The 70,749-nt window shown below is 43.5% G+C and overlaps 1 protein-coding gene across 2 annotated transcripts; it reads left to right on the top strand.

Moving 5' to 3' along the window:
* The first annotated feature begins 11,265 nt into the window (after positions 1–11,265).
* Positions 11,266–67,301, top strand: PID1 (phosphotyrosine interaction domain containing 1). 2 transcript variants are annotated; one of them, XM_009286693.2, is made up of 2 exons: positions 11,266–11,406; positions 65,321–67,301. In XM_009286693.2, the coding sequence occupies exons 1-2, from the start codon at positions 11,272–11,274 to the stop codon at positions 65,795–65,797; spliced, it is 612 nt and encodes a 203-aa protein (XP_009284968.1). In that variant the 5' UTR covers positions 11,266–11,271; the 3' UTR covers positions 65,798–67,301. The 2 variants fall into 2 exon arrangements, with proteins under 2 accessions (XP_009284968.1, XP_009284969.1); XM_009286694.1 differs by lacking the exon at positions 11,266–11,406 and adding an exon at positions 33,564–33,784.
* The last annotated feature ends 3,448 nt before the right edge of the window (positions 67,302–70,749 follow it).

Here is a 70,749-nt window from a genome sequence, read left to right as displayed (position 1 = left end):
CCCCCCCCCCCCCCAACTAACCTCTCATTTATATTGTGCTTCTTCTGCAACTTCATTTCTAGAAGTTGAGCCAAAACTTGCAGATTCAAAATTGATTGGCTTTTTTTCAACGCAAAATTATTCAAGTGGCTGAGGATGGATGGTGTTTAAGGTGGTCAGCAATCAATGGAGGGGGGGGAGAAAGGTGAGGCTGTGCTGAGAATAAGGATGTTCCTCTTTGTCGCTCTGCGGGATTGCTTATGCTGCAGCTGTTTTCTGTGTGGAAAACTTGCAAGTCATTGCTGTGTCGAACAAAGTTTGGAGCAGATTGGACAAAAGCGAGAGAGTAATTACTGGGAAAAGAGAAAGTAGCCTTCACAACGTAAAGAGGTTGAATGATGGTCCTTGTACAGGCCTGAAGTCTTCCAGTTCTGCTGGTCTTGCTGGAAGGGAACGTTGGACAGTTTTGAGCTCTTCTGTTTTCTTTAGTTAAACAATTCAATATTTCCATCATTCAATGATCTTCATTTCATTGGCGGTGTTGAATTATAAGGCTGAAATAGCAATTTAATTACTACTCAAAAAAGTAGTGATAATTCTTCATGTAGGTGCACATAGTAGCACACGTAAAGCAGCAGTAAAGATGGGGACTAGTTCTGTTCCTGTTGAACTTCAGATTTGTTTTGCCACAGATTTCTGTGGAAGCAGGGATGTTTTTTTCATTGCATGTGGGATTCCTAAAGACTGGGATTTGGTTATGAATGAGCACGTGTTTCTAGAATGGAATTACTTGAGTTTGTTTAATCAATTGTGGATTCCTCCAGAGTGACGCTGCAGCGCCTGTGTAAGGAGTTAGCTCTTTTTAATTAGTCCCATATGTACTGGCAGATAGTATATTAACCATGCCTTGGGGGGATAAGGGCGTCTGGTTGAATCTCATAGTGTATATTTTATTTCTTTTCTGGAGGGAATTTATTTTTTTTTTTTTCTTCCTAGGAACCATAGCTATGTATATATGGGTATAATCACTAGCATTTTGAAACTTAATGCTCAGCTGAGGGATTAGTTAGGCTTCTGCAAAATTATCTGAACTTTACTGACAAGTAAAGAAGAAGAAACTGAGGTTTTACAGAGAAGCTGGAGTTTCTGAGTATCTCTGGGTTTGGGTGCTTAAATTGTGAGAACTTGGAAGCTTAATCTCCCTTCTCGTCAAGCGCTGAGGACTTGCCCTTTGAAAATCAGAAGAATGGAAACATCAGAAAAGATTAATTAGTTTGGAAAAACCTTGAAAACACCATGCAGGTTCAACCTTTATATCTGGAGGACATGGATGAGAGAGGGCTGTCCTGTCTGTGGGTGCTGTAGGTTAGCCCCAGCAAAGGGGAGCGCCGTCCTCAGCCGCTTTACTGGACTCATCCTGTACTGGAAAAAGCAGAGTAATTCTGCATCTGGCTGTTTTAGCTCAGCTTAATCAGTCAGGTAGTTGCAGGAGAAACAGGAATGTAAATGAGTTGGTTTGATTTTCTTTTGTAAAGGTTTCTTGGTGCAAATCCTGTCAATTACCCAATTCTAAAGCTTTGCTGAATTAATGAGACTCTTTGTAGAAGGGTATTTTTGATCACTTTCTGTAGACTCCCTTATTCGTGATGTAGGCTCTCTGGTGTGCTGCTCTTATTCATGGCTTTAAGAAGTGGGAAGACCTACTGTGTGAAGTCCCCCTGGGGACAGGGGTTTTTGCATTTGCACTGCAGTGGGAGCCAAATTTTGTCTATATTCTGCATCGTCTGCTTAAAGGTTTGTATAGCCGTAAGTCCTGGCAGAGTTTCCCCCGTGGGGGCGGGGGGGGGGTGGGGAGTGTGCTGGTGGAGGCACGAAAGGAGTAATATTGCAGGAGATGAAATGCCGCGTGTAGCTGGGGGGGTTGTGGAGTGTGCTGGTGGAGGCACGAAAGGAGTAATATTGCAGGAGATGAAATGCCTGTGCGTGTAGCTGGGGCCGGGGAGGTCTCCTTGGGAAGGTGCGTGTGATGGGACAGCAGTGCTGGCCGGACATGGTTCCCTTGGGGATGCTCTGGAGCATGTACTGATGGTGCTCGTGGGGATGTGTGGAGAGAGGGAAGGCTAAAGCCACCAGGCTTCTTTCTTTGCCCTCTGCAAGGCTTGGGCGGATGCATCCTGACAGAGGCTTCCCAAAAAGGCTGACTTGCTGAAGGAGCAGGTCTGTTCACTTGGAGATGGCTTGTGTCCATGGGAAGAGGACCCCCCTCTCAGAGACCCTCAAGAATGCCAGACTTAAATCCTGGGGGTGTTTCAGGGCTGGAAAAGGCAGTGCTGTAAATTAGCATCAAAGGAGTCAGTGATAAAACGGGCAACTTTAGAGAAAGGAATGGGTTCTCATTATCTTGTAGCTGTAAATACAATAATTCATTAGACTTATCCCAAAAGTTCATTTGGTTTATATTTAAGCAATACATAAGCATTTTTGGCAAGAATTTGTACCCTTTGTTTCTGCATAGTATTAGGCACAATGTTGCCTCTCGCAAATAATCGGGGCAAATTCCCTGTTTGTAGCAGGCATCTATGTCATCCAGTCCGTATCCCTGTCTCGGCGAACAAGCCTTAGAAAGGCAAGAGAGAGGTCACTGAACTACTTAACTGCTTGACAAGTTATTGATTTATTGCAAAAAAGAAAAATGAAGGAGAAGAGCGAGAGAGTGCAATGTTGGTTTTGAAAGGGCTGTGTTGGGGAATGCAGTGGCTGTCTGGCAGGTATTGTACGAGATGGTCTTGCTCTGCGAGGCACAGAGCGAGGAGAAAGAACTTTTTAAAGCATCCTCTGACACAGAAATTATTGGAAAGCCTTCAAGAGCAAATTGAAAAAGCAACAGCCGCCTTCATGCTGCAGGATTCCATCGTTTTACTATTGGGCCAACTATCCCAAATAATACATCTACTAGAAACTCATGTTAGGGGAGAAATATGTTAGAAAGCAGCTAAGAGGTCAGCCCAAAATCAAAGTGAATGAACTTGACATATCTATGCTGCTGCGTGTCCTATTTTGTTCTTTCTCTTCTTGTCAGCTCTTATTTACTCACTTATTTCTACTCTTCTTTCCCCTCTTTTTTTTTTTTTTTTTTATAAACCATTTGTCTTGTCTTGGGTTTGTTGTTCTGGCTGCCATTTGTCCTGGAAAATGCTGGGGCTGATAAATACCTGTGCTTGCACAGAGAAATTCTGGCATGCTGATACTTTTGAAAATTGTAATCTAGTTTAAAATTCCAGGCTTGCACACAGACACGGTGCTCTTGGGGAGGTACTGCCGCTCTGGTGACGAGAAGATGAACAGCAGGTAACGGGGGTGACTTTCTTTTCCTTCGGTGCCGTGCAATGGAGCTGTGCTTCGCAGGCTGGTTTTGTTTGCTGGAGTTCTGGACGTAGTCTGAAGACCGACATCCGCAGGGATGGGATGGAAGAAAAAGGCAGAGTTGTTACTGCAAGTGTAAATGTTATTTACGATGATTATATTTAATAAAATAGATTATTAACACAGCTGTCTGTTAATTGGGTTTGGGTGGCATGAGAGCTAGTTCAGTCGTGACAAAGTTTTTTAAAATTTGAGTTGACAGTGATTTCTGGGGCCAAAAGTTTGGAAAGCAGTTATTTATGAGAGCAGCTCGGTTGATACATTGGTGAATGTCATTATGCTTTATTTCTATTGATGCTAAAAAAAAATGTTGTTCTGGTATAAAATATGTATTTCCACCAGGCACTGGAAACTACAAAAATTTCAAAATATGTTTAACAGTCATCAGTAAATAATAAACTGTAAAAGCCCAAATCCAAACACACGTTTTAGATGTTCACCTTCCATCCACATGCCTAATTTCTACTGAAATAATGGACTGGGAATTTAGTCACTGTAAGGTAGAGACTGATCAAAGAACTTTTTATTACGTAGTACTGTGACTTCTTTTACCTCCTCCACTGACGTTTTAGGGAGGTCTTGTTTTATTTTCATGATTATGAGTGTCCTGATATGTTGACTCCTTCCTACTCTGATGTGGATCTCTATAATGGGAGTTCAGGTTTTGAGCAATTACGGCTAAACTGGGAACTTAGTCTCTGAATATCCTGTATATTCAGATTTGCTTAGGTCGGGGGGTTTAGTTTGGCCGAGTGTAGTGAGATGTTAGAGGATCAGTCATGAAATTCTCATCTGGCTCTGAAGTTCCCTGCAGTTTGGAGGGTGTTTGTATCTGGGATTGTGTTTTGTTTGGGCAGCGATCCTGCTGATTGGAATTGCATAAGCTTGGCAACAGAACGGAGGCATCCAGCCAGAGCAAACTCAAAGTACACAGGGTCTGAGAACAAAACGTTTCACATGAATTAAATTGTGAGGAAACAGAAATTCTTTAAACTTGTAAGAAAACAAGGCAATGTGAGCATCGTCACACGGGCAGCTATGTGATCAGGGCTATCGATAGGGAGTGCAAGGTTTATTTATGAAATCTTGATAGTTGTGTGTTTTTAAGAGATATGTCTTATCACTGCAGGAAGAAGAATATTCCCCAAGAAACTGGTATTAGAGTGAGATGGAATAACTCTCAGTGCTTGCATGCAAAGATCCAGTAGCATCTTTGCTGAAAGGCTTTTTGACACTCGACTGATTTCGGCTTCTTCTCTACCGTACACTGCAGCTGGGCTTGCCATCCTGAAAAGGTTCCCTGTGTCCTCGTCCTGCTTTTCTGTCTGCAGTCCTGTGTCCCTCTTCCCTTCATCTGTCCATTTTTTCTGTACATTGTAGCTTCTTCCGTCAGAGCTTTATCCTTGACTCCCTTGTTAGGTTCAGTAATGGCAGGAGAAGTCCAGGAGGGTCTCTGTGCCTGGCAGCAGGGAGCATCGCGTGCAGCACGCCGGGTGCTGTCTCTCCTGGTGCTTTCCTTTCCCCAGTCTCACGCCTTGCTTGCCTTGACGCCGTCTTCTGCTCGGTGTCCGGTCATACGGATTTGAGCTTATCCTGGTAAACGCAGATTATTCTTTTCTGTGCCAAAACGCTCCCCGCCGCCCCCATCCCTCCTCTACGCAATCTGGCAGGGGGGTGGTAGGAGCAGGGGGACGTGAGGAGGGGAAATGGTGGCAGGCACTGATTCAGTTTCTAATGCGCAGCCATGCAGGGTGGCATTGGGCACGTGGAGGGGTGGTGAAGGTCTGTGGGGGGGGTTTTCTTTCTTTTTTTTTTTTCTTTTTCTTTTGTGGCAGATTTTTGTTTCCCAGATGCTTTGCCCCAGGATCCTTGGGAGTGCCATGCCCTCGGTGTGGGCATGCTGAGTCGCGCCGTGGGCCTGCCCGAGCTCCTCTACTTCCAAAACGTGTCACAGGGCGCCCACGGGCAAGTCCATCGTCCCCTCGTGCCCGTTGCCGTTTCTTTGCAATTGAGAGACGTACATTCAGACAGTTATCTGCTTTTTCACCTAAGCAGCATCTGTTACCTGAAAGAGATTGAATGGATTTAGTTTGATAGGCTGGCAAAATATAACTCTCGACATACTGGATGAGATAGGCTTTTAATAACCAGATTTCTGGCGTTGGATCTGTTTCAAGAAGATTACTCGGGCCGGATCTGCTTGAGTATAAAGAATTGTGACATGATCTTGGATTTGTGCGTGCCAGTCAGTTTTGTGTTACAGAGCAGGCTGCTGATGGGATGATTTCTGACTTCAATAAGTGCTTCCATCCCTTCTGTAGAGGGTTTTATTGTGGTGTTCGGTACAATGTTTATATGAACTGCTAGTAAAGGATAAATAAATACAGCACAGTAAAGTTTAATATGGGGGAGGGGAAAGTACTTAAACTGTATTAGCAATATTTGTTCAACGAGAAATGGATCAGATGTGACATTTATCTGAACTGGATAGCATTTGCTTTAAACAAAACAAAGCCTTGAAATGGATTGGTTTTCCTATGAACAGTATCAGGATTCTTTTCTTGCCGAAAAGCGAGAGGCTTGGGGTGGGGTGGTCCTCAGGTCACAGCTGTGCTCAGGTCACCGATGGTGTAACCGTATTGCTAAAGGACTACTGTGTTGTCATCTCCTCTGACCACGAGTGAGAGGGTGGAGTCTTGTTTCTACAGACTGGATATGTTGGTAGTCAAATTCCACTGGGAATAGGCGAAAAGGGACATTTGGACTTCTAGAAAGTCCAAGTTCTCTTGCAGTTCATTGCACTTGGTTGTGTCTTTCCCCTCCTGGGCTGCAGTGTCTTGCTGTGGGATGCTGTTGAAAAGTTTTGGTTTCATTCCAGAACTAAATGGATTTCAAAGGTAGAGGAAGTACTTGCACTGAAGTAGTAAATGATAGAGGTTATTTTTGAATTTCCCAGGGATTGATCTTTTGCTGATGCTCTAACGTGGATTTCATCTGGGAATTCCTTAGTAGGTGCTGTAGAAGGGTGAGTTGCCCAGAGGATTGCTTCTCATTCTGGCAAACCCCTCTTTCAGAGGCTCTGAACTTTTAGAATAACTCTTTTTCACAAGTTAACATCCTATCACTTTGGGGTTTGCACTCAATGCATGTCTCTGGCAAAATTTGGCCAAATACAGGTCATCTGGAAATGTGATGCCAGTTTATGCAGTCGTGTGTTGGTTGTAATGCTGACGTTACGAGATAATGGGGGCTGAGGGCTGAAGTGCTGAAGACTTTCCTACTTACGTTCACCATGTCGCAATCCGATTAGCCTGTAAACTGTGTTCGTTTTGCTTATCCCCTGTTGCTGGATTACAGTTTACAATGAGTTACAGTCCCCTCTTTCTTGACATTTATTTTTATATTGACGTCCAATATATAACCCTCTCTTAGATTTATTGAATTTGAGTCTTTGTTTTATTTCCATCATGAAAATGAAAAGATCCGCTAGCCCAGGCTTGGCTGCTGAGTACTCAATATCGTGAACAGCAGTGACTGTTTAGTTAAGACCTGAAGATGAAGAGCTGTGCAGAAGTGTTAAGCATTATTATTACAAATTGTCAGTGCATGCTTTTCTCCTCCAAGGCACGTTTAATTGTATAGAGTCACAGTTGTTTTCTCCAAGACACTTGGCCTGAGTTGTGGAAGCGACTGTATTTTTGCTGACAAACTAAACCAAAACCCAAATGCTGTTAATTTTTAGTTTTAACAGCAACAGAAATTGTGCTTGGACTAAATACATAGCACCTAAAATTTGCAAATTGAATGTTGTGAAATAGTTTATCTAGAGCTAATGTGCGACTGTTGAGCTGATAACAAAATATATGTTGAAAACAATTTAGAAGTTCTTGATTCTTATGTTCAATTAACCTGTAGCTAAGAGGGTTAGTGATGACAGGGTTTTCATTGAAATAGGGAGCACTTTGAAGGTCACTGAGGAGGCAGGTATATATTGTACCTCTGTAGTGACAGTCTTGGTCTGCTACAGGTTTGGCCTACCAGTTATACACCCTTCAGTTTTCTTCCATAGGGGAAAAGGATGCCATTAAGAGTGGTAAACTAAGCGAAAGAAAATGATGGAACTTGAATCCTTGAGTAAGAAAAACTATGGCTTTCTATTAAGGTAATTTTCCAATGTTATTACGGGCTTTACTTAAGTTTTACTCTGAATGATTTCATGTTCAGCAAATAGGAAAATGCAATGCTAATTACAGCTCTGATCCTTTCTTTGGCAATGAAGGTATTTTGTTTGCTCAAGGAATTTTAAAACTTGCTGCCAATTTCTTACTGTTACTTTGCTCCTTGCATTTCTTTCAAACGCAAAGTCTGTATCAGTAGCACCACCTAAATGGATAAAGGATGAATGATGTGCAGTTTTGAGCTGTTGTTATTGTCGTGCCGGTTAAGAATATCTGCTTTTGATGATTTTCAGTATAAGAGTTACCAAATGAACCTAGTGTTTCTGGCACACGAAATGTGAATGGTATAATGTTCCCTGAACCTTTATTCACTGAATTGCCAAAGTCACGCTTTTCAAGAACTTTGTGAACTTAAAGCACTTTAAAGAAATATTCTGAGTTCACAGCAGTGGAGGGCTAATGCCTCTTCTCAAAAAATACGTTGGCTACTGTTATAGATCAGCATTTGCCAACAGTTTCCACAGGAGATGCCAGTTTGGAGTGGAAACTAAGAAATGGGTTCAGCAAAGCACTTTATCCTGTTCTTGGCTTAAAGCACATGAATAATCCCATTGACTACCCACGTGTGCTTTACTGGGACTGCTCACATAGTGAAAGTTAGGCATGTGTTTAAATAACTTGCTTATTTGGGGGCTCACTGCATGATGTCTCCTGGCAGAGACTTCATTTTCTTATGGCAGCCATCATATGACCTGTCTGCAGGGAGCGCAGCGTTGTCTGCGCTAGCCATGCTGTCCAAAGAAAAAAGGCTATTTCTGTGTCCACCCCCAATCCGTCCTGCACTTCTCTGGCAACTAATTATCTGTTTGCTGCCAATTGTGCTCTAGTGTTTTTGGCACCCAACCACTCCAACTTGCTGCTCATACAAGTATTGAATTGCCTTTGTAAGGCAGAGAGTAGTCTCTTCCTTGTTTAAGACTGTATATGTGGTTGTTAAAACACGAAAAAAAAAGTAGATCGTTGTCATGGCTTTCCTCATTTTGGTCAAATTGTGCTCTGTCAGTAGTCCCACTGAGGTTGATAGAGATGCTAGCAGAGGAGAACCACCATTTTGGAGGTCCAAGCTCAGTACTCAGAGGGGCTAAATGGAGTTTTTTCATCTATTGAGTATCTAATGGAAGCACCGTTCTTTATTTGAGAACCTCTGTAAACAGATCATCTATGGAAACGGAGCTCTTTCAGCACACAGGGAGGGACAAATTAAATGCTAGGATAGGATCTTCTTCAACCTGATATTTTGCAACCATTATCTCTGGTTTGATCCAAAACTGGCCCACCAGCAACATAGTACAACTTCAGGTTAAAAATCCATTTAGGTGAGTCTTCCGCCTCTGTCTTCCTCTCCCATCCCCTGCACGCACAAGGTGGCAGATGACCTTGGAGACAGCATTTCCCCGTGCTTGAAAAGGGGCCGGTCACAGGCGGGGAATCGCCACAACCTGTGCACAGCAGGTCTCCAGCACCCTCTCCCTTCTGCATATTTTCTCCTCCAGAAATACAATCTCTGCAGTAAGTCAGCAGACCTAGAGCCTGTATATAAAAGCAAGTCAAGCTAATAGAGAGAACTGCAGTTGTAGTAGAGAGCAACTAGTTAATGGGACCAGCAAGCCCAGCACTGCGGTTGGTAATCAGCGGTGCTCCTTCAAACTCAGGATCTGAAACTTTGAGCTTGCTTTACACTTGTCATGGCTGGCTATCTGTTGTTTAGCCTTTGCTAACGACTTCACCAGAGAAGCCTAGGAAACTCGAAACAAAAGGCTGTTAATCGTAACTGAAAGGTAAAATGAAATAGGCTTTTTCAGCGAGTTTAGTAGTCCTGGCTGGCAAAGAGCTCTGTTACCTTCAGAAATGCGTGTCAAAGAATATTCTTTAATGTATAGTCATCTTAAATGGAGTACTCTCTTGCTGGAGCTGTGTTGGGGAGAGTGAATGGGATAACGTGTAGTATGAGCCAAACGAAAGATAATATGAGTAGATTTCTTCACTGGGATGGAAACTTGAATGCTTGCACAAACAGCGCGGAGGCCCTAAAGTATTGCTGTAACAGGCTGTAATTTCATGTGTGAGGTAGTAAAACAAGTACTATTTTCACAGACTGTTAGTGTTTATGCCTTGAATATGCTTATGAGGGCGTTTAAGGTGCTCTAGATTCAGTATCATAGCAATTGTTAGACCTAAACACTGATGAGCTAAGGATTAAACTGCGAAGTGTATTAACAGGCTTTCAGTTAGCTAATGATAAAGTATTTATGAATTAAAAAGGAAGTTTTTTTCCAAGAAATTCTCATGCATTTTCAGTGGAATACTCGAATCCACAAAAATCCATATGAAAACAGCATAGTGTCTAAATAGTTGATTCATCCTCTGTGTATAAATAAAATGTTTAATAGGCACTCTCCTCACCTAAAGCACAGGACTGAAAAGCAAGGACCTGAGCTGATTTTCTAGCTCTGATAGAGACTTCTTGTACGGTTCTGGGAAATCACTTAGCATCTCTCTTTCTGCAAGCCAGACCCCGTAATGTTTGTCTGCCTTGCAGAGGAGAAGGGGAGGCTGAGGAAAGGGGTGGCTGCAAAACAAGTTGAGAATCTCCCATCAAAAGTCAGAACAAATGGTTTGGTTTTGATAAAAGTAATCTGGAGTCATTGCACATGCGTCTAATAACTGCTGATTTATAAGAGTCAAGTTATGAAGCTTTAATAAATGCATATTTCTTTAGACAGTGCTGTAGTATGTTATTAGCTGGGAATACTAGATTGATTTGCTTCATTTCTGTATATTTTCCCCCTTAGATACATAGTAGCAAGTGAAAATGTTCAGTTTCTCAAGTGAAAATCAGTTCAAAGAAACATCTAAATGTTGAAAAATTTCTCTGACTCCTCTGATTCCACAAAATTGTTTTGGAAATCTTTCAAGGATTGGCTTTCTTCACTCTAAGCAATCGCTGAGAAACTTTTCGTTCAACGACAATACTGTCCACTTGGATAGTTCTTCACCCGAGCCTGGGGAGTTATTTCTTGTCTGTTACAGCAAGTGACAAGTTTTGAATGACATCTATTGGTTAGTACCAGAAGTGGCATTTACATTGGAGACTAGAGGAACTATTGCTTATAAAGGAAGAGAATTGAAAATTGGCATGCTAAAGGCAAACCGATGAGGCAATTCAGCTCAGTGGGAACGGTGACATCTACAAAGGTCAATGGGGTGAGATGTAAGGACAGAGGAGAGAAGACAAGAATGGATGAATGCATAGTTCTTTGAATGGTCTTTGATCCTGTTTTCCCTCCGTATGGTCGTCAGTAGAGGAGCTGGGTCTATGAACAGTTTTATAACATGCCTGGGAGTGATCAGAGATTGAATTTAGGCCCTTTTTGGGACATACATGGACTTTAATGAATCCTCTCATTTTGTGTGCGTATATCTTTTTTAATTAAAAACAGTCTCCACATTGCTAATAGTAATAATGGATGTTCACTGTCTTTAGTTATAAAACTTGTTAACTGTCCCCATGGAAACTTCCAAGGCACTGAACAGCAAGTGAAACATGGAGACACGTCCAACTATTAACTCATTTTTCTGCACTAGAACTGGAGATAATTGCCTTTCTTTCTCTGTTTAGCACTTTCAGACCATGTTAAAGACTAAGTTGAATGTCCTAACTCTTCGGAAAGAGCCACTCCCGACAGTGATCTTCCATGAACCAGAAGCCATTGAGCTGTGCACCACAACCCCCCTCATGAAGACCCGGACTCACACTGGATGCAAGGTACTCGGGAGTATAAACTTAAGGAATGAGACCGCTGTGGAGGTGTCCCATGTCTGTGTGAGGACTCTAAAGAGCCCAAAGTAACCAACATGCTCGTCGTTGTTCTGGAAACCCCATTAACTGCTACTATTGCTATAAAGTTTGTAAATCAAAAAAGTCATTGGGCATTTCTGACCAGAAATCTTGGGTTTCAGGAAAAAACGGTTTGGGTTGTGTGGCACAATGCAAATTGTGGAGGATTTCTAACGGCCTGCAATGAACATCTCTCGTTTTAAACCCTGCCATTGTTTCTGTAAGTGCCGGTGCTGAGATGGGAGATGAAGGGCCAAATGCTGTGTATTTGCATTTAGCAATCTGCACTAACAGAGGTATATACCTACTGAAATAGGGTTGCAGCTTAAAACTTGAAGTTAGTTGGATTTTTTTTCTGGTTTTTTTTTTTTGAGAGAAAAAAAAAAATCAGAAAATGGGGTGGGGAGGAGACAGATCTTGATTGGGTTAAGCAAGAAGATGAATTTGCCCAGTTACATCAAAGCACAGCTTCTGAAAAAGCTCTTTTATGTTTAATGGTTTAAGAGCTTCGAGTGTGTTCGTCTGTGGTAAGAAACCATATAAAAATAGCAAACAAATCTGCTCTGTTTGCATCTTCTGTTGGAGCCATTTTCCTTGGTTGCAGAGCTCGCCTAGCCTTGCAGAGCCGTGCGCAGCCTTGCAGACTGAGCTGGGTACCAGTTTGGCCTGTGCTGCCAGTCGGGACTCGGCAGCCAAGTCCCCTTCACCCAGCCCGGCTGTCAGTTGTAGGCAGTATCCCCCTGCCCTCGAGGGTCTTGGTGAAAATGGAGAGAACTGGGCTTCAGCCTCCACTGCTCTGTAAAGTGTCAGCTCTAAAAGAGCCATTGCCTGTTGCTACATGTACTGGATAAGGTCCAAAGTGCAATTAAATGTCCTAACCCCCTCCTCTGCCAGTGTGTATACACACACGTGTGCGCACACACTCTTCCTTGTTGGAGGATCTGATGTGAGTGAGATGGGCTTGGAAGAAATTGCTTCCTGGTGTGTTCCCCTGCTTCTCTTGGCATACCGTGCGGATGGCACGGGCTCTGGGCGTGCTGTGAAGGGCTTTGCTTGGGCACCTCCGGGTCTGGTACTTCCTTAGCAAAGTTTCTTCTTGGGAAGTGTATTTTTGTTTCTTCCTTGTTGGAGGATCTGATGTGAGTGAGATGGGCTTGGAAGAAATTGCTTCCTGGTGTGTTCCCCTGCTTCTCTTGGCATACCGTGCGGATGGCACGGGCTCTGGGCGTGCTGTGAAGGGCTTTGCTTGGGCACCTCCGGGTCTGGTACTTCCTTAGCAAAGTTTCTTCTTGGGAAGTGTCATTTTTGTTTGATTTTTTTTTTTTTGCCTCTCACAATAGCCAAGAAACAAGACCGCTGCTGGGTGTTGAAGCAGTGCTGCGCTGCGCTGACATAGGGTCACTTGCCCTGCATTCCTCTAACATGCTTTGTACGGTAGCTCGTAGCATCTGCTCTTCCACGGTGATGTCTTTTTGTCCTCTATGTTGACATCTAATGAATTTGTAGAGAATATTAGCTATCATAAAAATGGTTCACAAAGTATCTGGCTTTCACCCCTAGTGAGAGAGAGTTCAGACATAATAATGCTTTCTGAAATCAGTTTATCTCTGTGAACGTGTGTAGAATTTAAATGAACCTTTTTACTTAACTTACAGTCCTTCAACTGGAAAAAATGGATTGCAGAGAGATGTTGAACCTCTCAGTGAAGAGAATCTCATCCTATATTTAGAGATCTCTTTTATTTATTCATTTATTTTTCCTGCAATATAGCATAGTGGTGACTAGGGAACATCTGCTGCAACAACACCCCCCTTTTCCTGCTTGCACTGTTTCTCCTTCTCCCCTTGCCCCTGTAGCTAGTTCACCTCCTGCCAGTGCTGGAGTCTTATGGTGGTGTTTTTGGGGTGGTGGCCAGCCCCTCTTCAGATGATTCAGCAGTTGTGTTTTCCAGCAGCCCCCTTGGGCAGATGATTCCACATATATGTTGTTCCTATGGCTAAGAAATCCTCTCCAGTCATTAATTGACAGGCTCTGATTTTACCCAGTCTCTCTAGTGACAATCTCTTTCTTTTTTCCCTCTCTTTTTTCCTGACTACATGTATTCTTCTCTTACGGGGCTTGTATCCTCCAGCTGTTTATAGCTAATTAGCCTTCCTCTCCTCTTTCCCCTCTAATTATTAGTTTCTTGCTGAGTGATACGATAATAGTGTTGCCGTAACAAAGCCAGTACTTTATAATACGAGTTTTCGCTCTCTGGGGTCTGATCTATCACTGTTACTCCAGGGGTAAGCGGAGAGATGCTGTGGTGTCGCTGGTACCACCGAGCCTCTCCGGTTCTGAGACGGGGGCTTTTCAGGCAAGAGCACAGCATCCATTTTTTACTTTCTTTCATGAGTCACACTCTTTTGATCCTTAATCGTTTTATTCCTCTTGACTGAAATCCCTCCAATTTTTCTATGTAATCCTATTAATGAGATAGCATCATTCTTCTGACAGAGGCTCCAGTCATCTAATTTTATTGCACAGTTTTAACATAAGCCTCAGCTGGCACCATCTTGTTATGGGAACTTGACAGATGCAATTGCTTTGCTGTTCAGAGGTCTGGGCATTGGTTTTCTTATGCGATTGTTCTTTTCCTTGTCCTTTCATCGCAAGACAGGCTTCTCTTTCTCTTTCATTTGGTGTTAGCTGCTGAATCCTGAAAAAACAAACCCTTTTCTGCTGAGATCCAATCTCATTCTGTAATTGAATGGGATGGCTTTAAGAATAGCAGAGAAATGTCTTGCTTGAAGTAATCTAGGGGGAACCCCCACAAGATCTGGAAAGTTTAAATAATTGAACAAATTCAGAGAACTTCTCTTTCCTGCCCAATTCCAGATCTGATGCAACTTTGTTGCCATCGTGTTTTCTAAAATACATTTTTTACTTACAGCAGAAGGCTTAAGACTCGTTCCTCCTGTTACTGCACGTCTACGCCTGGCTGCTTGGGCTGGCTGTGCTGTCGCCTTTCCCACCCTTCTAGACTCGTGGGCATGATTTCACCAAACAGGAGAAATAGATAGTAGTTGCATTGATTTGCAGCACAGAGCTTTAGGCGCACACGTTTCGGAGTTTGTGGTGCCGGTTGCTCAGTGAGACAGGGGTTGACTGGGAGGCTGTAGTTCCCAAAGGGCACCTTCTTGCCCCCCCCTTCCCCTCTTTTCCCCACCAGTCCTGTTTGCAAATGGGGAGCGACAGCCCTGCACCCTGGGGTTGGACTGTCGCAGCCCCGCTCAGCAGACAGCATAAAACAGAGCAGGATTTCTGGGTACAATAAAGCGCTTGGACTCTGGGTTTTTCCTGGGGGGTCGTTTGCTTTCGTTTGAGCCATGGCGTACGTTAGGTGAGAGGCAGGTCTCTGGCCCCAGAGGAACCACAGCTTCTCGTCCTCCTCCAGCTGAGACTGTCGGGGCAGGGCAGTGGGACGCAGCGCCCAGAGGGTTGTCATCTCTCTGGCAGCCGCGGTTGAGCACCCACGTGCGTCCTGCCTCTTCCTGCGACGGACGTGGCGTTTGTGTATGCTGGAGCACCAAGCGTTAAGGTCAGTAGCTGCTCCGAAGAATGAAAAAAGCCAACTGGCTTGTTGTATACCTGTAAATGGCAAGTCTCAGCTTAAGCTAACCCACCCTGTGCTGGGGAAGGACAAAAAAGAGTGAGAATAGGACTTTTGTTCTTCCTAGCTGGACCACACTTTCAATCACAGGTTCCTAATTTGCTTTTATTTAAATAGAGCATGTTTCTGTATACAGGCATGAATGTGATTTAGATGTGTGTATATAAAAATGTGTCCACCCTTGTTCAGATCCTAAGGATTTTGCTTAGACTGTGGCTGTCCTGCTTGTAGGTCTTTCATGTCAGATGTTGTGCGCTCTTGTGTTGCAGCTGGAAACCTCCTCTTCCCTTATCACAGCACTAAGTACCACCAGATGGAAACTGAAAAATCTGGAGTATCTCCAGAAAATAAGTTGCTTTCTACTCAGGAATGCGTGCTTTCTCTGTGCCTTTTAACAGATTTTGTTTAAGTTCTGTGTTTAAGTGTTTTATTCTTCCTTAATGTCTTAATCGGCTTACACTGATTCTAATGTTTCTTGATTTCTGTCCCTTTGAGCTATGGTGGTGGCATGAAGGGAACTGCCTAAATGACTGACTCTCTTCTGCTGTAGCTTTTCCAGCACTGCTGCAGTAATGCAAAAGGACAGAGGTTAAAGATGCTGCCTGCGATTTTTGAAGTGGGTGTCGTAGGTTTAACTCTTTTTTTTTTTTTTCTTTTTATTGGAAGGCTCTTCAAAGTGAAGTCAGTGCTGAATAATCTGTAGGTCGTTGTTATCCACCTGGGTCAGGCGATCTTGTTCCTCCAGTTCCCACCAGTGGACGAGCTTTTCTCAGCAGCCTGGGAAGCTGAGATGAGAGGAGCATAAACAGTGCAAATAATTACGTTCTTAAAAGTATGCTTTTATTAAATGGGAAAATATGTATTAATGATATGGCATTTACAGGCATGATACTCGTTGCTTGCCTGTCTTATTGGATTGAGTGGTGAGATTATTAATTCAGGCTTTGTGGAAGGTATGATGTTGAAATTTCTGCGATGACGTATCCTAGTTGAAGAATGACGAAAGTCTTGTTTAGCAATTTGTATAAATGGTGTTAGAATGGTACTGGCATTTTAAAATCAAGTCTTGCACATATCGATAGAGATTTAAAAACCAGCCAAGAAGTAATATAAATAACTGGAACTTGGGCTTTCAGAATAGCTTAACTGCTTCACTCACGAGGCAAAAAGAAAATGGTTCCTGTACTAACCTTGCTGGAGGGTGGTGATTACGGTGGGGTTTATTTGGTGCCTGTATTGCAGGAAGGGGCCATGGCCACAGTTGGGCTTCCCTGGCACAGTGTAGTGTCGGCAGTTAGGCACCGAGCTTGACTGTTGCAACTCCGGGACACACCTGATGTTTCTACACTTGTGTCAACCTATTAACTGGTTTTGAGGTGTTTTCTGGGAGAGCTCGGCAGTGCCTGAGGGGCCTTAACCTGTGCAATGCCAAGGGCATCCTGCAGCCCGCCCTCCAGCTGCAGCTCCGTGCCCTTTCACCAAAGCCACTGGGGCAGCCTGTTGCCCTTGTTGCTGCTCTTCTGGCCTCGCTGGCTGCTGCCAAGAGTTTTCATTTTCCCTTTTGTCTCTCTGTCTTTCTCCCATTTTTCTTCTTTTCTCAAAAGTAACTTTCACCGTTAGAAACAATGCATGCCATCAACTGTGGGCCCTACTAATAAATCTCTGTGCATGTGAAACTGTCTCAACGTGCTTTGAGCAACAGGATTTACACCAGTGTAGCAGAGACTGGAAGTTAGTCTGCAAGGGAAAAAGCTCATAAGAAGTTTACGGGATGAATAGCAAGTAATATTGATTGTGATCTGATTATGATCCATAGAAATAAAATGTTTCTCATTGGGATACTTATTAAATAAATAAAACATTGTCTTAAAATTGCCCTGCTAGGCCTGATTCTAATTCCTTCTGTAAGAGAGTAATTTAGGAATAATGTCTGCTCAGATATTACTGCCTATTTTTGGTTTTCTGCCTTATTAGTTTTGATTGCAAAGGCCTTGCAGCAGGACTGTATCTTACCACATGCTTGCAAAATACCCTGTTTCTACTCTACCCTAGATGCCTCTACAGCAAGTTTATTAATGTTGTGTTGCTGCTTTTATTGGTCATTGCACTTTTAAAACTTACTGTTGTTCTTTGGATTTTTTCCCCCCCCCCTCTAGAAGAGACTTTCCCAAGCTATTTTGCCCAGCATTTCTGTCCTGTGCAACCTCTGACACTTGTGTCCCATCTAATCAGCGCAGCCGTGGTGGTGGCCAAATACATTATTGCTTTAGCTTTCAGGAGACAGCATGCTCCCCATCTCCTGGGCCTGGTGGCCCCTCAACATTCAGAAGATGCCCAAATTGATGAACTATGCTCTCAGCTTCATGCAGCCTAACAACCCACGCAGCGTGGTTTTGGTGGTGGCAACCCCAGCCTCGTGCTCCTTCCCCTTCATTGCTCCCCAAACCCAAAATTTTTGCTCTGGCCAGCTGAAGAGTAGGCGAATGGCTCCCCTCTGCTGCACTGTTACTATGCGTTGTTGAGTTTTTGTCTGTCTTGATACTGAATCAGTCAAAATTAATGCAAAGAGAACATTCTCTCTCATTTCAATACCCAGAGACCAAGGTACTCTTTCCTGTTTGTACTGTCCTGTTGGCTCAAAAGGGCTGAAAATGTGCCCTAAGACTTTCTGAGATGGGGAATTCCAGATGACATAAATGGGTAGTTAACAATCTAGTGTTTTACTCAAATTTCCATAGATAATTTAAAAACCCTACTCCTCGTGAACATTTATCGCTATTTTGGCTACTGAAACCATAGCTGGTTGGAAGCTGCACATATTCATAAAACCACCTCACTTTATCCTTATAAAGCTTAATAAAAATGTTCTCTTTGCAGCTATAGCATGGTCAAGAATGATTGTTTTGTGTGCAGGGTTATCCAGCTGTAAATACAAGTCCGGCTAGCTGCCTGGTCGTCATTACCATTTTGTAAGCCTGTAATATTAAGATGGCCATTAACTTTAATAAAGAAACAAATTAAACAAGTGAGACAAGCTAAGCTGTACCATCACTCCCCAGCCTACTATTTTCCACCATGTTTAATGTGAGTGTGAAGCACAGAGCTTATTTTCTTCTTCATTAAAGGCCTTCTGTTGTTACCCTTAAGCATTACATATTTTGTACTGTGAATTGAGAGCTTGTTTTTCTGCTTCTTTCTACCCTCATGAAATGAACCAAAAGGATGCATGGGAACTCTTCCATAGGGCAAATCTTAATAGCTTCAGTATATTTAGATATAGTGCTCGTTGGTGAGAGATACAGAGGCTTTAATGATGTGTTTTCCAAAAGTGAAGTGCATCAAATAAACTAATGCCCCAACAAGTATGCTATGTGAAGATGAAGTATTTTGTTTGCTACTTCTTCATGTAGTATTACAGAAATGGGAAAGAAAAAAAAAAAGCTTAATACTGAAGTTAGGCAAGAGTAAAATGCTTGCAGAAGCCTTACACATGACTGTATCCCAGAGTGCTGTAGAGAATTTGGCAGAGTCTTGTTCTAATATTGAAAATGGGGAGTTGCATGTGCTCGCTGCTTTTTCAAAACACGGCCGTATGGTAAGGTCCTGCCCCGCACCTGTGAAGTTAATGAGAGCTTTGCCGTGGGCTCCGTTGTGAGCATGGTGGGACGTAGCCATGCAGGACGGCAGCCGCCTTCGGGCAGCCGCACGCTGCATGGTGTTTGGCACTGGCTGCTCTCGGCTTTCAGCTTCAGAGAGGATCTCTCTTGCATATGATTTTTTTATTACATGCGTGGAAAGCCCATTTACGTCAGTGGGGATTTATGCGTTAAACGAGTGCGGAGGAGCTAACAGAAATATGAAGGGTAGATGCAAGTGCAGCATGTTGTTAAAGCGTCGTAATGCTTCATTTCCTGAAGTCCAGGAGTCTTAGGTGGAGAATACAAATTGGCTAAAGCAATTGAATTAATCTTAAACTGACCCTGCTTTAAATAGGCCCTTCTGCAGTGTTCAGTTTTGCTGTGTTGGATGTATTTGGGCACAATTTTATTTGCTTACTGGTAAAGTGGCATTGTAAGGCTAATGTATTCTGAGAGTGGTGGGAGTTACGTGCTGTCAGATATGTTGGTGGTATTTTTTTTTTTTCCCCCCCCTTAACGTTTGCACCGGTGACATTTTTCAAGCCATGGTTCAAGTAAAGGGCATTTTGTTACTCAGGAAGTTCTTACATCGCATCTAAAAATGGTCATGTATTTCAGTCAGCTTCATGTTTCTGCTTTAACTACCTTTATAGGAGAAAGTATATAGCTGTTTTCTACATACAGTGGAGTAACTTTGCTCTGAATATATGTATATTAATTAAAGGAAAACAGTTCTGCCTATTTCTGTTTACTTTTGGATTTTCATTAAGAATGTGTGTCTCGAACCATTTTAAAGAGTTCCATAAAAAGAATAAGGCCGCCACCTTGGGAGGAGAGCGCTGGTGACGGGGAGGACAGGAGGATTTGTGGGAGCTGCCCTGCATGTTGGTGGCCAGCACAGGGCTTGAACTACCCTGGGTGCAGGGCCTTCTCCCTGTGGTTCCCCTTGGATTTGCTTCAAGAGGGAGGGAGCTCAAGGCTGGGCATACTGTGAGGAAAATTAGGGAGTGAGCTGGATTTCATAGAGAGATTTGCAATGAAAATAGTCATGCATGTGTGAACACTCCCGGGAGGACTAGAGGATTGTGTCCCCTACTCCTCAGGCTGGATAGGAGGCTTCCAATTGTCATGGACCATGCAGACGATGCCCAGACCGGTCCCTTGGGAAGAGAGGTCCCCCCGTCCCCAAAGTCCCAACAATTAGCATGCAGGGGGTCTCCTCAACTCTTCCTGGGAGTGAGGCCCAGGGTCCCTGGCTTTGTGTGTGGAGTGACCTGTTCCCAGCACTGCTTTGTCTTGCATGAAGAAATAGGAGCAGAAATGTCGCACCAGGTAAGCCAGTTGCTCAGATATACGTGTGTTCCAGCCCATTTTCCTTGGTGGTAGGCTGCAGAAAATATCCCCTAAACAACAAAAAAACCATAGAAAAATGCAAGGAAATAAAAAGTCACGGCATCCATTAGCGTCTTGTGCTTTACTCCTCCCCTTGGTGCATGTATTGTATTGCTTGCACAACCATTGTGTACCTTACGTTTCTTCTTATTGACGTAGTTCTGTCCCTGTAGTGGATGTGGTGAGTCCCAGTGAAGAAAATGGGTGATGATGCATGATACGGAGCCTGGGAAAAAGTTTTCAACATAAACAGAAGTCCCTTTGGCTGGAATCGAGCACTTCCTTTGGCTTCAGAGCTTTGATGTTATTAGTTGCCTTTGATTCAACAAAAGCTTGAATTGGAAGTCATCAGCCCTTAATTTTGTTAGCAAACGGTATTTATCAGCAGAAGTAATCTAAGTCAAACCTCTTAATGTAAAACAAGGCACTGAACAGTTTATAGTTCAATTAGTTATGGAAGAGAGAGTGATTGACATTCGAAGAGCACTGTGTAAAATGCAAATATATAGGAATTAAAAATGCTGCCTGTGACTTGGTTGACAATGAGCACTGGCCATTCCTGAATTTCACCCTTGCTTGTAAAAGCAACTGGGAAACTTGTGAGGTCCCAAGGAGGCCAGGCACTGTGTGCTGGTGAACGCTCAGCAGCTCTTTGCTACGTATCATTTGTATTTCTGTAGTATTTCTCACCCAGAAAGATGCCCAAACGCTTTCTAAAATAGCTCTGTTGTCCCCTGCCGTTCAGCTGCCGTTCTCGGCTAGCAGCCCTGTTTGCAGAGGTCAGATCAGCTCACCAAAGCTCGGGGGAAGGCTGTGTGGGCACGCTGTACTGCGGGTAAAATGTGCTAGGGGAAAACGAAAAAAGATGCTGAGAATTAGAACGCATACTTCTATTAAGTAGTAATGCATTGAAAAAAGGTACTAAAAAGCAATATATATAAATGAAATTCCTTTGATGCGTAAAACTCCATGGAATACTTTGTATCTTGAAACCCAAAGCTCGGGGGAAGGCTGTGTGGGCACGCTGTACTGCGGGTAAAATGTGCTAGGGGAAAACGAAAAAAGATGCTGAGAATTAGAACGCATACTTCTATTAAGTAGTAATGCATTGAAAAAAGGTACTAAAAAGCAATATATATAAATGAAATTCCTTTGATGCGTAAAACTCCATGGAATACTTTGTATCTTGAAACCCAAATGTCTGGGGTGGTTTTTTTTTTTTTTTTTGTTTTTTTTAAAAAAACCTTTTTGGGGTGTCTAATTGTGGCTTTTTTTGGAGGAGACAGCACGCCAAAATAGTTTTCTCTCAAAGAATATTTAAATATTTAAAAACAACTTAATCTCTCTACAGCAGGAAATATTTAAATTTTGAAATTCAGAATTTCCAGAATTCCTTAGGAGATAATCTTCAATTACACAAATATATAGCGCCTGGCAATGAGTTCTATCTTTTGCAGTCTGGCACAAAGCCACGATACCAGCATGAAGCACAGTGGCAACGGTAAGGTCCTAGGTAGCTACAGATGTGTTAGGATATTTATTTTTTACGCTGTAGGAAATACTGTGCTCATCACAATTGCTCAGGCAAAGCCTTCTGGTCATAGGAGCTAATTGCTTCCATAATAATTAAGGTTCAAATATCTAAGACCTAATAGCTTTTGACGTATAAAAATTAAAATGAGATTGAAATTTATTATAGTGGTTACGCCGAGCAGATGCTGCAGTCACTGTCGATTGTTTTGTTCTAGGGTGTCATTGAGAGACATTTCCATCTCAGTGTTGTTGTTTCAGTAAGGACGGAGCTGTGATTTGTGTTGCTGGAGAGCACAGGGTGCTTTTCCATGGCTCTTAGGACATACGGGCCCTGCTGTGAGCTGGCTCTCGGGAGGAGGAGGCCCCCTTTCTTCACAGCACGTGAAGTTATTCTTTAACAAAATCGGAGAACTCCTGGTTCTGCGACTGTTGCTCCCTCGTATTATTGCGGTGGGCACCTTCCCACTCAGCAGCGTGAAACGTGCTGGGAGAGGTGGTGGCAGATCTTTTTAGGCGTGCTTTTTCGCAACAAGGACATGCGTGCTTGTTCTGTGAAGGTATTCTGTGTGGCTCTTCCCCTGCAGCCATGGCTATTGTTTCTTTGATTTCCATTAGAATACTGCAAAATTTGCATTTGGCACTGGCTACCCACTGCTCACGCTTGTTTGAGCCAACATGAACCTTCTCAGGAATTCGTAATCTCTGCTTACAGCTGTACTATGCCCAAAACCATCAGTTCTTATTTTGGGGCTGATCCTGTGTGCTGAAAGCTTCCCACTGAAGCAAACGACAGGCAAAAAAGGAGGCTGAAATGGATTACAGATCCATTCTTCTGTAGATGAGGTATCGTTGGCCTCGTTCATAGATGCACAGGCTGCCGGAATGTAGATTAATGTTGCAATCAAAAAAACATTATGTCGTCAGAGAAAAGAATGTCCTGTGTGTGCCACCTCTGTTTCTGTTGGTCCCAGGAGTAATCCTGTTCTCCTCGTGCTATTGCAATATAGTCTGCAATGCAGTGTGATGTATAAATACATGAGCTTGGAAGAGGAAAGAAATTTTTCTGTTCCTGGGGTTGGATGTCAGTGTCTGAGACTAACAACTTTTTTTTTCATTAAAAGATTTTTTTTTTTGTATAGTTAATTAAATGTTCATAACAATAACCATCTTTGGGCAATACTTCTGGGCTATTTTAAGGCTTGATGTATGTTATTGAATGCTGATCAACTACCTTTATTGTAGTCTATTGTGAATATTTGACTTCAGGCTTGTGGTAATTCAGCAAGCTTTCCTCTCTGAGATTCTAGATTGTATAGGAATAACAAGTGCAACAGAAGTATGATTCTTACTATTCAGCTTTTTTCCTTATTTAAAATCGATCTGTCTCCTTTCTCAAAGTTTACGGTCTAGTTTGGAAAATCAGTAAGTACTCCTAGGTTAAGAACTTCCCTGGTACTACTAACCCAAGAATCTCTGGTATTCACCTTTAATCATTTCACAGCAAGATCCTATTAAATGATATGTATTGTCACTGAAATCAGATACTGAATTTCACAGCAATGTAAATTTGGAATTAAGTTTGTCAAGTTTTATCAGTGAATGAAAAACTAATGTTGAATGGGTAGTGTCCTGTTAACTTTGATAGAACAGAATACTGTTTTATACCCACTGAGGGTATGGTCTGTCCCTTTTTGGGAGCTGATGTTCATTTGCCTGTTAGATATCAGGGCTGCTTTCTGGCTGCTAGAGCATAGCACACTGGGGAAAAAAATTCATGAGTTAATCAGCTGGAAGATGGTCTTAATTCATTATGTTCTTCACGTTTTTTTTTCACCTGTAAGGCCATGATGACATGATTCTGATTTAAAGTGCTCTCAAGATTTAAATGGCATGGCAGTGACCTGCACTTGATAATAAAAAACTTGGGACCTGGATAACCTTACATTTAATAGATGCCCATACACAAACGTTTCAAGGAGAAGGAAACTTCCAAAATTTGCTCATTTAAGTTAAAAGAGCAAGTTGAAAGTGTCTTTATAACTGTACTTGATAAAACTCACTGAAGATTCATTGAACTGTTTGCTGAGAAAGATTTGGCAATGAGTAGCTATTTGGTGGGATTTTTTTTCTTCCTCAGGGACTTGTTTTATTTCAGTGTGTGTTGTGGTTTTCCCCCCTGTCCCCCAATTTATTTTTCAGTAGCAGAGAGAAAACAGGAGGGGGAAAAAGCAAGCTTCAAGTCAGAAACAGATTTAAATTAATATCTCCAAGATCAGAGAAGGATCTGTGTAAAGATTGGTATAGTTGAGTACTAAATTGGGAGAGGTGATAAGAAAGGACAAGATAAAATAAGGTAAGATCATATGTGTGCCGTGATTATTTTGAGAATGTCACTGAAGTTGATTCTGAGCATCCTCTGGGACAGGATGGGCAGAAAACAAACTGGTTCTAGTTCTTTATGGAAGCTGCTTTTTTGACTGAATTATCTATAGGCCGGGAGTAATTCGCCTGTGCTGATATGTCTGACTCATTCTTACAAATAGCACAATAATACACTTCAGCTTTGTCAGCTGTTTGTAACCACAGTGGCCAGAATCCCTGTGGGAATCGTTGTAACGGGATGCAGTTTTTGGGCTGGCTTTGCTATGGTATAAATTGGCGTACTTCCTTTGACTTGACTGCCATGCTAAGCTGTATCACCTAAGAATTTGGCCTTTTAGTTTGACCCGTGGCTTGGGATTCCTAATGATTGAAAGTAGTCTGTTAATGAAATCAAAGTAACTGAGCACAGCATATGTGAACCAGTGCTGTTTGTCATTTGTTATTAGGCTGAATTGTTAAAAATATTAAGTAATTCTTTAAATCGCTATCAAGCCGTTTCATAAAAATCATTTCAAGAAAGGTGTGTTTTCACCCCACAGCTTTGCCTTGAGTTGCATTCGAAGGTCTTCATACAAGGCGAAAAAAATTATGTGACTCCACATTCCCAAGTGGGAAATATGATATACATCTAATAAATATATTGTATATATAATTTAAGTTTGGAATAGTTTACAATACTTCCTTAGAAATACTGAGGATAAACTGAATGACTTTAATTACCAGTGACTTACTGATGAACTGTTCGAAGGTTTTTGTTCTGCAAGACTTTCCTTATCTGTGTATATAGTTTTTTGTTTAATGTTATCACTTCTATGCAGACAGTGTGCGTCTCCAGGGTGTAACTTGTCCCAAAGCAAGGGACTAGCGTACAGCTAGTGTTAAACCCTGAAGGGTTTAGAGACGTGGGAGGCACGTCTCTATCCACAGCTCCGTGCCGTTCCTCCAAGGTAGGATGTGGGCGCCTGGGCACTGGCCGCCCCCGAAGTCCCGGCTGTCCCACCCCGCAGCCGCTCCCCTGTGCAGGGACGTGTGGCATGGCTGCCGGCCTCGCCGCTGTCGGGGGCCAGGGGCCTGAAGGGCGCTCCAGCAGCTGCTCGGCGTTACTCGGCTGGGTGGTGCTGCTCGGCCTCTCAGTGGAGTTTCTTTGAGTGATTACAGCCTGCGAGGAACTCGCTTGCACGACCTCCCACCAAGCCCCAACTGCCCCGGGCACGGCTTCACGCTGCCGCTGTCTGACGCTGGTGTGTTGCACGACTGAATGCTCTCGTGCATATTTACATAAGGTGCAAATGTGTGGTGTGTTTTTTTTTTTTTTTTTTTTTTTTCTGATGGGGAAGGAACTAAATAAAAGCTGGCAAGGAGAACACGTGGTGGGATTTCTGTGGCCTGGTCCTGCTCAGCAGCTGTAGTTGTGTCAACTTTTCAGGTTCTGCGTGTGGTAATGTCACAGGTGAGTGAGCCTGGGTTTAAATAAGTAAATAAATAAATGGGAATCAAAGAGACCCCAGATTTGGGATGTCTGTGTGCGTCCCTGGGATGCTCACCCCACCCGTCAGCGACGGGGCTGCCCCAGGTCCAGCACGGCCTGTCGCCTCCAGGCACCCGGGGCCCTTCGCTGGGGTCTGCCTCAGGGCCGTGGTGGGGCTATGGCGGGGCTGGGTGTTTCTTGGTGGCCGCTGGCCCTGTCAAGTGGAACGGGGGTGGGGTGGTTTTTGTGTGTTCTCCACCTTCAGGTGGCCCCATCTTTTAGGGCCGGGCGGTCCTTCCTGCCTCACCTTCCCTCCTGGGGACGGAGGAGGGTGAGGATGTGTCCAGCCTTGTCCTGGGCCTCAAAGACCCGCGCTGGCCTCTGTGCTCTGACGATGGTTTCCCCAGGCTGCGGCCATGCCCCACAGCAAGGGGCTGGGGCCGGTATGAGACAAGTCCTGAGGCTCCTGTGTGCGCTCCGAAATGTCTCACCATCTCCGAAACGGGCAGCTGCCTGTGCCCGAGGGCTGTGGTGTGAGCACCCTCAGCTTTTCTGCAACCTCTGTCGTCTTGATAACTTAAGTCAACAGCAGTAAAGCCTTCCTACCCTCCCCAAAAAGAAATAAAAGAGAGCCCTCTGGGGTGTCTTTGGGTGGAGGGAAGGCCAGAGCAGCCATCCCTTTCCTTAGATCCCCCTTGTTGGCCCTTTCAAGGAGGCTTGTGTGTCGCTGTAGGCCTGAAATCAGACATTGGTAACTCGTGGCCGTTTGAAATACTCTCATCAAGAGTTTATGCAGTGGAAATTAAATTCCCATCATTCCAGACAAAAGAGTTTCAATTTAAGTCCTCCACTGTGACACTAGAGGACTCTCTGAAAGTCTGTTGTGAAACCAGAGGAAAGTTTAGGTAATTTAGCCCCCAGACTTTGTAGCATGAGCCTTGTGCGCAATTGTGAGGCACTCTCGCTGTCTCTTAAAATTTGTTAGCATGCCCTCATTTTGCAGTCGAGTCGTCATCTTCTGCCGGGTGAATCGGTATGGCACGGCTGATGGGTGCCTTGCTGGGGATGGCTGAAGAGCAGCGAGGCAGGGGCAGGCTTGTAATGGTCAAGAGCCCCGCTTGACATTTGCACTGCAAGGCAAATGGCCAAGGGAGGTGCATCTTTCAATTAAATATTAAAATACTACTTTGCAACACATTTCATAAGATTATTTTTATTCCAGTTAGCTTCTCAGTAAAGTGGTGAATTTTATTCTGGAGTGAGACATAGAGATTATGATTAGAGATCCTTCCAGGCTTGTAATGGTCAAGAGCCCCGCTTGACATTTGCACTGCAAGGCAAATGGCCAAGGGAGGTGCATCTTTCAATTAAATATTAAAATACTACTTTGCAACACATTTCATAAGATTATTTTTATTCCAGTTAGCTTCTCAGTAAAGTGGTGAATTTTATTCTGGAGTGAGACATAGAGATTATGATTAGAGATCCTTCTGTAATTCCCCCCCCCCCTCCCCTTTGAATTAGGCTGCATGTTTGCTCTCCGTTAGCACTTACCTTCATGTCAGTATGAGTGCAAGAGGTTATAGAAGTGCATGATGTTTCTCACATTGTAGCAGCTTTCTGCATACCGACCCCTTTGCCCTTTTGACTACATGGAAAACTATAAATGTGTCATGCAGGAAGATTTAAATGAGTGCTATTAAGGTCCCAGACGCTCATTCCAGAGCTGCAATTTCTTAAGAGCTGTCTGAGCTTTACCTTACGTGCAGCCATCACAGTCATGCCGACTGAAATCCTGCTAATTATTTTGGAGACATTTTTGTATGACGTGTCTTGAGAAAAGAGTCTGAGCATCTGTGAAACAGATGAAGTGAAAATTCCTCTGGCGTCTATCAGCAAACATAAGCAGGTGGAGCACATCCAAGTTTCTGCAGCTGAGGGAGGGGCTCCAGAAAACATGGTCATTTGCAGCACAGAGGGAAAATCAAAAGAAAAAGAGTTACTTAAATATCTTAATTTGATGGTGCCGTGTCATATAAGGCCAGTCAAGGAACAGCAGCTTTCTGCTTCATTTCAAGGGCTATTGTAACTCGATTGTCAGGTTTGTATAGGAAACGAACAGGACACTGCAGACCCTCTAAGACGCAAATTGCTGAATCTAGAGCTGTACGCTGCAAATAGGGCTCATTTTTCAGTTTGAAGGGCGTTACAATGTTTACACTTTTTGCCTGTGCAGGGTTAATCAAGGGATCACTGAAATTCATTGCTGCATCAATCTCCTAATTGTAGTATTCCTGAAAATCAAATGGTTTGTATGGTTTAAGGCAAACCCAGGAATTTAGAAATAAAAAAATATGCTGCTGGTGCCCACTAAAGGAAATGTGTGTGGCAAGAAGCTGTTTTTGCTGCCCGGGATGAAAGGCCAGCTGGCATCAGTTAGCACTTTATGCATATGCACTTTTATAGAAACAATTTTTACTGAGCAGGTCTCAAAGCCTTTTAGTGTCACTTAGTTAATCCTCCTAACAATCCTGTGCAGAGCTGCACCATTATACACATGGGCAGACTGGAAATCGGGGCGGTTTAAGTGACTAATCCATAGCTGCACAGTGAATCAGTTCAGTCCCGTCCTACCTGTCTTTGCAAGGCAGCGCTACCTTCACTCGGAAAGGAAACCAAACTACAACGTGAAAGTTACGGCAATGGTTATGTGGTATGTTTTGGAACATCCTTCATGAAGCAATGCCTTTTGACAGTGTATGGGATAGAAATAAGATTTGTTTATTACATGAAGGACAACTATAAAGGATTAAGTAATTTAGACATTAATTGACTTCTCTACTTCAAGTGAATTGTTGATGTACTTGGATAATTGCATAGACAAAGAATGACATTTCCCAGTACATGAAAGGAAACCTTGCTGCCTTCTCAAGAAAAAAAGAGAGACTGGAATTTATTTTTTTTTAAATAACTGCTTTCTTCTTCTAAGAGCATGACTATGCAAAAATGCAGGCGTGCCAAATTCGACCCTGTGTGTGAAATGAGCAGATGTCCTTCACTACCTTCTCTGAAGTTTGCACCCACTTAAAACGGTCTGCAGTCTGTTTTCCATAGTAGTCTTTAAAGGCCAAGAAAGTGCAATTAAAACATGTAAATATGTGGCTAACTCAGTAGCTCCTCGGTGGCATGATCTGACCCTTGGATGGGAGCTCGGTACCTTGCTTTACGACTTTGTGGTGCTTGGGTTGTCTGTCCCCGTCACACGTAGGAAGCGTGAGAGACTGCAGGCTGTAGTTGAGAGGGAGGTGTCAGAAATACCATCCCTAAAGTACAGGGCCTTTCCCTATAAGATTCCAGGGTGATAAGGAGGAGTTTACTTTTTGTCCTTCTTGGTCTGCACCCCCCCCCCCCCCCCCCCTTTTCCCCCCCCCCCCCCCCACCTCCCCCCAGAAGGTTGTTATAAAGGGAGCAGAGAATTCGTAGAAAAAATGTCTAGTTCCCTAGTATCTCATGCTTCTGTTGAAATCAGACAGTATATAGACAAATTATCCTGTATTCATGCCTGACTGTAGCCTCAAGATATGAACAGTGTGTCTTTATTTCCAGCTGACAGGAGGTATGACTGATGGTATAAATGACGATCATCATTGTGAATGAGCTGGAGGTGCCCCGTGGTTTAACCCTCAGGTTTGGTTAAGCTGGTGTGTTGCTTCACGTCTCAGGGCTATCTTTCCAATTAATTCTCCCAAAGCTGATGCGCTGAATAACATGAAATGTATTAGGGTGCATGTGTCAGGTGATGGTCAGAGTGCTGCCTGATTATACAGATACGAAAAGGTGTTTTTAATAGAGCGCTGTATATTCATAAGCAAATTCCCTATTCATTTTATAGCAGTGTAACTCCACAGCGGCTGCACTAAACTTGTGGAATTGCTCTGATATCCCACCACTGCAATATAAAGCACCATTTTAAGTTCTTCCAAGACGAGAGGAGTGTTACATAAAAAAACCCCTACCCTACATATTGTGTAATATAGGAGACATATTGTTCATATCCTACCATGTGAAATCTGCTTCGTATTTCTTTTGCTGAGTGTCCAGATCATATAAATCATTGCGGCCATTGCTGTATAGCACAAAGCAAGCCATGGTCTTTTCACGTCTGGAACAGTTTGGCATAATCAACATGTATCTAAGATATTTAAGATGCTTATTCAGTATCTAAAAAAAGCTATGGCTCAGGCTGCTGTTCCCAATTGTAAAATTCAGGGATCTTCTGTAGAAAATGAAACCCCCCAAAAAGCCATGCATTCCTCACAAATAATATGTATGTTACCATTAATTTATCCAGTGTTTCATTCTCCCCCTTCTAAACATAAAAGAAGGGTAAAATAGTATTGGTCACTGTTGTCCTGATCCCCCTGTGAAGGGTGAATAATGCCCAGATCCCCGACTTGTCCCTGTGTCCAGCTGCACACCCAACGAATGGATTCAGGCAGGAGACGGGTACGAGGGTGGTCTCAGGTTTCACATCATTAAAAAAGCGTGTCCCTACAAATCTTCTGTTCTGACCGCTTCTTGTGGTCGAATCAGTTTAGATTTCAGATTTTGCACTGAGGATACAGACCCTGGCCATATAGTACTGTCCATCTCTGGATTATTTTGTAGAGGCTGTACAGAAAAACTAGGAGAGTGGTTATGCTGGATATATAGCAGTGCACTCTGGTATTGGTACCATGATTAAATCCTCGTGGTTTCCTTCTGGTAAGAAACGAAGTTATTTCATTTTACCGACGTTCCAGTGAATCAAAATTGATTTACCTGGTTCACTTCAACATGGAGGGATGACAGAAGTGGACGTTGCCCCCCCCGCCCCTTTTTTTTCTTTTTTTTTGTAAGACAAACACTGGTATATTTACCTTTGCCTGCATTTAAGCACAAAATTTAATCAGGTCTCATGTATTTCCTGAGGGTAAGATATACACGTGTGCACACAAGAACAATTCTAGTTTGCTATGTGATATTTTTAGCATCCTTCAAGACAACTAAAATGGGCACCTGCCTCAGAGCAGGTCAAGGCAGTTCTGCAGGACTGTGAGCGCTATGGATTTGTCTTAGACCAGTAGCATTGGCTGGAGATGTTACTTCCATGTTTATGAACAGTCCTCTAACAAATTCTCCAAAAGATTGGTTCAAACAAACAATTTTCCAATTTATTTTGTTTTTTAAAAACAAAGAAAATGAATTACGAACATTATAAGGATAATTTTCCTTTTTCTTTTGAAGCCCACAGAAATAATACTATCTTGGGGCCCTTTTGTTCCTCTTTGCAGAGTGCCATGAAGAAAATTGGTTATTGCCTTTTTTTTTTCCTCTGTCATTTTCTTTAGATTGAATAGAGATTGATTGCTCTTCTGGGATGAGAAAAAACAGGCTGTGTCATTCTGTGATACTCTGTGCTAGCAGCAATGGAGAGTATGAAGCTAGCAGTTTAGTGGTGATCTTGATTAGCAATGAATGTAGATTCAATTAAGTCAATTTACTTATATTATTTCCTGTTCATACAGTCGGTTCTCCTGCTCTCTCATTGTCTGGAAGGTGCTTTTTTATCATAGTTTTAGATACAATTTTTAGTCCTGCTTGAAGTTCATGATGAATCTTCCTTTGATATTGGTAGTAGTTAGCTTTGGCTGAAGGGGACTATTGCATTTTATGACTCCTGTTTGGTTTTTTCCTTTTCTATCCGTTAAATAGCATACCTTTGACAAGCAGATGCTGACCTTGGCGTTTTGTAGATTCACAGATACTAGAAGAAACACAGATAAATTGCTCATCAAAGCTATTTACAGAAGAAGCTGCAAAGCAGAGAAAGGCAATGTGAAAATTCACAGTGATCAGATACTTCTTGGGGTACTTGTTTATTTTTTTTATATTTGCATATGCAAAGAGGCCCAACAGGCACAGTAGTGGTGGTTTACTGGCGGAAATACTCCCTTGCAACCACAGTAGTGGTAACTGCACATGCAGGCAGAGTCCACTGATGTTCTGCATATTGCATGTCCTGAGTAGTCTGTAGAACAGAAGTTCTAAAAATTACTTCTTAGCAGTTTGTTTCCAACGGCTTTTCTCACTATAAGGAAACGTTTTTGTTCTTTTGTTATGTATTTTTATACTTATTTGCTTCTTGGCATTCAGTTCCCCATAAAATCAACATCTATGTTTAAAAAAATTTTTTTAAAGGCGGGCCGTCATAAAACGCATATGGATGTGATGGTATTAATTTAAAATTTTGTGTTCCAAAAAAACCCACAGAGGTGAACTCATTCGAGAAACAGTCTATCTCCATACAATGCAACATATGTTTACGTAAAGAACGTTACTAACCGTCTCTAGGGATATTACCAATGAGAGAGGCAGCAAAAGTGAAAGATCATTCACATGTTTGGAGGAATGGTTTTAGTTTCATGTAATCCTGTGGTATGTGTTCGAGATATATGGAGAAGTACAAGCGTTTTGGCTAGTCCGGGCTTGCCTCCCTGCTATCCGTCTGTGCTGAAATGTTTGTGTCTCATCCGCACCTTGCTTATATGGGGTAAAACACATGGACCTGGATCATCATCTTGTTCTGTATTTGACCTCCAGCAGTGGATGCCTTGAAGAAGGAGAAACTGAAAAGTAAACAAGAAGACAGTGCCTGCACCTGGCTGATTGTTCAGTGCTTGAAAGGGTGCGGGATGAAGTAGCTTGTGCCCCATCTCAGCTGGTGATCATCTTATGGATCCTCTTATCCTTCAAGCATGAGATTTGATTACCTCAGGTCTTTCTGTTCATGCTCACATCGCTGTAAATATAACACCTGCTGTGTTACTTAACTTTGTAAAATTATCCAATTTTATAACCCTTTAACCAAGGAAGTACACTTGGTTAAAAGAGGGAGCCTCTTTGTCTCAGGCGGTAACATCAGGCCAGACAAAGTAAAAGTGATTTTTCCAGCTGTGACCTCTGCAAAAGCTCATAGACTACATCTGCTATGCACCGCTCCTCGGGTGGAGGTGACCTGCTCTGCCCGTGCTGTTCCCAGTATAATATATGATGCATATATGGCAATACAAATATATTCAAAGTTAAACAGACCAAAATGACGGCACCGGCTGGTGGTCTTATAAATGGTTCAGTCATGCAATCTGGAGGTTGAGTCTGAACGAGAGGTGCATTCAGATCAGGGCAGAGATACTTGAAATACCTCTGAATCCTCCATGTTAAGCAGAACATTTAGAAGGATACTGTCGACCATAGGAAATACCTCCAGGTTCTTACTGAGTGCTTAAATCATGGGTTACAAATCAAACATCAAATCCTGTGCATTTAAAACCTGATTCTCTGTGTTTCTCCTTGGATGTAATATCTACAGAAAATGTCATTTAAAGTGCAAGGGCAATTAAAAAGTTTTGCTTACAGAAGGGAATATTGTAGGTTATTGGTAAACGACTGGGCCATAGGCATAACAATCCTTATTTCCAGTGCCAGTCCTGAAATGCAGCAGCACAGTTCAATTGTATTCTGCAGTAAATTTATGCAAATGAAGTGTCTTTCATACTGATGAAAGCTGTTTCCACTCTGGGCAGGATGAAATGACTCTGATGTCTCATCCTGTTTTTTCCTCCCCTTTTCCCTCCACCCTGATCTCTGGGCGCGTGCTCTCATTGTTTTTTCTTTTTTCCCCTGCAGTTCCTCTCTGTATTCCAGACGAGGAACCTGTTTTTAATTTTCATGTGTCATGTCTGCCTCATAAAACACACACACTGGATCATATGACTGTTGTGCAATATTAGAGCGCTGTTGAAATGAATATCACATAGAAGGACTTGTAAAGTCATCTTGAAATAAACTGTACCGAGTTTCAAATTTGAAAGGGGCAGTGATTCCATACAGATGACAGAAGTACAGATACACCGACCACGAATAACAAGCACATTTAAAAACCGTCCTCGTGGCTTCGGCCCCAGTCACTGTCACAGAAACTGCCCCGCACGGCCCTGCCGAGCATGGGCAGGTGGAGGGGGGACTGGCTCAGCCCCTCGAGCTGGGCATGGTGGGACACTGATTTCACGCGCTGCCGTGGGGCCGTATTCAGCATGGCGGTGGCCCCTGTGTTGTGCATGGAAGAAATCGGCCATCCAGCGTTGACCCAAAGCGTCATCTTTGGATCACAGTCAGTGTCCAGTTATGAAACGGCAACAAGTAAGTTAGTTATGTTGCTCTGCCCTGTCCTAACGCTCTGTGTGAGTAACGATTTAATAAGGTTTTACTTTTCACATGCAGGCACAGCTTGTCGTCCAGTGTACGAGTTCAGTAACGCAGTTTCAAGAAGTCTGTAGGAATTAGGCAAGGGAAGAAGATCCTTCGTGGATGTGGGCTGTAGACTTCAGTGACTGGTGTCTCTATGAGGCTTGTGAACCAGGGACATCACTGTGTTATTCCTTCTCTTCTGCAGTCAATGCTGCATGTTTTTTGAGTATGTTGCAGCAGGAACAATTACAGGAGCTTTAAAGTAAGTAATCCAAATGAAAACACCTTTTTGCTCCCAGTCATTCAGACAATAATACACTTCCTAACATGAGACCCCGGATGGGGGTCGTACAGGTAGATATATCTCTACAGATAAAGTGGAAAGATGTGGGGATTTTAATGACGCATGTTGCTGCTGAGTTGCCAAGCTGATCTGGAAAGAGTTTGTTTTCCTAGGACTCCTGCAGCGTCAACTCCACAGCACGTATTGCAGCAGGACCCAAACTGTTTCCAGGCTCTTTGCTCTGGGAAGGGTGAATTGGAGCCAAAACCAGACCCTCCTCCTCCACCCTGTTCCCCTCCCTTAGCTGAAGCAGCACAGCAAAGAGCCAAGCTGACGATCTGAAGGGTGAAAGAACAAGGGAAACTGTAAAACATGTAGGATGTTATAGAAGCAAGTTAAGAGACGGCCAAAAAAAGCAATTTTTTCCACATAAGTATGAACCTGTCGTGCACGTGCTTTCGATGTGATGCAAAACAGGAGGAGAGAAGCTTTTGAGTGCCCACGTGGAGGGGAAGGGCTGTGCAGCTACGTGACGACTGACAGGTTATCATCATTTTGGGATGACTGTTTCCTTCAGGATAATTTTGTAGTCCTGTCTTACAGAAATATGAATAGGGGTAGGAGGGGAGTTCACAGAGAAGTCTGTTAACCTGGAGTACTTACACACCGTCTCTTCTTGTTATTGCTGTTATAACACACATCTGTCTTATATGAGAAAATGTCCTTTTCTCTTGTGCCGTGTTTCTTGATTTGCTGTCATCTGGGTGTGTTGAATTATAGATAGCTTTCATGAACAGAAGAACAAGGGATGGTCAGCAAGGACACCCACACTGTCACGTTGCTTCATTTTTTTTTTCCTGAGTCGGTTTTCACGGGCATGGGTTGGGGTAAGGCATGAAGGGGCTGGAGCTGAGCAGAATACGCCCTTTATGTCTGACATGCCTGCTGAGTTTTGGTTGGCCCCTGTATCCTTACAAATTGCTTGTTTGATTAAAACGGCTGCTAGGCCATCCAAGATTTTCCTTGCCCCTCTCCTTTGGAGCCTTTCCCTTCTCCATTGTGTTGGTTTTACATTGAGAGCAGAGGTGCGAAAGTGCCCTTTTACTGCTTCTGGACACGTAAACCAGCAAGCAAGAGAAACATCACGGCCTTCCAAATTTGTATGAGAGATCACTCATTTACTGCAGAATCGCAGCCCTGTGATACCAGGGGGTGAGAGCATCCTGCAGTGACGGAGCTCGGGGAGGCGGGGGCTGCCGGTCCTCAGTCCATGGCTGAGGGCTGCTGCTGCCCTGGGCTTTGAGGTATTTCTTCCCGGCGCGCGCCAGCTAGGAGGGCTGAGCTGTTTGTCTGCACGTCTGTCCCTGCCCTCTGCCGAACCCTGCCGTTGCTAAGGCTGGCACCCAAACATACTGCGGAGCCAGAGGCAGGAGGTTTTTAAGATCGTATCCCATGGTCCTGAAAACCTCTAGTTCTAAAACACTTAATTTTTGGTAGCTCTCGTAGGACAGTCTCCTAGGGGAAAACAGTGCTCAATGAAAAATATTGCCTGGGCAGAAAATGCTGATTAAAATATAGCTTGCTTTATGGAGCTGCTTTAATAAGTAGGAGGCAGTCTTCTGTGCCATGGACTGGAAGCAATCGTTTGTCAAGAATAGGCGTTTTTGGTTCTTGACATGCAGCTTTGTTTTTTAGAAAGACTGTAGTTGGTGTACTGCGCTCTGAAAAGCCAAAAGCAAACAGAAAGGTCATGGCTCTATCTTCTCCCTCCTCTCCAGGTTTAGCAGAGGAGGAGGGAGTGCAGCGTGCAGGTTTCCAACCGACCAGAACAGGGTACGGCAGCAGCTGCAAACGCTTCGCTTTCGGGCGGAGAGGTAATTTCAGCACTTCTGTGTGCTGATGTTTTGCAAACTGCAGTTGTTTCAGAGGCACTTTTTCCACATGTGCATACTTGGACAAAGCAAAATATTTTTGCTTAGGATTCTTGGACTCCCCTTTGCACCTCTCTTGTTGTACAGAGATTCTTGGAGTTCTTCAGGCTTTTTGTAGAGTTTCTTTGCACTGACTCAGAAGGAGATTTCACATATATGGTGGCAAATTGTAGTCTGACAGGCTGGTGTAAACCTGGAGTTGTTCCAGGGCAGCAACTGAATCAAAATCTGGCACGAAATTACACTGCTATTTCTAGATCCTGAACTTTCCATGATTTCATTCTAATTTGCTTTATCTTGCACTGCATTATGTTTTAACAATGCTCAGAATAAAACAGATTTGTTTTTATAGTGAGTATTTTTAGAAAAATTATGACTTCGACTATTTTTACATCTGGGTCTGTGTTGCGTATGTGCTTACTTTCTCCGTGTTATTTCTATGTATATCCAAGGATAGGAGTATGCCCATGGCACCATGGACGTGGTGAGAGCTGCCCACGGACAGAGCATCCGTGCCTATTCTTGGGCCTTTTCTTCCATTTTCTCTTGCTGAGGATTTTTGCTTTGCAGGATAAATGGCCATCGTATACCCAGAAGAGGTGGTGTTTGCAGGCTGCATGAATGTATGGTAATGCAAACTTGCAGAGTATCTTCTTTTAGGGTGCCCTGTATTATTTCTATTTCAACATGTTCTGGCTGCTGGGAAATGCAGGTTTGCAAACACGAGCTGTCAGTTCTCTATGTTCTTTGGCGTGCAGTTTTGGATCATGGTAACCAATTGCACGCATTTAGACAGGATAAATGGCCATCGTATACCCAGAAGAGGTGGTGTTTGCAGGCTGCATGAATGTATGGTAATGCAAACCTGCAGAGTATCTTCTTTTAGGGTGCCCTGTATTATTTCTATTTCAACATGTTCTGGCTGCTGGGAAATGCAGGTTTGCAAACACGAGCTGTCAGTTCTCTATGTTCTTTGGCGTGCAGTTTTGGATCATGGTAACCAATTGCAATCGCACTTAGAAGTCTCCTCTTTTCCCCCCCCCCCTTTTCTTTTTTTTTTTCCTTTCCTCTTCATTTCCCCAAGTTGTGGCTTAAGCGTGGATGGATCACAATGGCAGAATTGCTTCATACCACAGTACTGGGATGATGCTATTGGGCTATCCAAGTGAATAAACCCTGGTTGGTTTGACTGTAATTTTGCCTTGTTTAAGGAGCAGTTCCTAGACAATATACTGAGAGTAATTCATATTTAATTTTAACATTCTCTTAGTCTCAGGAAGTACCCAAACCCATCCACAGGTTCAAAACTACCATAACTAGAATGCCACAAATCTCTCCACTCTCAGTGCAGGCCGAGATGAACGCTTCTTCCTGGGATCTTTGCAGTGGTGGGGCAGACAGGTCCCTTCTTCGGGCCACTCTTTTGCTGAGGTGCCACGTAGAGACAACTGTGCTCAGCCCCACTGGCCGCTGCTGCCAGCACTGCTGGAGGAGGAGGGCCTCTTGGCCTGAGGAGGTGTCCTGCAGTGCACAGTAAGGGTATGGCAATTTAATTTTTTCATGTGGCATTTCAAAATGAAGAGGAATATGGTTTCTGATATCAGAGTAGGTGTTGCCACATTTGGCCAGATGGCTTTCTTGCTCACTGGGTTAGAAAGGAGGTAGGCTATCTTTCTTTTTAACACATTCAGGAAAAAGAAAAGTAGTAGAAATGGGAGTATTTAGCAGATGAGCTGAATTCTGGAAGAAGTTTTGAAGTAATTTTAAAAAAAATGTATTTACTTATTATTTTGTATTTCTAGAAAATTAGTTTCTCTTTTGATAACAATGCTTGGTTGAAGAAAATTTGTTGTAATGCTTGGTTTTGAAGACTTTTTGGAAAAAAAAAGTATATGTGAATTTGTGTATATGTATATATTTATATATAAACATTTTAAACTTGTTTAAATGGCATGAAAACACTTTTATGGAACCCTTTCCATTTTCTATTACCAAGTTTACTCTGGGTTTCTTTGGTCTCCCTCCTCCTTCCCTCCCCAAATTAATTTGGTGTCAAATTTGTTAGGAAAATGTCCTTGTATTTTATAACCAGTACCTGAAATAACGAATTGGTTTTGATTCAAGGATTGCCCTCGTTAGGGTCATCCTTTAGCTAGTGATCCTTCCATACAAAAGTCTCCTGCTGAGGGCAATAGAAATTCTGTGCACAGACCCACTAGGGGCCTGGGCTGCAGCGGCCTCAAGGAAAAATCCTAAATTCTTTCATGATTACATGTTTTGACTATAAAGTTTCACTGTTGTCTTTGTAATTTAGCCATTCTTACAGCAAGTTAACAATGTTGTTTTTACTTGGATCGCTATAATGATTTCTGCAAAGCTCATTGAATTTGCTTTCCTATGTGATTGTGTCCCATGTGGGGTTTTTAATTTTGTCCTAAGCTCAGCCTAAACTTCTTAATTTAAATGCATTTCACATCAAAGTCATGGCAAACACAAATGTTTTCCTTGGTTTTTAATGACATTACAAAATTGGCAAAACATTATTTAACCCTGGACCTGGGTTCCCCACCTAAGGAGAGTTGCTACCAAGGTTACCTGAATTTGCAGAACTTGGTGGATAAAATAATGTTGCTTATGGAGATGGAAATAAGCAGATGATGGAGATTTGGGAGAAGAAATTCATGAGGGAAAAGCTTCAAAGCGTTCTTGAGTCAACTCCTGGTTTTCTAATCTCTTCTACCAATAAAGGTCCTTTTGATGCTCACTAAGTGATGCCTATCAATTGAAATGGAAATCTGTTATTTACGTTAGGGACTGATGGTTATCAAATAGGCATCCGTGATGAAAGACCTACACTTCAAGGAGCTCATCTCCAGCAGCTTAGCAGCGAAGCATTGATGGTTTTGTCCCTGGAGCCAGAGAGGACCGAGGGTGTTCCTGAGGGCACCCCATCTCTGCTGTGTTAACCGCAGTCTAATGTGCCCCTGAATTTTCCACCTTTGCCAGAGTGGAATCAATTACTCTTTCTGTCAGTGCAAATCCAGTGCTGTTTGAAGGGCGCTTGGAAGATTTGTGAGGCATTCTGATAATTGCAAGGATAAATTGCTTTCCTGCTTAGCTGGGGAATCCTTTAATTATGCTGTTGGAGGCTTTGCATGGCAAGAGCAGAGCATCAAAGGCGGGTAGAGCTTCAGCTGGCTGCTTGGGACGGGCAGCATCGGCTGGTGCTTGGAGGAGGACGTGATACACTTTCTTCTCTGTCCGTATCTACCTCTGTGCAGTCAATGCTCTGGACAGGGAGTCACAGCAGGCGGTGGGGAAGTAGGTAACAACAGTCAAACCAAGCCAGATTTTAAAATGTCAGGTAGTAGAGTGTAGGAGAAATCTTAATCCCAGCAGATTTCTGTCAAACCCGCCTTCTATATTGCGTAGGGAGTAAGTGTGAACGGGGCATCAGGAATGCAGTGCACGTGGTCTGGCTGTGGTCCTTGCACGCCGACTTGTCCCAGCACCCCACCGCTTCACGCCACCCTGGAGAAGAGGGGGGAAGCCTGGGACTCACCTCTGCAATGCATTTCCTATAGCAGTTCATCAAGCCTGCAAATGAAGAGGCTGGCGGTCTGCTGCTTCAGCCACAGTCCATGGCAGAATATATTCCTATTTCTGTGCAATTCTTTCTAAAGGCATTATCTATTGAGCGCAGTTAGTTTCTCTCAGCGAGAGCCAGAGGTTTTTGGTGCGACTTCTGCAGTCTCATGAGGAAGACAGAAAACATGGAAAACATTTTCTACCACTTTCTGCGGAGTTTCTTTCGGCATGCAATTGCTGGTATGCAGCTCTCCTTCCAGTTTTCCTGCAGGTTGCCACCTGGGACATCCCCCTGGGACATCCCCCTCTGCCCTGTTGCACATGGCATAGAGGATGCGACCGTACTGTGATCCACCAGCGAGTACCTTGCAGCCAGATTTGTGGACATTCGGCCAGGGCAGGCGGGACACAGTGCCGCAGAGCGCCCGTCGAAGGGCAGCGCAGCGAGGTACCCAGGCGCAAGGCTGCAAGGCGGGTGCTGGTGGGCAGGAGGGGGGGGATGCGACCCGCTCACCCCACCCTTGGCTGGGTGTCAAAAGCTGTGCAGAGCTGGTCAAAGAGCATGAGCCAGGCTTATTTCAAAAAGAGTTTCTGTTGTTATTTAGCTGTGCTGTATGTTTTACTGAGTCATAGCAATGGTATGATCTAAATTAAGTCATTTGCCCACTTGGAAAATGCCCTAGTATTGGTTTTACAATATCCTCAGTTTTTAAATTCTTAGCCATAACTCTCCAGGCAAATCCCCGAGAAATCTCTGCAAGCCTAGTTGTGAAATCGTGTGGGTTTTATTGATTTCCACAGGATAGATCTCTGATTTCCCATTTGATGTGCTGTATAAAACATCTTCACTTACCTGTGCTGTCAGGGATGTTGGCCAGCAGTGAGATAATACACATTTGTGGAAACAGAGATTTATTACTTAAAGTTTTGAGAGCAGGAGGCAGCTATATTAGTTGCTATGATATAAAACAGCCCATACCAAAATGTTTAGGACTGCTGTGTGTTCTTGAGGGAATGTATGGAAGCGAAGAGCTGGGATTAATGGCAACTTTGTTCAGTAATCACAGTATGGCTCATATTTAGCCAAGGTGAATCAAATAACCTCTAATGATGAAATAGGGATAGGACCATTTGTGACAGTTACAGCTTTAGTTTAACAGGTCATCGTGCCTGAAATTAGTTAATAACTAATGGGTCTTTATGCTACGATAACATCTGGTTTTGGTTTTTCTGCCTACAGTTCTTGGCGTTATCCCAAAAGAAGATGCACCTTCTCTCTGACAATCAGTTGGATTTTCCAGCTGCCAAGTCACAGAGCAAGCTCATTTCAGATCTTAGATTTCTGGCTGTGAATCCAAAGTAATTCAGCTGATTTCAAAGAAGTTATTTCATATATGTCTGCATATATAGCTGATGGAAAGTTTCATCCTATCATCCCGTGTAAAGAGATCTGTCCATCTCCCCACATATTGTACCGTATGAGCTAATCTTGGCAATGGAAGTTTTATCTGTTTCAATGCAGACTGAGGAAATGATGACTCCCGTGGTTTTTTTGTAGTTATCTTTCTCTCTGACTTTCCCTCAGGCGTCCAAGTACTATCTCTCTAGAGGAGACTTCAGCAGCAGACATTAGGAATGGGGAAAGAGTCGCATGATATGAGTCATTAAACAGCAATAAAGAAAAAAGATTATAAACTAGAGCTGTCTCAGAACAGGAACCACCTATTGTGACTTTTCAGGATTTTTGTTTGCTTTTGGTAAATGTCTGCTTCTCGCTCTAAATGGAAAGCTGAAAAATGGGCTGGTGAATGGGCAATGTGCACTTTCACAATTAGTCAAAGCCTCAGTGACAGCAGAAGTGACTCAAATGTCCCTATTGCATTCCTTCCCCATTTTCACTCATCTTAGGTTTCTTGCTTACCAAGATACAAATTGCAGTTGGGAGGGGAAGAAGGGCTGTATTAGCAGCTTCCTGTGACAGCCAGCTTCAGCTCCTAGAGAAAAAAAAGAAAACAAAAACTCCTTAAGATCTATCTGTTGCAGTGAATTATTTCTGCTCATTTGGGAAGGCTGCGATGTGGAGGGCAGAGTTGCATCCAGTCCCCGGTCGGGGCTGCTCGGGGGCATTTGAGATGGTGGCTGAGCTGTGTCCTGGGAGGAAAAAATACGGGTGGCTTTTTTGCAGATGAACTTGAGGGGCAGTTTAGGCAGAAGCTGGACCGTGGCAGCCTGTTTTCCAAAGTTGAGCCCCTGCTGTGACAGATGCAGCGCAGCCGTGTGCTGTGTGCAAGCTCTCCATCTAGCCTGGTCGGAGCAGCCTCGGCAGTAAACACTCCTTGCTGCACATCAGCCCACAGAATGTAAATATTTAAGGGGTCCTGTTGGAGCGTAAGCTCTTTCAAGAGCCTTCTGTTTATAATCGTTCACAAAAGTAAATGTTTCCTGTTATACAAAGAGCATGTGGTAGGTTCCTGTGCTTGAGCACTTCGCTGAAGTCGTATGAAAAGCGTAAGGAGCTGGTGAGCTCAGCTTGCTGCTACTCGTCGGGCACTCGACCAGCTCGGCGCAGCTTTCTGTCCCCACGGCAGTGGGCTCTGGGGGCTTGTCCCAGCCCACCGCTGCCCTCCTCAAGCATGAAACTGGCTGGACTTCAGCCTCCCTGAAATGTGGTCGTGGCACATGTCACATCTTAGGTGTGCAGCTCACCTGCTCTCAGCAAATCACGTCCCTTTTTTTCATTTTCAAGTGCTGAATAACACAGGATGCAGCTGCCTGCAGACGTTCACTGGTCGGACCACATTTTTTCTTAGGACATAGGGATTTAAAGGCATTTGGAATATACTGCTTTTGATATCTTTGAGGGCAAAAACAGATGATGGCTTTGTAGCCGATTCGGTGGAAATGTTGGCATCTTTCAGGGCTCTGCTAGCACCTCCTCTGCGGAAGGATGATGTGGTTTCAGCACACCGGCACTGTTTGTTTCTAACCTTCTGGTTTAGGAAAATGGTGCTACAAAGAGCTTTCAGCGTTCCAGAGCTGCTTCTCGTGGCCCCTGATGCGATGAAATCATAGGGAACAGCGAGCTCCCAGATTTCCTACAAAAATCATGTGGGTTTTGTCTGATGACTTTACCTGGTTCCTTTCTTTCTTTCTTTTCTTTTTTAAAAGAAAGACATTTGTGCTGCTGCAGCGCAGGCACAGTTGTAGTGACCTTTATATCACTGTAAATATTTCCAGCATCCCAGGCTCGGCTGAAGTGAGCAGTATAAACATGCCTTCCAGTAGGTCCCGAGCCTCTGAGGTTTTCCCCCATGGGTACAAGTCTCCCATGCAACAACTTCTGGCTTTACAGGCAGTTTCTTGTGCCTTTAGACTGATGCTCATGTATTAGTCATGTCAGGGCAGGAGCCTTGCCCAGTGGTGTGGATTGATGCAGGATGAGTTAATGTCTTGTTGAATTAAGAATTCATTGTCTTTTCCTGCCTTGTGTTGTATTTGACAGTTGTTTATGGTCTGATGTCAAGTTATAATAAGTATTTTTTCATCTCTTTAAACTGATGTGGATGGGTTATTGGAGAAGGTTGAATATTCAGCTAATTTGATCTGACTGGGATTTATTCAGATAGTAATATTTATCATAAAAGTGCACTCTGATTAGATTTGTTAAATGTTACCATGAGCCATTTACCCGTGAGAGAAAACAAGAGGTAAAATGTTCTGGGAGGCTGGCCAGCAATTTGGAAAGCTCATAGTAAAAATATGAATAATAATGGATGTTTGACATTGTTTGATATAATAAAATCTCATTTCTGTAGTTAAGAGTCTTCATCCAAGATACTCACTTCTGCTCTCCATTCCCATATATTGTACTATCCAAGAGGAAAAGGAACAGTGCAACTAACTCAGGTGATTGTAGGGAAGTTCTCAAATTTTTGTAGTGTTACTTGAAATTTTCTTATTCTCTGAAGGATCAAAGATGCGGGTCCTGCATAAACTGATTTTCTCCATCTTTTCCTTTACCAACTGCCTGCTGCGTGGTGCCTGTGCTGAACGTGAGCGCTGCTGCTGGTGGCTGCTGCTTCTGTAAAGAAGCAAATAGGAACACAAAAATCCCTGTTGGATCTCGGTGTCTGGGAAGCAGCTGAGTAAGAGGAAGCGGAGGTTTTCTGATGGTACAGGGAGTGCTTTGCCCTCGAGACTGGCCAGATCAGAGTGATGCAAGTTCAGCTCTGGCTTGGAGTTATGAGGTACTGCAAGGAAATAAATAGTAAATTATTCTCCTGTGATGGCAGTGTAAAAGTGGTACCGTAATGAGATGCTCCCAGCTTTACAAGCTGCTGTTTGCCTGCCCCGTCTTAGTTTCTGTTTCCTTCTCTGTTTAGAATAGGCGTATCAGCTTATGTGAAGAAACTGATCGTTTAGGTTAAAATAAACAAATAAATACAAGCTCCCCAGTGCTACAAGATCCAGAGTTACCCACTGGTGAGGACGGGTTACAGGTCTCTCTCTGTGCTCAGTGCACAGAGGACGTGTTTGTTACAGCCTGGCTCTGGAGCTGCTTTTTTTGCGTGAGAGGTGAGAGATTCGGCTTTTAGAGTTGGACGTTCTCCAGTTCACCGAGGGCGTGTTGACTGTCACCAGAGTCCCGAGACCAGAGTTTATGTGAGGAATAAAAATGTTCCTTATTGTGTTAGGCTGTCATATAAGCAACTGCAGAATGATTGTTTCCAAATCCAATACATCCCAAACTGTAGACTCTACGAGACCGCTTGACTGGTGTTAGACAGGTGTCTACTACAACAGGAGTGTTTATATTTGGCCACCGAGTGGCACTCCAGACCCAGCAATCTAAGAGGGGAAGGGTCTATTTCTGCCATCAGGTTGCAAGGATCTAAAATACAATTATTTGCAAGTGTCTAGCCACCATTGAATCAAATTGAATTGCTGAAGGTAAAACTGCTGTCTTCAGAAATGTTTTTATAATATCCATCTTGGCACTTCGTTATCCCCTTACAATATAAATATCAAATTTGATTAGCTGTCAAGCAGCAACAAAAATAAACCAACATCTTTCCATCATTTTTACTCCAGAAAAATAGGAGGAGGAATCGTAAAAAATAAATGGTTGCCAAAGGTGGATTATAGTTTAAAAATACCCATTGAAAATGGTATTTGGTTGGGTTGCTAGAATATTTGTTTCCCAGAAGGTGCCATTATGAAGAGTGTTGGTGTTGGAGGCAGATGTTTGAGCTGCTGCATCCATTGCTGGATATAACCTATTGCGGTTTGGGCAGTGCTAGTTTTTTCATCCAGCTTTTGTGTTGCTTCCAAGATTCATTTTGACACTTTGAGATTGCGTTGTGCTTACAGGACCAAAACCTCCCGGTAGCTTGCCCAAGATTTGTTTTTTAATCAAGCAAAATGTGAATAAAACATCACATTTAATTGACCTTGTTGGCAAAACCATTTGTGGGCAACTGGCTGTAGCCGTATTTTTAAATTAAGATATTATGGGTCAAGCAAACCTCTGGTGTGAATCAAATTTGAGTTACCCTAAATTTGAGTATTGTCCTGTGTGCTGGAATTTAGGCAGTGCAATATTTAAAACACTCTTCAGTGTCATAATAAATCATCCATCATACTCTGTGGATCTAGAATAGTTTATAACCATTTTTATTACTGTGAACGGTTTCTAGCTCGTATTATAATTACTATTCAAACTATGTGACATCAATCTAATTCTCTTTTGTGAGATTAATGGCTAACTTCAGCCTACTATTTTACATACGTAACTGTGAAGGCAGCTGTTGGGAGAGGAACTTTAGCAATATTTCTGAATAAATGCACTCGATAGAGCTCCAGTTCCTAATGAAGATGGGATATCTCTGCAGCTAAGAAAGAATTACGATTCCCTCTGGAGCGTGGCTGTCGCAGAGCATTCTTAAGTTGCACAACTGTTTTTGAAAAAGAGGGAAAAGTTGGTCCCGTCCACTGCAGATCGCTTCCTTGTTTCACATCGTGCCTGGTGGTGATCACGCAGCCCCGGGTGGGATAAACGATTGCAGCTTCACTGACATCTGTGTGGCTACAGATTTGCATTGGGCACAGTCGTCATCCAGCTTTCTCTAAACAGTCTTTTAAATGTCAGCTTCCCGTGATGGGAGGCCGTATCAGAGCAGGACTGAAATTTCAGAGTTTCAGAATTCTTTCCTACAGGTTTTTTTTGACTGCAAATGCCAATTGTATCTTCTGTTGACTTGGTATTTTCAGGAATTTTTGATTCTTTTCAGGTTGTGTAAGTTCATCTCACAAGTGACTGTGTACTGTATGTGGGTACCCATGGGGGCTGTCTTCTTGTGACATTAAATACTCTAAGGATTAGCATGCAAACACTTCAGAACCTTTATATGCTTTCTGGTTTGTACTCAAGTTGCAAAGGCAGCCATTACTTTCTAGGCTATTGCTTAATTGAGATAAAATTAAACATTACCAGCTGAAGTTATAATATTTTATAAGGGATTTGTACTGCATTATGAGCTGCATCCTTAATGACTGATAATTGCAATCATTTTGGAAGTGTGATGTTCCTTTTTCATGGTAGTAGAACTATAAAACAGGTTTAACAGCAGTGCAACAGAAATAGTTTATCCTTTAAAGGCTTCAGATGGGAAGCCATTCTTCATTTTTATCTTAACAAACGAAGAAAATGCTTTATATTTTCCTTCTAAGTAGCAGTGGACTGTCATGGGAACATGTATGACTAATTTCTCTCGTGTTTCTGTTCTTGAACCTGATTTCCAGTGATGATTTAGGCGTTGAAAGAGGCATTCAGGACGTTAAGCCAAACATTTGGGAACCTTTAGTACTCGATCCGTGTAACCTAGTGGACTCACTTCTTTATCATGCGTTTCCATGGGTAGTGTCTGATAGTTACACAACAGAAATGTACATTTACATTTTAGCATTTAGCATATGTAGGTTATAAAATGCTGAGCTGTTACATACTTCGATCACTCTGGATTTTTTGTTTGTTTGTTTGTTTTTAAAACAAACAAAAGGTCTGATTCCCTGCCCCTGATCTGGTAGAGGTGCTCAGACCCCAGAAGCACCTCTGAAGTAGTAGGTGCTGCTCCAGCCCATGTCCCGGTGACTGAGGAGCTCTGCCAGCTGGTTCTGGGAGACGGGACAACAATGTGCGAACCCCATCTCTCGCTATCTGGGTGAGCACCCTGCTCACCACCCAGGAGACAGGGTGGGTACGGGGCCACTCTTCCTCCGGTCTAGTTTGGATGAAGGTGGCAGCAGCGTGGGGTGCTAGGGAGGGCGTGGGTGGTTGGGGTTGGGCTCCCCGCTGCCATCTCTGCCTGGGGTGGTGCTCCCCACCTGCACCATCCTCCCCGACAGGCCAGCCCGTGGTGGTTAGAGATGTTTTGTGGGGTGTGACTGGGAGCTGGGAAGGAGGTCACACTCACGCTACAGCTGCACCGATGCTACGGTGATGGTAAGGACTTTATCTGACCTCTTGGGATTTCCAGATGATGTTGGTTGCTCTGTTTTAGTATACAACGTCCTTTTCCCTTTCCTTCTCCTGTGTCAGCCTAGAGAGATCACGCATGCCTTGCACAGTAACTTCTCTGCACTTAACTCACTAATCTAACTCGTCCAAGCAAGTGTGTCATCTGCGTATGACCATGAGCTTTCCTTCCTAATAGGCTTGATCATGCCGGAAGACTTTATAAGCCAGCAGAATGGATTTTGATCCCTTTCTGTTTTGGTTTTGGTGCAACACAGCTGTTACAACGGTACCTCAGCTACATTAGGGGCAAGTACAGTATTTATCTTGGCTCCTGGTTCTTATTCACCATATGGCACCACGACGTCGCTCTCGTCTGTTATGGGAGATGCTGTAGTAGTTCCATGTTTCCCTATGTGACATTGATGTACTACCGCACTGTGCATAAACCTGGTGTATCAGGCACCTAGTTGAATGTACTAAACACAGATTTCCACACTGAAAATGCAGTTTATGAAGCCTTTTTTAGTTTTTTGTTGGGTCTCTCTGAGCTTTCCAGATTTGCATTTCAGTCCAAGTCCTTTAATGTGAGCAGCCATGGGCTGTGCAGCTGAAGAAGGAGGTGAAGGAGTAGACATCAGAAAGGCTTCATCATTAAAAAACGGGGATTGCTTCAAATGACAGACATCAGTGTGCAAGAGACTCTACTGGCCGCCACTTTTCTGCTTTCTGTGCTCCGTGCCAGAGGTTAAAATCGTATTTGTTTCTTCAACTTCACAAATGCTGGTGACCCAGTGCGGAGAGGGTCAAAGCCCAAACAACCTTCCTCCTAGGCAATGGCTAGAAGTAACTTCGAGGCAGTATGGAATACTTCAGATAGACATCCATATGACAACTTGGTATTCAAGCCATGAACCAGAGCCAGGGCTTTGCAGTTGCTTCAAGTTGTTTTACTGGCTAGCTTATCTTGGTTATGATAGATCAAACAAGACCATATCATAGGACTTAGAAAGTTTTTGGAAAAGTATTACTACTGCTGTTGCTGAGGAAAGGACTGTTTGTTTTCCCTCTGTGGTGTTCACTAGCAGGAGTTACCTCATGTGTGTTACCAGGGCCCCCAGCTCTGGTTTTCTCTCTGGCCCGGGTATCCTGACCAGCTTTTATGCCTTTGCTTGTTCAAGGGTGTCAAAATCACATTTTCCTTTCAGCTGTTGCTCTTTTGCATGAAGTCACTCTGAGGGGAGCGGGGAAGAGCACTGCTGTGCTCAAAACGCACAGTAAATTCACGTGGGCTGACACGGAGCACTGGAAAGCCCGAGGTCATTTTTGCTCTGTGACCTTGGTGAGTTCCTGCTGTCTGTTGCTTTGCTATCAAAGAGTTGGACACCAGTCTATCTTTTTAATTAAAAAAATAAAATAAATAAATACAGTCATTTCTTAGTAACTTCAAAGCTGATCATCTGTTGGAAAAGAGAAGAGCGATAGCTCCTTTTAACCAGGAATTCAGTGGGTCTTCAGCATAGGAGGTGTTCGGTTTTCCGGCAGTGCTATGCATGTGACAATGTCCTTCAGGTGTCATTAGGGCTTTGTTCATCTGAGAATCATCTGCTGAGAAGTGCATATGAAGTCGAATAAACTGGGATTACAAGAGTTTGCATTCTCTAACAGGTTACGTAGTGATCAAGGAGAGTGACTGTACACATACCTAAGTCAAGGTCTTAACGCTAATTAATTAATTAACACTAAGTCAAGTGTTAATGAAAGCTGCTCTGTGTGGCTTTATCCATCTGCGTGGAAAGATTTGTGTTAGTCTTTTGTTGATTCTTGCAGATTTTTTCCAGGCCTAAGATGATGATTGTGCCATTTGGCAAAGCCCACAGCTTTGTCTCCTTTTCCACACTTGCAGGACACCCTTGGATACAAATTTCTGTTCTGTTATTTTACTGCGTGTGTGTTTACTTCATTTTCATTTCAAAAAAAGAAGGTGCCTGAAGGTGGCAGCTTAGTTGCTGGAATTGGAGAAGAACACAAGCAAGACTGAAACCTGTTCTTGCCATTGCATCCTTGATTTAATTAGTTCAAATGCAAGATCTTAGTTAGACCTGACATTGTGTTGCGTAAGAGTTTTAAGTGTTAGTCGGAAAGTGTGAAGGACATTATGTCTCCTTTGCCTAAAGCATAAAAGGAAAAAAAGAAACTCCAGAGCAGTTTGTGCTCTACATCAAAGAGAAATGTTTGGTTTCCTGATCTCTTTCAGTTTGTAATACAAGTCCAAACCCAATCTATAAGTAGTAGCCAAAGTGATTTTTGCCTTCTCTCAAGTTCTTGCTTGCTAAACCTAACCGTACTGGTTATGTATTTTTCCAAAGTGCATCAGCCTTATATAATGGAGAGTAGATTTTGCTTTGGCGTGTGGTACTGTGCCGTCAGCCTCCTGGACCACCTCCAGGAGAGCACAGGTGGCAGTTCTGCTGGGATCTCACAGCTTCTCTGTTTTTATTAGCCTTTCTGGCTGGTATCCTCTATGGTATGACCCACCCCTGAGATGCGCTTTCTTTGGACCACTCCATGGAATTTCTTCTATTCACCTTCTAAAATTTCTTCCCAATATCTTAAATTGAAAATGTTTGGGTAAACCTTTCAGTGTTCATTCTAATCATTGGTTTGTGATCAGATTAACTCCATTTGAGTGGCTATAAGGAGCCTAGGAGTATCCTCATGGATCACTCAGGGATGTCCACGCACTTCCCTGTGAAGGGTGTACTCTGGTTTGCGATCCACCCTGGAAACAGCTGCATATCCAGCAAGAGCTTTCTTGGGGTCATGTCGTGGCTCTTGCCCTGTTCCACACGTTTCCAGTCTTCCCTATATAAACTTCCCACTTGCTGTGCTTTTCATAGCTTCCACGCTCTGTCCGGGCTCTGTCCCAGGCAGATGCAGCTCACACCTATTTCCATCGCCCGGCCGGTGTGGGCAGCGCTGGTGGGGCACCTCTCCATTGCCAGGATTGCACTTTCCTGGGAGGGAAGGAAGGGAGCAGAGCAAATGGCAGGCAGGAAGGCAGGCAGATGCAAGAAAGTAGTGAAGTTACCTTGCGTCACGAATGCCTCTCCTTTGTATTTGCTGATTCTTGGGTGTTTATGTAGCCAGGACCTGCTCTGCAAAGTGAGTGAGAGTGTGGCAGATGTGGTGGTGTAAAGGCAGTGCTCTCCCATGCTGTTGGGAGGCACCTCTCCTAATGACGCTGTGCTGTGAATGAGACAGACAATGTCCCAACTGCTGCAATCATTGGAAAACTGTGTCTCTTTTTGCAAGGGTAGCACTCTGAGCGTGGCTGCTAGAGCCCAATTTCCATTTCCATTAATTACACTGCTCCCTCATAAATTGCCCTTGCAGTTTCCCTCGGTAATACTATTCATCACCTCCTCTTCTAAACTCTGGATTTGGGGTATACAGGGACACGTAGGCAGCTGCTGTTTATATTTTAATGATACAGCTTGCTAAATGCTTCTTTGAGAAGAAAGGTGTTATAATTAATTCAATGGAATTATTTTGTAGTACGTATATAAGTATATCACCTCCTGTTAGAATAGCGTGGTGTCACTGTATGCATGAAGACAGGAAGCTGCCTATGCACTGCTGAACAATTTGGGATCTTCGGAACCTAAGGCTGTGACAGGCATTACGATATGATGCATTAATGCCATTTCTGGGCGTTAGTGAGTTCATCCCCAGGAGGGCTGTGTTCCAATTCACCAGTGCATGTTGTGTGATCTTGCTGCCATGGGAGGGACTGCCTTGTTCTTGCTCTGGCTGTTTTAAATGGGGAGATTTTTATAATCTCTCTTCGGTGCTTTTGTGAGAAGGGAGATGCAGTTGGTTTGTATCTACATTTTTTTTAAATGAAAATAAAAATCTTACCTTGCTAATGACAAAACATGAAGACAAATTATGATCTATATTGTCTGCCATAGTATTTGGTTTTTCGGGTGGGGACTAACCTCTATTTCAGCTTTTTCTCCTTGGGAAAGAAAAGGTAAACAAGATCCTTCAGAAAAACATCATGTGCTGGCTGCCCTTGCCTGGAGTAAGAAACACTGGGGGTGGTGGTGGTGGTTTTTTCTGCCTTTTTTTTTTTTTGTGAGTTTCTTGTAGCAGCAGGATGTTTTCTTGTAAATAAGATTCCCTCACAGGAATAGCTAGGTTGGCCTGTTCAGATCTGATTTTTGCATACAAGGCTTGAACTTTAATGCTGTTTGTGGGTTTGCGCTGTAATTAAAGAATCTTTGACTTGGTTTCGGCCCAACAAGAGATACCAACTTGTTTTGATGAGGAGGCAGCAGAGGAAAAGAGTGGAAGGCTAGAGACAGATGACAGGGGACAAATAATATAGTGTGTGCTTTTACTGTAAGTATCTACATTTTTAGCATAAAGTAAATCTAAAGTAAATTCTATGTTACCCAAAATGCTGTTTTCCTCTATTGTGCTGTCATATTTAAGCTTATGCATAATTAAACCTAAAATATATGTTATTTTCTATTTAAAAGTATTTAACCAAAATAATAACAGCTTTGGTAGGAAACCAGGCTGTTAGGAGAGACTTGGCAAGGGCTCTAATCCTGTGAGTGAAAGTACAACTGTGCCTCACACCAGCGTTGTATCAAACCTCCCTAGGAACAGGAGCACTTTGACTTTGCTTGCTTCAGCCTAGATGGGGAAAGCTACAGGATTTTAAAAGACAAGTAATTCCTCATTTGATAATGCACACACCGATCTGTCTTGCCAATTTCTGTCTGTATTTCTAGATACCGAGTGGTCAGCTTTTCTCAAAATGCTTGACACGTGTTACTGTCTGTGCTCTTTTGAAAATCTGTCTGTAGATACCTCAAAGCAAAGGGAGAGAGCACTCTATACCCATGGGCTTTCTTGAAATGCCTGGAAATATTTGGTTCCTGCTGTTTGGGGAAGAGAAACCTTCCCCTGTGGGCAGTTTACTCCAGTCTTGGCCATTGCTTTGTCAGTTTGGACCCTGCTTCTTTACGCTTCCCTTTCTGTCTGATACTGGAAAGTGCTGGAGAAAGTATTATGTTCTGGTTGGACTCTTAGTTTGATATGATCAAGAACTATTAAGCTCTTAAAAAGATCTGCTTATTCTATTAAATAATTTTAATAATTATATGGAAAATTGTAAGTGTAGGATGATGATAAATGGCTAAGACTAAGTATTTACTTGTTACAGAGCTGTGAAACACCTTGTTAATGGAAAATGTTTGAGTAATTGTTTATATAGAAAGCAATTATCAGACTTCTGAGATTTTTACCAGATATATATTGCAGTCATAGTTCGCAATATGTTAACTTTTGGGTGGTGAGACCTCACTGAGCTTATTATGCTACGAAATGGCCTGTGCTCCATAGGATGGATGTGTTTGGCTTAGAGGCAATGTCATAGGCAGCCTGTAACGTTCTTTGCTTTAGGAAGCTGTGTTCTGTTGTCATGCTGAAGAGCGATTTCAGAGAGTTAGTGTTGCTTTATCCAGAACTGACCGTCCGTCCCCAGGTAGGCCAAGCAGCAACCGGAGTAAAGGTGCCTGAGCTTCCATGGCAAAGCACCCGCGAGGCTCTCTGCTCCCTACGGCTTGGCCGTGTAGTCCCAGCGACTGCCAGACTGTGAAGAGGAAGACAGAAAATAGGAATGAGTGGAGCTGCTGTCGTATTTCTTTTACCCTAACTTCCCCTAAAGCAACACAGGCTATGGAGGGTAGATGAATGTGATGCTCTGCAGGTTCAGCGATTGCTCTGCATCAGTATTGATCCCACTGTTGTGTTTTGCTGCTGTATCTTTATAGGCTTGCTTTCTTACTATTCATACAAATGCAGAAATCCTCTGCAAATATAAATTGGAGCGATTTTTAAAACCCAGATGGCAGTTTTGGTTGGCTGAGAACTGCAAGACTGGGGCCTTTTTAGAATATTATTGGTTATTATGTTTTTAACTGCAAGTATTTATTGTTGCACGAAGACAGTAAGTGTCAAGAAAAACAGTGAAGGGTTTATTTATTTCCATCATAAGTAGTTTCTTTTTTTCCTTTGATCCCTAAAATTTGCACTGGTTTGTCCTTCATCAAACAGATCAACAGCAGGGCTATTCACTATAGATTTTGTCTTTGCAAAGTCAACTTCAGGGCCAGTGAAAACTATGAAAATGAATTTTCTGCCCTTTGTAAAAGCCATGACCTCTATAATACCAGAGAGATGAACTGTGGATATGAAAGGAGCTCCTAGGAGTTTGCTGTACAACTGGTGTGAATAGTGATTGGGTCTGACCTGCAGCCGTCTGAATTGTACTGGGGGCAAGCTGCTGTAATAGATGATCTAAATTGCAGCAGTGATAAGTAGAACTGTCCCCAGAGAAGAGGACCTTTGCCCCCCTCCCCTTCTTTTCCTCCAGACAGTTCTGCACTTTGGAGTGCCGCCTTTCAGGCTTTCCAAACCAAGGCTCGGTCTTTCCTTTCATCTTGGCTGAAATTAGCACCGTAGAAGTCTCCACGTCTCGGTTTTTGCTCCAGGTGGTTAAGGACTGTGCTTTCTGGCTGCTACGTAGGCTCATCGCCTTAGAGCTGAAATACGTGCCAAGAGAATGGGTTGGAGGCAATGTAGCTTTTTTTGGAGAGGCGCATGGGTGATGCTGTGATTAAATTAGCCAGAAAAGGAGGGAGGCTCCCTCTGTGTCACTGTAAAAGACCTCTCGCTGCCTGGAGAAATTCCCAGGAGATGAACCTCTCTGGAGCCCGGGTAGTCTGCATGAATACCCAATTCACTGGATGCTCACGGGGGCTACGGGTCGCTTTCAGATCTTTCTGTACCGGTTGGAAAGACATTATCCGAATGGAAAGTGACTGTATTGAAGGCACAGGCAAGCACTAAATTCATTGTGGAAACAGGACCTTGGAGGCACTGTGAACCATGGCTTTCGAAATGAATTAAAAACTGTGTGGCACCATTGTCTTCCATCATTATACTCCATGGGACATATTTGTTCTTTTAAAATCGTTTGTTTAGTCTGCTAACATACTGTTGCATTGTTGAGTGGGAAATTTCTGGTTAAATTGTAATATAGTGTCACATACCTTAGAGGCAGGGATGTTGTATTCTTTCTGTCTGTGCAGAGCCTGTGTTGCTATGGCCCTGATCCAGAATTTGGTAATACAAACAAACATAAATAATAAATCAGGTATATTTATCTAAGGGCTCATTTAGCCATAAAAAGAGTTGTTTAACTATGTTCTCTTTTTAATAATGTATTTAGTGCTTTTTATTAGGTTGAAATATGCAAGGTCTCTTTTTCATTGCTGCAGTGTAAGAGCTCCATCCCAGTGTAGGCACTGTATTTCTTCCTCAGCCTTCAAAAAAGACTTTTCCTGGAGATGCTAAAACTTGTGAGAGCTGGAGAAATCTCTAAGGGTTTTGCTAAGTGATGGAACTCATTTCACACAGTGACACATGAAGGAGATGTAAAACTAATGACCGAGCACCTTAATAGGAGACTTTGCAGGTGCGGGTATAGTTACATTTACATGGGGGGTGATTTTTCTGTGTTTCCCCCGTTCTCTTCAGGGAATGCGTTTCATTTGCAGTGTGGGGAGGATAGCAGAAGGAGCCAGTGCTGCCATTTCTGGGTCTCTCTCATGTCTGTGGTTTATTTCGTAATTTTTTCTTTTTTTGGATGTTACTGGTCTTACGGCTCTCAGGGGGAGGAAGAACTGAAATGGTTTAGTTGTCGTTATTTTTCTTCTGTTCTTCCTGCGATGTAGGCCTGACACTTCTCTTGAAATACAAACCCAATTTGTAGTTATCTTCAGTGGTCCCCGAACCTGGCTCCCTTCCCTTTTGCTCTTAATTTCAGGTGTTGTCAAGTTGTGCCAGGAAGCAAGTGCAGTTGAGATGCTTGGTCTCCAGAACTGAATGTCTTAGTAACACGGGCTTTGTTCAGTTTTATTACTTGGCATCTTCTTTTAAAAGGAGGAACTGAAGGGGAAACGCAAGGATCTGGTGGGGAATGCTCAAAGAAGGGAACCTTGAGGGCAGATCTCTTAGCCATAAAAGATCCTGAAAGACACGCGCTTTGCATGGCTTTCTGGGAGTGCTTCAGTGTCCAAAGTCTTGGAGAAATTGTAAAATGCACATGCCTTGGTGGAAACAGTGGCCCAAGTTATATAGCCATTCCCGTACTCGCTCTTTGCATGCTCCATTAGGTACAATTGGAGAAGTTTTTGTAGGACCGGTGCCTAAGTGAGCTTTCTGTGGGTTGGAAAGGAAGGGGAAGAAAGTAAAAGCAAACAGCCTGCTCCCCCCGCCTCTGCCCGTGGGCTCCTTCCCTCTGCTACGAGACAGCAGCAGTGAGGAGCCCAGGACCGAAAAGCTTTCTGAAACACGATGAGTTGCTTAATCAGATTTCCATGCTTGGTTTGAACCTCATGTAAATAAAGAATGTGTAGGGAAAAAAGCTTGTGTGTAATTTGAACATAAATGTGAAGGTAGATGTCTGTTTGGGGGAGATCACGATCATACAAACTTACGCCACTTTCTCCTGGCAGAAGGGACGTTCTCAAAGTGAGGGTTTTGAGGTGGCAGAGGAGAGGTTTTGGAAGGACTTTTTGTGAAGGAAACTCCAAGTAATCGCAAATAGTGACTGCAGTGTGGGGTGGTTTTCTTCTCCCTTCCCTGGCTGCCTCCACATCTCTCCTCGCCCTGGGAAGACTCCTGAAGGACAGCGGGAAATGAACTGGCTTATCCAAGAATTAATTTCAACCCAGTGGTAACTGGGCACAGAGAAAGGAAGTTATGTGAGGCAATGAAAGGAGACAAAGAAGGAAAGTGATCTAAATAGCAACATAAAGAAAATGTTTGGGAATAAATGTAATCATCAACTTGTACAGTAGGGTGTCCGGCAGCCCTGCTGAGGTTGTGTATGATCGATGTATTTGTTCATTCAGTTATGTCTTGCACTACAACATTTTTAAATCGCTGCTAGAATTAAATTGATTTCTGGAGTTTTAAATAGCGCAGCGTAAATCTTCCGCTCACACCAGGACCCAAGTGTCTCCGACTGCAAGCTAGCTGCAGTTTGCCAGTTCCACTTGATTTCATTTCAGACTCATCCCCGCAAGCCAAACCACAAAAAGAGCTTCTTGTCCAGTGGAAAATGAAATGTAAGAGGTGATCCTTTTGTTGCTAACGGGAGGTTGCAGGGAGCAGAGCTGGCTCTTGCTGAGGTTGTGTTTGGGCTTGGTTAACCATTTTGCCAATTAGGCCGAGACTCCTGGTCGCTGGATATAAGTTAGATGCTCTTAGGTCTAACTGAGGACAGTAGTTTAATACCCAGGGTAGTTTATAAAGAAGCTTGTTGAGCAGCAGCCTGATGTAATGAAAGGTGAAAAGCTTGGACCGTTGCGTTTCTCAGGGTTGTGTTTCTGAGGGAGAGCTCTGCTTGCTGCCTTATTTATCCCGCACTGGCTATTTGGCCTATGGAGCCAGTGGGCTTTTTCTTGTTTGCTTTTGTTCCTCTCAGATCTCACCAATTAAGCTGTCGAGGGTAAATTTTTTCTCTTCCAGTGTATTTATTTATTAGCTCTTAAACTTGCCAAATGTCAATGTGTTTTCCCCCCCTCTCCCCTAGGCAGTGGGGGTTAGCGTTGGTGATGGGGCTGGTCGCGTGGGGTAAGGAGGGCTCCGCTCCTGTGGGCACTCTGCAGAGGTTTTTGCCTTCTGCTCCCCTCCCCAAGCGCCATCAGCGGGAGGCCTGGCAGAGCTCTGCTCTGGGAGGACTGGGGTTTTATTTGGCCGGGACGAGGGGCTCTGGGATGTCTGTGTGCTCTTGGGTGTCTCGCTCAGAGCTGGGACAGGATCTCGGAGATGTGCCCTGCGCTTGACGTCCGTCGTCCGCAGTCTGTGGAGTGTTTGTCCTGCTCGGTGTCTGAGGAATGAGAGGTCCTTTGTGGGTGAGCTCTGCCCTCCATCAAAAAAGCCCCATGCCTGAGATGCTGCCCTGGCAGATGTGGGACTGGACGTTGGGACACCCACCCTGGACCATGATAACTCATCTGCTCTGCCTGCTGCCGTGTTAAAGGGCTTTCCTAGGCTAGCACAGAAGCAGCAGTGAAATTGGTAATATGTTTTTCTTTCTACTGGGGATGAGCATTTTTCAAGAAAAGGCATTTTCACAGTGCCCCAGCTCCTCCTTCACCTGCTACAGCTGCCTGGAAGCGCAGGGGCTGTAAAACCTAGAAGAATAATGGTGGGTTAAAAATAACCAGAGCTCTTGTGTCCTTTAAAGAGATTTAGGTATCCCTAAAAGGGATTGAGTTACGTCCAAAATGACTGCCCCGCGCTGTCACTTTATACCTTACTTGTGTGGTGAACCCTTCCTGGGACTGAGCTGAGGCAGGATCTGCTGCACGGCCACAGCTGAGAAACACATGGGAAAATAAAGGCACCTGTGAAGGGCTGCTGCGAGCATGGCTGTGGGACAGACGGACAGAGGGAGGGAGGGAGGGAGGGAAGGAGCAGCTGCTGCCCAGCGGTTGTTTTTCCAAAGGAGTTCTGAAGATGTAAAGAGTTGAATGCATTTCTTGCTGGGCTTGTTTATTATTTTTGTTTTTGAGGGGGAATTTTAGCATTGTTTTAAGACTTAGGTTCAGCTTTGTTCCCACTAAAGGAGTCAGATGCTAGCTGTTGACTTAACTGCTGAAGAGGTGCTGACACTACCAGCTTTTTCTGGAGCTACTCTTTGATTCCTTGGAATAAATCAGACATTAACTACTGATCTTTTTTTCCCTCCCTCCTAAACCGGAGGGCAGCCGTCAGCCGATGGTTATTTTCCATTAAAAGGTTGCCCAGCTCAGTCTGTTCTCCCTCTGAATTTCATCTCCAAAATAAAACAGTTCTTCGCATATTTCTGTAAGCCACGTTACTGCATTTACTGAGTATTTCTGTGTGCTGAGGAGCTCTGCGGTTCCCACAAAGACCCTCATGTTTGTGCTGCGAAGGCTTTGCCTGGATGGCGGGCAGTGTGGGTGAGGAAGCAGTGACGGGCAGAGGGAAACTGTGCAGCCTTTTTCCTTAACTGAGATAGTTTGTTGGGTCTTACTTAAGCAAACGTTGCTTGAATGCAGTTCACGGTATTTGGTCAGCGATCCAGTGGAATGTCTGGGATATTTTTGTTTTTCCTCCGGAGCCAAAAAGCAGTTTTTGGCTCTAAATCGCAAAGCCGCCAGCCTGAGGCAGAGTCACTGCGCCTGAGGGCGAGGAGAGCCGAGCCGCCGCGGTGGTGCGGCGAGGCAGGCACCCTGGCTGGCACGGAGCGCTCCCTCTGCGCCAGCAGCTGGGTGTGTTAATTAAAGGTGTTGCAAGTGACTCTGCAGCTAAATTTGCTTTTACTGAAATGAAAGGTGTGCCGTGACTGACTGAGCTGCCGGGCAGCCCGCTACGGGCCTGTCCCGCTCGTATCCCAGCTCCGCTGTGGATAAAAAAACCCCCAGTTTCAGCGCTCAAAGCTGTGTGACTCCGGTGAGCCCTGACCCTCCCCGGCCACCCAGGGTGGGAGCCCTGTGGGCTTTGTGCACGCTGCCATTGCAATGAAGCTCCCCGCCGGCCACCTTGGCTCCTGGCCGGCTTTCCAAACGCTGCACTGCGTTGTCCCCCGGCCCCGAGGGACCAGCAGACATCCTGGTGGGTCCTGCCAGGCTGCCCAGGGCTCCTCTCGGAGAGTCTCTCCAAAGCTTTGTGACCGGGGACGGGAGGGTAACGTGCTGCGTGAAGGGGAGGTATTCCAGGTGGCAGTGGCCATGGGGAAACATGCCCTTTTAATCTTATTTTTTTCTTGTATATGTTTTTCTTTGTTTTTGGCTCTGAACTAAAAAAGGTGATGTTGGGGATCCACCAGCACCATATCTAATGCAATCTTCTGATGCCTTTTGGGGCACTGGAGCCATCCAGACAGCTTTGGACTTCACCAAGCCCGGTGCCTGGTGGTGTGGCTGGCTGCTGGGGCACAGGGAGACCCGAGCGCAGGTTTTCTGAGTAGCAGCTTCTCGCAGTGTTTTCCAGACCTGGTAACGATGTGGAGATCGAGCTTGCTTTGTTCTGGCCTCGACAATACGTGCACGGAGGCTGGGCGAAGCTTGGGCTTTCTTGTCCTGCGTGTGCTTTTGCATTGCTAACCCGGAGAGCCTCTGCATGTTTATCTGTGCTCCAGCGGCAATTTATAACAAGACATGCATGCGTCTTCCCATACCTGCTTTTGGCTGCTCCTTTCTTCAAGTCTCCTCTGTATTCCTCTTAAATATTTTTGCGAATTTACCCAATCTTTAGGCTGGTGCTTCTTGCTTGGCCAGGACAAGCTGACGGCTTACTTGCCGACAGGAGGGTCTATACCTGTGCATCCTGACACAGACCCTTCCAATCGTTTTTTCATTACCACATACCCTGAAGTTGCCATAGGAGAAATTCTTCTGATTTCAGGAAGAAAATGTCTCATTACCTCTGTTTGCCTCACCTTTAAGTGAAGAATATCTTTCTGTCTCGGATCAAACATAATCAGTTGCAACTAGACCAGATCTGAGGCTAAAAGAATGTTTATTTTAAAATACAGATTGACAAAAGGGACAGTTGCCTATTACTAAGATTTGCATAAGATTCAAGATCCTCTAGGGCATCCTCTGGTGACTGCAAATATGCAGAGTAAATACCTGCTGGCTCAAGTTCAGTGCTCTATTTGCTTTAATTTTTTCATTTTCTTTGTTAATTTTGTTGACAAAGACTCTCATTATCTGGCGTGGAAGAAATACTTATATTAAAGAAATAACTAAGTAGTTAATTTTCCATATGGTCCTTTGATCCATATGGTCTTGAATAATGAGAGAGCCCAGAGTCCTGTGTGCGTACGTGTTCCCATGCCAGACTCCTGTGCCGAGAGAGCATCTGCCCTCATGTAATGTAATTACGGATCTTTACAACTTGGATCTGCTTTCTTGGAGCAATACTAGTCTGTGGACCGGGGACAGGGAACAGAGGGAGAAAAAGAAATTGGGCCGCCTAACTTTAGGTGCCCAACTGAGGCTCGTGACTTAGGAGCAGTATGGACTTAGGGTCCATAGGGGTGTCAGATCGACACATGCAGGAGCTAAGCTGTTCTTTATCTCATAGGAGCTGCAAGTAAACAATGTGAGGTCAGTGATAAAGAAAAGAATTGAGCATGGAAAGTAAAACCCCCTTATTACTTCTGACAAATCGTGCTGTACTAGAAGTGAAAATGTCTATGGCAGCTGCTCTATTGGTCTTTTCAAAGTTGGTAAGCTCTTGAGCCTAGTTATTAAAAGATATTTTCACTATACGTTATTGGACTGAAGGGGTTGAAAACAACAATGTCAAAATACTCAGGTGTTTGTGTGTGTCCAGGACAGTGCATGAAAGATGACATCGATTAATCTTCATGTCCTTTGACGTGAGACATCTCTACTTGTCAGATGGCTGTGGCTGTGTTAGGAAAGGGCAAAGGCACAGCATTTTTCTATTGAGGACAGTTTTGTCAGATTCTGACACTGATGTTGGCACGTCTCTAGGGTGAAATAAGGAGCTCTTCGGAGCATCTTGGCTTTTGCTAAAGGTTTGAATGTTTGCAAGCACAAAAGTGCTGAAACCACAAGTGTATTTCATGTCATGTTGGGTGACAGTGGCTTGCCGGGGAGCGAAGGATCAGATGGAAAATGCCAGTTTGCCATAGAAAGGCTGGAAAGAATGTGGATAATTTTTAACATGCACCAGAAGTTGTTGCGAGTTTTATCTTCCAGGAATCCATGTGAAAGATGGAACACACAAACCAAAGGACTGAAAGTGCCATAGAGAAATATATTCCTACCCCTGGAAGAAGATATGATATGAAATGCCTTTATTGCTTAAGGTTAACACAGTGGCATTGAGCTGGCTTTTCCATTCCTTTTCTCACTTAAAATACAGTGTTCAAAACAGGTAAAGGCTGCAACGGCAATAATCATAATTTACACGTTACAACCAACCCGTGGCTACTCTGCCTTGCACTGAGGCTAGAGGGGAGGGAACGCGGCTACTGGCCTCGGTGTGTATGGGATGGCACTTGCTAGAGGACATGCCATGCTGTCACAAATCAGTCATCTTCCTGGACTGATGTTTGCTGCCAGGTGACCTCTGTCCAGTGTTTCGGAGGAAGGAAAAGCATTATTCGGTCCTGGTGAACTCTGGCTGGTGGTCAGAGCTGTATTATCACAGATGCAGCTTTCGGCCTGAGCTGTGGCTATTGCCAGTCCTTGTCAATGATTACCCTCTAGTTAGTAAGGCTCTACGGTTGAGTCTGTTCAGGCACTTCTTCAGTGTGTGTTTGCACATCCACACATAATAATAATAATAATAATGATGATGATGATGATGATGATGATGATGTCTTTCTGTGCCCTTCACATCTGGTTCTTACGAGTATTAAAGATGAAATTCTTTTTTTTTTTTTTTAATACATCCTGCTAGCTTCACACTGATGAGACACCATCGATTTTAATGGAAAAGACCACCAGTGGGAATTTTTGCCTCAAAATAATTTTCTTCTCCATCTGATAAGGGAAGGAATAATCTGTTCTTTGATCTTTGGTTGGCAAACTTGCAAATCGGAAAGGAAGATGGTTGTACTGCAATAGCTTTACTCTAGTGATGTGTGTGGTCAATGGTTTCTGGGCATTTAAGTAAAGGTGGGTGTGCTGTGAGACGTGATGAAATAGCAGCTGAAATGCGGGGAGCATTGCTTGTGGAATAACCTCGTAACTGAGAGCTCAGGGAGAAGTGCCCTATAAATCCATCTTTTGCCGGTTTTAGTTTATACTGGTACCGTCCCTGCAATTATGCAAACATTAATATCTAAGTTACTAAATTGGCCAGCTCCAGGTGGACTAATATGTAATGGATAACGTGTAGATGATATTTAATCATGAAGAAAACTTTGTTCTGAACAGGATGCTGCCTTTTTTTGTGTCAAATATTCGAGGTGCCTCGCCAGCCCCTGTATCCCTGTTCTGTATTTAGCAGGGGACCATGAAGCGATGAAATGTTAGACATCTGTCTTCACTAAGAGCTTTGGTAATGCTACTCTTGTGAAATGCTTGTATCTCAACTAGGAAAAAAAATGATCGTTTGTTTAAAAAGAAACAAAAAAACCCAGCAGTAGTAGGTGTTGATGTTTCTATGTAAGACACAGTACAGGAGAGACTCTAAACCAGAGGTTTTGTTTATTCTCTCTCCTGTGAACTCCTTGTTGCAATGTCTAAGCACCTTATAAATATTTATGAATGGGTCCTCAAAGGAAAATGAAATTTATATAATGGAGATGCAAAGGGGTGTTAAACGAAGCAACTTTCCAAAGGTTCCTACGCAGTTATACTGTGACAGAACTGGGACAGTAAATCAGACCATTACGTCCCATTTTGGTAAACAAGCCATCATCCCATCCTTCTTCGTAAAATACAAATACTTTATTTGTAAGGAAATATATTTTTTTTTTGTGTGACTTCACACTTAAGCAGGCCACGCACGGATTGATGGCCAACAGGGGGTTGCAGTTAGCGGCAGGGAAGGAACAGAGAGAACGTTAAACTCAATTTACGCTCCCGTGTGACAACCCGCTCCGGTCTTGCTCCTCAGCTGCCAGAGGTGTCCCGAGCATCACTTGGGAGTCGTCCGTGCTGAGAAGCTGGTGCTCTGTGTGCTGGGGGTGAATTTGCAGCACCGAGCTCAGCAGCGCTGACTGCCTGGGAAGACCTGTACTAATGCTTCCTAAGTGGGACGTAGCTGCCTTTGCTTTCCTCTCCTCTCCCATTCCTCACGCCGTTGCGGCAGGGCAGCTTACGTGCTGTCAACAGCTTCCTCTTGCAGACAAGCCCGTAATGAAACAATTCCCTGCGTTTACTGTTGTGCGCTAACCAGAGGTGCTTATTTCTGCGTGCTCCAAGTGATACCCGTCTTCTCCAAACAGCCTCTCTCCTGCGGCCGGGGATTCAAAACTGTATTTAGGCAGTGACAAAATGCGTGAGCAAGAGGCTAATTCTCTGTTCCTCAGGGTTTAAAGGCTTTGTGCAAATCTCTTTGAAGTCAGCGAAGGACTTCTGTTACTGCAGCGGGCTTTGACTCTAACCCCAAATGCTCAGTTAATTTACAGTGCGTGTTAGTCTTTTGTTAGCTGGCTTGTGAATATGAAATGGTGCTGAGCGAACCTTTCAAATACATCGAATGTGCAAATTTGCACACCGATCTTGATCTTTTCAAAGCGATATGATTGTGGATATATGTTGAAATACTCCCCCCCCCCCCCCCAGTATGTTGCATGCGCATTCCCCTTTGGTCTTGTATGTGCTGTTTGCATGTGTTTAGTTGGCGCTGTGAGCTCTGAGGTTTGCTTTTAAGTTATTCCACAGTACTTCAGGGAACTCAACTCTCATTGCTAATAAAATAAAATAAAGCAGAACACTGGTAGGTCTTGCCTTGTTAACTGTTCTAGCTGTTGTGTTTCCCACTGTTTCAAAAAATATGAAGCTTTATAAGATTTAACATATTCCCAGTGCAAAGCATGAATATTTATAGGCAAAGAATAAGACTTCCCATTTTGAAATGTCAATGCTATGAAATTGGTTTTTTGGCAGGCGTGATTAAGCCACACGGACTTCCAAGAATGTTTTGTAAGCTTTTTCCTAATTATGGCTTAATTTAGGTCTCTCAGTTTAACAAAACCTATGAAGCTTGCAGCAAAATATTTTTCTTATGGAAAATTTTGTTTGCATGGAATACAAATCCTGTATTCCTTGTGGGGGTGATTTTTTTTACTGTGTTTAAATGTGGAAATCCCATATTTTTTCTTTGCATTTCTTAAAGCATATACAAAATAAAAATAGCTGATACTGCGTGTTTAATACAGAATTTTGAAGAAATTAGTTTGGAAAGTGCATGGGATTACTTTTTTTCCTCCAAACGCCTTGCGTAAAATGCACATAAGACATCAAGCAAGAGGCACAAGATTCTGCCTCAAGCAGTTACTGCTGCAGGAGACAAATTAGCAGCAATTTTGCTTTCATATAGTTGTTCTTAAATGCACCGTTCTGACAACAGCAATAAGTAGAATAATCTGCATAATTGTATTTATGTGGCGTTGATTTGTCTTTTCTAGAGGAAATCCCTTTTCCCAGATAAAATAATCTTCCATTCAGCTGTAAGTGGAAGAAAGCCTCTTTAGCAGCTGCACAGATTTAGGGGAATGTTTCTGCGCAGGCTTAACACAGAATTTTGATATGGACCTCTCAGTGAATTTGATTTTTGGTGAACAAAATACAGTAAGGGCACTAAAACCACCTTGCTTTCCTGTGCAGATTGGATAACAGGATATTTATTCAAAAGAGCTAGGCAGAAAAGCACAGAGATGATGTGATTAAACTAAGGTAGATTTATTACTAGATTATTTTAACAGCGTATTTTCTTAAATTGAGGTAATAAATGTCTCAGCCCTGCTCAAAGGTAGAGTTTTGAACAGCTTTGAGCTATTCCTGGCTTAATACTTAAGTCAAAACAGCAGAAGTGGTGGAAAAACAGGATCATTTTGGAAAAAAAAACATTCAGACAGTTTAAAACCTTCTGCCGTGATCATGCTTTTCTGACCCCCTGCAGCCTTGCCTTATCAAACTGAGAACGTCTCGGTCTCCCTAATATTAATGTTTGAAATACGATACAAATAAATCATCTGAATAAAGTAGAAAGAAAAAAAAGTGGTTAGCACTTAGGCTTGCTAACATGAGCTTAGAGGTACAGTCATGGGCTCTAAAGCTGGGCTTTCCAGGGGAGCTGAAGAGAGTGAAATCCCTTGAAACTCAGAGACTGAACATTTTTAACATCTGGGTTTGAATGGTGAAGTCAGCATCTGAAAAAGCAAATATCTGGAAAGCAGTCTGAAAACTGTTTTACTGAAGATGATGGGGGAAATTGGGGAGTTTGCGGTGGGTGGGGAGGGGGTGTGCTTTTATTTTGCAGATAAAGGGAAGTTCCCTGGGATGGCAGAAAGCAACGCCGGAGTCTGCTGTCTGTGTTTCACCTGTCTTTGCTCTTCTTTTCAGGTTACATATTTGGGTAAGGTTTCCACAACAGGGATGCAGTTTTTGTCAGGCTGCACAGAGAAACCAGTCATTGAATTATGGAAGAAGCACACGCTCGCCAGGGAGGATATTTACCCAGCTAACGCCCTTCTGGAAATTCGCCCTTTCCAAGTCTGGCTGCATCATCTGGACCTCAAAGGCGAGGCGACAGTCCACATGGATACCTTTCAGGTAGCACGTATAGCCTACTGCACTGCTGACCACAACGTCAGCCCGAATATCTTTGCTTGGGTCTATCGGGAGATCAACGATGACTTGTCCTACCAGATGGACTGCCATGCTGTAGAGTGTGAGAGCAAGCTGGAGGCCAAGAAGCTGGCCCATGCCATGATGGAGGCCTTTAAGAAGACTTTTCACAGCATGAAAAGCGATGGCCGGATCCACAGGAACAGCTCATCAGAGGAAGTGTCTCATGAATTTGAATCTGACGATGGCTGACTGAACTCATTCGCGGTTCAGCAAAGGCAGAAATGGCCTAGGGAATGAGAGCTGATAGATGAATAAGCAACAATTGAAATTGGGGAATGAAAGGACTGCCAAACACTCGTCTGACCAGCTTTTTAAATCAAAAGAGCAATTCAGTACCTACAGATATGCATCATTAAAGTAATTATGTTACATTGAAATCTGCTGCTGTTGTAAAAGTGAGAAAAAAAGCTCCCTCCCCCTTCTCTCTCACCCACCCATCACTGTCCCTTTCTCGTCTCCGTAGTTCAGGTGCATACCATGAAGTAGAGTCATTCCTGTTTGTCTTATAAGACTGGTCAGGCAATTTTATTAGTTGCTCCTCTGGCATTCCTAGCTGGGGGCTGATGCACAAGAGCAAGTAGACCTGGAAAGCCCTAATGGTTCCCGAAGAATCTTTCTCCGCGATGCATCACAAAAATCCTTTGACCGTACATAGGCTAAGACAGCCATGCATAGCCTTTTAGACTAATGGCCTGGCATTCTGCAGTTAATTCACATTTCACAGATAAAAAACGAAAGAAGATGCTTGTATGTACACATTATATCATATGCTATCCTTTATTTTATTCATTGTACCTATTTTCTTAATATACCTGCTGCCACGTCTTTCACCCAGCACCAGTAGTTGCAGTTTCAGACTATATACTGCAGGATACCAAAAAGGGGTGGGCAAAAATACTCTGCGATTGCTAGGGGTACAGCGAGCCAGCACCGCTATCTCTGCATTTTCCAGCCCTGATGTGCTCCGCAGGAGGGGGGCCCACTGGTAAGAGCTGAGGGACACTTGGGTCTGTCAGTGCTTAAACTGTGACTTCTCATCAACCTCAGGTCTGAAGCGATACGAGCACGGTAGCCTCAACTCCGTGTTACCGGTCTCCGCATTGCCGGTCGGGTGGCCCTGGTGGGATGGAGCTGGCAGTGCCTCGTCGCACAGCCGGGGCTGCGTTACTGTAAAGATCAAAGGAAACGGTCCCTTAGGAGTCAGGTTTGAACATCTGTTCTGGTTGAGAAGCTCATGTTAAGATTCCCCTGTCTTTCCTTGTTCACAGATACACAGAGTCACGCCTTTCTTAATTGCAGATGTTTAATAAAACTCAAATAAAAGGAAAAACTTGTTTCACTTTGATATTTTCTTAAGGCCGAGAGCAGATCAATAGTTTGCAAGTAATGCTGCTCCTTTATACAATTTTCTTCATAATTACAGTAATGTTAGGGGCACTAGGGCACCTTACAGAAGCCTTAAAAGAAAGCTAATGGAAGCAGATAGCTCTATGTCTGTGTTTCGTGGGTCTCTATGTTTGTACGTGAGAGTGTATGTGTGAGTCCAGTGTTAAAGCATGTAGGTTGAGCACGGAGACATATTGAGGAGGGCCCACACCTCTTGAAAATATGCTTGTTGCTTTACAATGTATGTAAACTATTCTCCAGCATAAATGCATTCATACTTTAATAAAAAAAAAAGTTTTGAGTTAAAGCTTGGGAGTTTTAAGCTGTCTTTCCAATGCAAACTCTGTGGTTTTGTTTTATGTGTGTGGGTTCTGTGTTCATTTCGTTTAGTGGAATGAAAATGTTAATTTATTTCCATTTAGTATTACATCAGTCTCCATGAGATTTACCTTTAATATTTTTAAATTATTTTCTTTTAAATATTTAGGTAAATTATTGCTGTGAGATGGTTTTTTTTTTTACCTTTGCTGTGTGTGGACATGATTTATAATTTCTGCTTTGCAGGAGGTGGCAGAGATACCCCCCCACACACACACACCTGGCCGGTTGAAACGAGCTCTGCTGAGCGGGAGCAGTATCTTGCCCTGCTTACAGAAATCACAGAGTGGCTCAGGATTGGCGTTAGATGGTGGGACGGGGAATAAAACGCCGGGCCGGCAGCTTCCAGAACTGTTTCTCTCCGAATCTTTGGATGATCCAGTGTTTCCAAATACGGCTCTAAAAATGATTTACTTTTTAATTCTCACAAGGCTCATTTGGAAGTGGAGGGTCATGTATGGGCTATGTGCGGGTCAAAAAAAAAAAAAAAGAGTCCTGCCATTTATGTATCTGTCTTTTTGACCAAAGGCAAAATTAGGCAAAACTTCCTTCAACTTTTGACAAATTACTTTCTTTTGCTCGGAGCTGTAATCACGTGTTAGTTTCTTTACTTGTTTGGATGCTCCGCCACCAAAGCTGCTGTCAATCAGCGTGTGGAATCCCCTGCTTCATCCTCCCAGCCAGATGTCCCTGCTGACAGCGGAGAGGTTTGACTGCGAGTCCCAGCTCTTAACCGAGGGCTGCTTGAGTGTGGCGGGGGGAGAAGGAAGACACCAGCCCTCCTCACACACAGGACCCGAGATGCCTCCTGCCTGCCCTACAGAGGACTACGGCGGATGATTTGGGTTTGGGTTTTCTACTTTTGGAGCAAAAACTTAGAAGCGTGGGGTGTGTTTCTGCCGTGGGGGTGGGTGTGATCCTTCTGACCGACACAGCCTGCCCTTCTCACCAAGCAGTCCGGGCCAGGGCACAACTGGACAGAAACGTTGTCATCATTTTATTTTTAATCATGGTCTTTCCTCTAACATGCTGGGTTCTGCTGAAAAGATCCTATCTCCCTAAGTCACCCGCGGGTGTGGGTTATGCGAAGGATACCTTTGGTGGGGTTTTTCTTGTGGTCTTTTTTTTTTTTTTTTTTTTTTTTTTTTTTTTTTTAAGGACAGTCTAAATTTCTGCAAACAGTGCTGGCTTTATTTGGGAGCAACACACAGAAACCATAGACGGAAATGCAAAGGGTTGCTCCAACGTGCTTTTATTCTGCACCCTGAAGTGGTGTCTTGCTGCTCCCCTTGTCACGTCTGTGACTGGCAGCATCTGCCAGCGGGAGCCCTGGGCTATGGCGTTACTCCCCCCCGTAGCCCGCAGCCACGTGGTGTTACCCAGAACAGGAATAATCCGGGAGTGTGATTTTAAGCTCTTTCGTCTGCAGATCATTGTCTACGGTGATGCTCCATGTCAGGGCACGGCGTCATGCGTTGATGTTAGCAGCACCGCGGTGCACTCCCTCGGTGATGGGGATGCAGGTTACTCGGTTGTGGTTTCGGACTGTCGTATTTCATGGCTTGGTGTCGGAGAAATGGATGCTTTTGGGAACACAGGGCTTGCCTGTTTGCTAGTTGCCTACCTGCATTTGGAAATCTGTTCCAGGGTGCTGATTAGGACCCTGAAGGGACCGTTACGCGAGGTGGCTGCCGCGTGTGCAGCCCTTGCTGACCTTGCACTGATTTACAGTGGGTTGGGGAGTTCTCGCAAAGGTATTTGATATTGTGGCACCTGCGATAATTCTCAGCATCTGGAGGCTGTGTATTACATGAGAATTTTGAATGATAAAAATAAAATACAAAGGAGAAAATTCTGGTCCTTGTGATTAGAAAATCAGACCCTCTGAAACACGAACCAGCTATTTTCTAAGGGTTCAAACATGCAAGGGAATATGAGGGAATGTGAACTCCAGTTTGTGCTAGAAAACATGAGATTTGAAAAATAATCAGTATCATGAGTTTGGATTCTTAGATAATTTGGAATTCAGGCCAAATCCCTTTGCATTATCAATACCAAATGTGTGATGCCATTTGCATGAAGGAGAAAAGCTTTTACTCCTAAATTGCAAGCGTATCTATTATCACTGACTATCAGTTGCCAATAGATACCGGAATGAAACATCAGGTTAAACTTTTCCTTCAATTAATCTGTTGGAAAAGAAAAATCATAAAGTTTCCATCAGAAGTCACTTCCAGTTGGCTAAAGACTTTCCTTTTCAACTACAAAGAGCCCAGTTTTGGATCTCATTGCATCCCGCTGTGGGTTGACGAGTTCCTTCGGCGTCAGCCAGGAAAACACGTAAGGGATTTCTTTCCCTCTTCTGTTTGTAGGGGAGAGTAGAAAAGGGTCGAATATCGAAGTATGTTATTAGAACTGCAGAAAAAGTAGAGAGCATTTAGGTCATTACACCTCAACATCAATATGCAACATCACCGGTGTTATGTCAAGGTGTTTTTCATAATTTTTCTAACTACCTTAACAAAAAAGAAAGTAAGCGTTATTCTATGTAGAGTAAGTTTGTTCAGTTTTCAAGCTCTGAAGTCTAAATATCTTCTGTTCATACCAAGTCTTCTGTGGAGCTGTGAGTGAATGATTGTAGCTCAGGAGCAGTTGTGCTGTGGGGAGAGCAACACAGCGCACTAGCGAGCACAGGTTGCTTGAGAATTGCTTAGATGTGTATGGGGTTTTTTTGCCTGTGGGGAAGAAGAAAAGCAGAGAGTAATTTCTTTCACGTTTTAAACTCAAAGGCACCTAAGAACAGCTTAATGTTTTGCTTTGTTTCAAAAAAACCCACCCAAAACACCAAACAAAAAAAACCCCTCTGCAGCTGGTTCCACTCCCTGACTTTCCAGTAGTGAGTGGCTTCATTTTTACATGAAAAAGCGGTTGGACATTGCCAATGAATTGCATTTAATTTTCCTAAAACCCGCAAATAAATGGCATGTGACTGAGAAGCCTTTGATACAGAGGCAACCCCATATCAGTCTCTTAGAGAACTTTATATATATTTGTTATTCTTGGAAGCTTTGAGACTTCAATATCCGTGTATTAACAGTGAGTTTTATTTGAATCGTGAGGTTCTCTGTGTGTCTGTATATACGTATGTATGCATATATATACATACACATGTACACACACACATCTTGAAACGTGATGCTCGTTAATAAATATTTTCTGTATGATGGACATATGTAGCGGTAGGTGTATGTGTGAAGGTGATCTTGCATGTTAGTGTTGAGATAAATGGTTTACTTCTTAAAAAGTCCTTTTTCTTTAGTGGGAAGCAAATTAACTTGTCTATCTGCATGCAAAATTTGATATACTATACGCATTAT

Source organism: Aptenodytes forsteri, unplaced genomic scaffold, assembly GCF_000699145.1.
Source record: "Aptenodytes forsteri isolate BGI_AS27 unplaced genomic scaffold, ASM69914v1 Scaffold184, whole genome shotgun sequence".
NCBI classification, from domain to species: domain Eukaryota; kingdom Metazoa; phylum Chordata; class Aves; order Sphenisciformes; family Spheniscidae; genus Aptenodytes; species Aptenodytes forsteri.
Note: the sequence above shows the minus strand (reverse complement) of the source record. Positions and strands in the feature narration are given on the sequence as shown.

Bases quoted from the DNA above. Each gene is read 5' to 3' on its own strand.
- PID1 (XM_009286693.2), top strand. From the start codon at position 11,272: ATGTTAAAGACTAAGTTGAATGTCCTAACTCTTCGGAAAGAGCCACTC. The intron at 11,407-65,320 runs GTACTCGGGAGT...TCTTCTTTTCAG, and splicing joins GGACTCACACTGGATGCAAG to GTTACATATTTGGGTAAGGT.